Here is a 68,936-nt window from a genome sequence, read left to right as displayed (position 1 = left end):
TATATATATATATATATATATATATATATATATATAGTTTATAATAATTATTTACAAATGAGAGGGTGTGTTCATAGAGTTTTCCTTTTTTTTATAATAACTCAGTTAAAATGTAGCACACGACATTTCATGGCATTTTTCTTAAGGAAACATGGTTAATGCAAAAAGAAAAAAAAATATAATTAAAATCTAATAGGAGACCCAGCAACCTTGGAGAAATCACTAAAAATATTGGCATTATCATTAAATTATATTTGCTGAAGACAAGTTTAATATGTCATCATCCGAGATACATTATGATAACATCTCTTGAATCCTCCCTCAGTTCTTCAATTATCTTGTACATTCTATATATTGGACTTGTTAGTTAGTGATGTTTTTTCTTACCTTGACCTCTTTCTAGTTTTCTAAAGATATCAACAAATGTGAAATAACCTGAAGAAAGAAAAAAAAAAGCAAAACATCAAAATATATGAAACAAAAGGAGTGGGTTTTTAACAATTGTCTTATGACCACAATAGAATTCACCTTTGTTTTTCCTTTCCTTTTTTTCTTTTTTGTTTGTTTTTGCAACACTACAAAAACTAATTATCCAAACCCTTATATGTATGTAAGTCATTGTTTGTGCAATAACCTATTGAAATGGCAACAGGTTGGGTTTTTAATCAAACATGGTCACATTCAAACCATTCCTTGCTCTCTACTCAAAGAAATTAACATAAAAGTATTCAAACCTTTGACTATATCTTACCCACATAATACGAGCAAGAATCGCATGTTCGAAATTGTGTCACTCCATGTGTCACAAAATATCGAGCAACAGATGTAATCCACGTGTCATATACTTACCTACCCCTTGGCCAACATCGTAAAGAGTACATCAAATCAAGGGTTAAATCCTTCAGCTTATCTTCATACTTCAAATTTACCAGATAATATTATCATTTAAAGTCCTAGTATTACTGCTATTCAACTGTGATAAACTAAAATGGACGATTTAGATGACTATTAGAATTAATTGTTCTTCAAAACCCAAGAGGGACAAAAACGAAGATTATTCCATCACCTTCTTAAAAGAGACTTATTCTTCATCCGAGCTTGAATTTTCTGCAGCTTGACCATGTTTATTGGCTGTTCCATTGGCAGCTTGATGCTTATTTTTTGAGTTTTGATCATCTTCTTCATCTTCACTGTACTCACTCTCATAGTCTTCATCGTACTCTTCATCCACATCTTCCTCGTCCTCCTCATTACCATCCTCCGCGATAGGTCCTTCATCGGCCAAAGCAGCACCCCTGGTGCCAGCCCGGGTCCGTTTCAAAATTCTGAGCTTTAGATTTGTCTTTCTGTCACAGCCCAACCAAGAGTCACACAAAATATAGCAGGTCAAATTGTAGCTACCCTCAGATGGAGCCTGGAGCTTTCCCAATACCAATCTGGAACCACCCTTAACCTTTTCGACTGCTTCGGCAACTGCCCTACTGGTTTCTTTCATATTTGCTCCTGACCCTTCCATGGATTCCTCAATTGCCTTAGAAGCAGCAGTTATAGCTGCAGCTTCATCCATGAAACTAACCTTCTGAGAAAACCAGACATTATTTGAAACAGAATCTGCAAGCAAAAACCAGAAATTTTCTTCCTTGTGGAATGGGTAGTGGGGCGCATGTGGAAGAGCGGCAATCAGGCCATTACCCCGTTTGACATTTACCCACGCATGGAGAGTGACAATGTCACCCTCCTGCATACCCTCTTCACCTTCAGTCTGGCAAGTTACATCGAGTGTCAAGGAAGGCATCATATCCAGTACCACCTCAATGTCTTGTACTTCGGCAGAAGCCAACCCGGCTGTTTGGATAAACAGGTCAGCTCGCTCCTGTGAGTCCATTTCAAGAAGTTCCTGAAATGTTCTCACCTTCTGCATATCAAGAAGAAAAAGGCTTAGGTCTTACACTGGGATGGTCATGGGATGAAATTCAAAATTTAATGTGACCAGGAGGAACAAAGGAAATCCAACTTTAGATTTACGAACAGCCAACAGTAGTTACTAAAATTTGGCCTATTGTCCAAAACAAAGATAGCTTGCACTTTCTTAAATAGAATAAGACGAAACAGTAAATATCAAGAACACTTGGCAGAAATCAAATTTCAATTGAATCGGATCCAAAGAGTAGCAACTCAGCTACAGTAAGATCTCCGGAAAATTGTACATAAAAGGTTTGCCAAACTAAGTTAACTCTATGGTCAAGGGCTCAATGCTCAAGATCTTGGCACTTGTAACTACAGCTAACAGCACAGATAAGAATATGTAGGGTAGAGAGATTTAAGCATTTACATTCAGATGACAAAAGGGCATTTAAAATGTTTTGTCTTACCTTACGAGCCACCTTCTTGATGACAGACTCGTTAATATGTGGCAGCTGCAGAAATGGTGCACTGCCATCAGGTAATCCACCGGTACTCTTTCTAGCGCTGAGAGGAACAGCCTGCATAGGTCATAAATCAAGAAAAGAACATCATATCAGAACAGATTTATAAAAAAGCAAAGAGAAAAAATATTAATTGGTGATATATTTCAATTTAAATGATTTGCTAAATAAGATCAAAGAAAAACAACCAAACCAGAAATGAAAAATATTATGAAGTTAAGCCACTAAGACATTCTTACAACCTAAAGGTCCTCAACTAAGAACATAGCAATATGTGCAAAATTTGTGAAGCGTAAACTGACTACCTCGTTCTTTGAAGAGAAGACATTAAACCAAAAACAAATCATTATAAGAGCCAGAAGATACAAGAGGAAAAGACCAAAAACTTCAGGTTCATATTTTACTTGTAGGATCTGGGGTGTCAACAATCACATATTAAATATGTTTATAAATAAAAAATCATATCAAATAGTAGTTAAGTAAAATAGCCCACCTGCATCCTAAAGCTTAAGTTCTCCATATTCGTAGACTGTAAACGAAAGGAAAATTTTGATTGAACATTCACCACCCTTCGTTAATGGTCTCATCACTCTCATGTACTGGTCTTGGATGAGTATTCCCATTTCTATTTTATACTATCTTCTTACCAGACAAAAAAGAAAATGTTGTAGAAGTGAAAGTTACATATAGATTAGTCACTACATAGACTAATCATTTTCTTTGTTGCTTTTAGTATCATCATTTAAATGTTATTTTTCCGTTGGTAAAAAAATAGGGTGAGCAGATTTTGCCCCATTCCTAGGTCAGGACATCGTCAAAAGCCGCCTTAAGGAAGATGTTAATATTGTTAGCGTCATTAAATTTATCAAAAAGTATGTCTTTTTCAAAATTGCCCTTCATTAATGAGATTCTTCCCACTCAATTAATTAATGATTTTCTTCTTTCCAATCAATAATGTAATGGTATTTTGGTAACAAAAGCAGCAACTAATATGCATAAAACTTTGAAAATGGTCCTATAAAAAAGGACCTAATCTATAACCTCAAAGGGGTCTTATAAAAAGGACCGGAGGTAGCAAAAGTTATTCTTTTGTCGCTATACATAGCTTCCGTGATGATGTTACTATGTTATTTAGGAGAAGCAAGCAAATAAATAACAATATGGATTGGAGCAAATACAATGACCCATGATTTCGTATAGTGAGACTAGTCTGTAACTTAAATATAAGACAGAAGATAAGTTGCTTAATATTAAACATATGAAAGGTGCAAATGGAGAAATAAAAAAGACTACATCATAGCAAATTGAACTTAGCTTAGAACTTAGATGCATTACCTGGATGATACATTGAGAAAGCTCAACAACACCAATTGCAGGCCTCAGCCAGCCATGCCCCTGAGCATTTCGTGGTATAACTGCCATCTTTTAGAGAAAACAGATAATTAAAGAATGTACTAAAATGCAAATATCTGATCGGTGACTATAAATCATAAAAAGAAATATCATATCCATCATATAAGAGAATGATGACAAGCAGAAAAGACGAGCAAATGTGAAACAAGTATGTAAGATATGCACGCTTCATCTTTCATGATAGGTTTGATCGTAATTTTGTTAATGTAAATCCCAGTGGTCCGATTATGTTACTTCTTTCTCTAACTTCGTATGTACATAACTCCACCATGAACAAAAATCACACGTCATAAAATTAATTATCTGCATCATTCAGTTCCACTTTAATTTTATGTATTTTTAAAGTGGGATATACCTTTGTATTAATGCAGAGGGGATGAAGTGAATATTTGTGATATGTATACTTGAGGTTTTTGCATAACACTTTTTCCATTGCTTCTACCATATAAAATCCCATTCATATGGAGTTATAATGAACTCAACCTCAGAAACAAGCATCTCATCCACACTGTATGACCAATTTTTCCTTCAAGTTACATGCACACAGACGTAGACTAGCAACTCATATCTAGTCTATAGGTAAAGTGGGTGTTCATAAACCAAGTTGTCTGTAGGACAGGTCAACTAGTATTTTATCATATGTCTCTTGCACACCATAAAAGGGCTATTGCACTAGGCTCCTACTTGGCGACCTTGAGGTATACGTATGCAGCCTTACCCTGGCAAGCGGAGAGGTTTTTTCCAAGATTTGAACCCATGACCTCCAACTCCAACCCAAAGGCAGCAAAGTTACTATTATGCTGAGGCTCACCGCTCACCCTATCACACTAGCAAAACAAAAAACTCCCCCAAGTTTGTCAAGTTTCCAAGACTCAACAAAAATCGTAACCCAGACCTGAGCAAGTGCTTTAGATGATTCTGTCTATATTGGGTAATTTCTGAGAATTTTAGGGTTCCAGCATTCTTTATGGATGCAACTTGAGAATAATGATTGGAATTTGAAAAGATAGTGCAGATTTAAAGGAACAGCCTGGTTTAAAAAAGAAAAAGAAAAAAGCAATAAATGCATACGATTGAATAGTAAATCACCTTCATTAATTCTTCAAGAAGGCGAGGTGCTGTTTCTAAAATTCGTCTGAAATCACTTTGTAAAGATGGAGACAAAGCTGCAAATTCATGGGTCAACTGAGCTTGAACTAACAGCTCCGTCTGTAACATAGCATGCATGTGAGAACATAAAGGTCTATGAGAAATCAGAATAGAACATTTTATTTGGCTTAGTCATAACTCATAAAGAAAGATACCTTAACCAGCGCAGGATGCTGCTTCCAAAACTTAGCCTGCTCCTGCTTAATGTTCTTGAGGTCAAGATTCAACTCACTCCTTACTAACATAAAAAGCTTTTGAAGAGGCTCATCGTCAGTCCTACGAACTGGAATTTCCATATATTCAGCAGCTTTTACGAAGACATCCATGACTTTGCTGTACAACACAGAAACCACAAATATTTATAAAGAAAACATAAATTTCAAATATACAAGACAACTGCTGATATGAATGATAGGAGAAAACTAATCTTCAAAACATTCCAAAATACCATTGACCTTGCCCGCAGTATAACAAAATAGGTTAAATAAAATTAACCTGTTACTTTACTGTTTACACTTCTATCTCTGATAGTCTGATAAGTAACTAAAATTCCACTAGTCCATCAACATTGTAGTGTGTACTTCAGTCATGTAGGTTCAGATAGGGAAGCGGTTTAAAAATCTAATTTTGTTTTGTACGACATCTATTTTGCTAACTAACACATTCACATTGAACATAAAGCTAATTCAAAATATAATAATAAGAATACACCAATAAGCAAAATGTAACGGATGGAAATATGTGGTTCTCTATCCAGATTCCGGAGTTTTATAAAGGGGTTGAAAAATTGAGGGAGTAAAATTAGAACAATGGTAAACTACGAATATACCTAGGGGCCAAAGAGGGCTTCATAAGGTAATAGTAAGTGGAAAGGGTTTGATGCATCACATAATTGCCAGTATACTTCGATGATCTTGAGAGATAAACAACGGCAACAACCAATGGCAAGAGAATGCACACACCAACAATCCAAATCAGAAGAATTCCACCAGATGCCCCATCTATATTTAGCAGAAATTGAGGGAGTGCTATTCCCATTTGAAATCCCTGCAACATAAAATCATGCTTATTAACTCCAACATGAAAACAGAAGGACAACAGGCAACTGAGCAATTCGCCAAACAATGTGTTTTATTACCTGCCTCCCATCAGGATGGCCATATTTTTCATAATTTTCACGAGCTATTGGATCTGTCAGAGCTTGATAAGCCTTGGCAATGTACTCCACGAAATATTTGTGTGCCTCTAAAGTAAAAGGCATTAAAAAAACTATCAGTTACATGAGAAATCACAGAAAGCCTACATTCTGGCAAACAAGTTTGAAACTATAAACAATATATTGAACACCCGAAACACAGTCAACCTGGATCTGGATTTTTATCTGGATGGTATTGAACAGAAAGTCTCCTATATTTTTTCTTTATTTCAGACTCTAGTGCTCCAGGTTCTAATCCAAGAATACTAAATGGATCAAAAACTTGAATCTGCATGAAATTTATGAGAGAAATTTCAGAACTTGCATCATTTGAACATTAAGCCAATAAGCAAAATGTTATACAACGAATACTATATTCCTCAATACTAAATTCATATCTTGTGTAGTGGAATGATTGAATTCATTTTAGCTTTTGCTTGTTTACCTCACTACTCATAGTCCTTATGTAATAAACCAAAATGATCATGACCACCCAAAGCAGTAATAATGTGAAGTTACTCCATGTTGAGACATTGGAAATCTGCACAAACAAACGAGAATAAAAGAAAAATCAGGAGAAATGTTAGGAAATAGCATAATTTGGTTGCATATCACAAGTCAAAATAAATAACCATCCAATCATTAAAAGAACAACTCAATTATTTGTACAACCAGATTTGACACCCCTTCACATATGCATAAAGTATGTCTAATTTATCTCAGAATATGAGATACCTCGATACAACTTACAATGAATTCAAGGTGTCTATACTAGGTGCCAACTCAGTTGTACAAAAAAAAATTCCTCAAACTCCAGGATTTGTAAGATGGGATTTGACACGACAACTAACATCACTCTTTCATATGCATGCAGTAGTCTACTCCTGGGAAGCACAGACACAGCACAAGATATAGATACGAGACAACATTGACACGGAAAATTTTAAAAATTATATGACACAACATTGATACGATATAAAATATAAAATTAAAGCAAGGTTAACATAAAAGCAAGTATCTTTGATTAACATAGGGGAATAATGTCTTAAAAGCAAGCACAAGTCATTGTAATCATAAGAAAATGTGACTGTTTATCTAATTATTGTAACATTTCCATATATAGTAGTATAAAAATTCAACAAGCAAATGTAAAAAAGTTAAAAAATATAATTAGGCCAGGGATGTCCAAAAGTGTTTGAGGGTACATGTGCCCGACACGGATGCATCAACCATCTTGAAGTGTTTGTGGTTCTTAGGTCTACTCTATCTCAGAATATGAGATACGAAGATATTACACCATATAAAGTGTCTATACTGTGTGTCCAGCTCAACTGTACAAAAAGAAAACATTTTCCTTAAAAGAAATATAAGTATAGAAGAAAACTATCTCACCCTCTTGAATATCGATTTATGGTACTTTCCCGATCTCGTACATTCAGAGCAGTGACAGTGGATGCTCTTTGATTTTTTAACGGCAGCACGGCATAACTTTGAGATTGTATATGGCACAATGGGGATGGCCATTATTGTCAGTATGAAAATTGGGAACAAAGCACTAGTCTCCTCTGAAGCAGCCATTGCTACCTTCTATATTTAGAAACCTCCTACAAAAGCAAGACTTTGTAAGTTGTTATATATCATAACTCAATCTTATCACAGAATTTGATCAGAAAATCAGCAAACATGAAACAATGCAAAAGGGTTGTGTTAATTTCAATTGAAGTAAAATGTCGATTCGGTCCGATATTAACATTATTAGTCACTTTGGGTCCTTGAGATTACAAAAATGTCAAAGTGGTCCCCAGTCCCCACCTAATAACTTTTTTCACACGGAGCAAATCAACAGACAATGTGCAAAGCTGACGTTATTGTAATCTCAGGGACAAAATTTACTAAAGGTGGCAATCTCCTGGACCAACCTGATGTTTTAGTCCAATTGAATTGTGTCTCATTGATTTTCAATCTGTGTTAGTAAAAAACTAAGAAACATTTGAAAGCATGAACTTTGCTAGGGCAAAATACAAATCAAAAAGAATTTTAAAAAACTTAAAAAAAGGGGTCAATGCAGCCGTTAGGACTTAGGACCTAAGACTTTAGCGCACGAGGAGAGCCCAACCAAAAGACTAGTTTATCCCAACCAAAAGACTAGTTTATTAGGTGGGAGGTTCTCATGTGAGACTCCTAACATTGCCGTCACTTTAAGGGCTGACATTCTCAATTACTTTCAAACTATCGACACTGACCCAATGTTAGTCCTTTTTTTGGTGGCTTCATTTAACAATCAGTAATCGATAATATACATTAATTCAGTCTATAGGTAGCCCTTTCCGTCACAAAACTCTTACGGAAAGACATCAGTTGTTAAACCTTAAAGCAAATGATGTTAACTCAACCCAAAAGACTAGTCTATTAGGTATGAGAGCTAGTTTAAGTACCACATGTTACCCAACTTGGGATTACTAATAGCAGCAATCATTTATAGTTAGAGAATTCAGATTTCAGACAGACAAAAATTAAATTTCATAGCATAGATTCAGAATCACACACACAAAAAAACACAAATTGATAAATCATTAACAAAAATTCAGCTAAATAGAAGAGACAAGTAATTAAAATGAAACGAATCAGATGAAGGAGATCGAGAAAGGAATGTAAAAAACCGGAGAATCAAATGTGAAATAGAATAGAGACCTGAGGAATGGAAATTGAAGATGAAAAAAGAGATCGAGAAATGAGATTGAGATCGCAGAAAAAATGAACAAATAAATAAAAATTAATTAAATGTTTAATATTATTACCTGAGAGAGTGTATTGAAATTTGATATGAAGTGTCTCAAGTATTGTTTTGGATCTTAAACCCTTTCTCTTATTATTCTTTTTATTAAAAAAACAAAAATCTAGGTTGTCACACGTTATCATATTATAGACAATCTTGTCTGAGCTGAGAATTTGGTCAGAATAATTTTTATAATCTTTTTGTAATAATTCTTTTTTGAATTAAAATAGTAACAAAAAATTTCCTGAAAAAATTATATTTAATCTACAATATAATATTGTGGATATAGTTTATCTATGGCTTTGACTATCATACATATGTAGATATATCATAGTAATTCATTATTGATTTATTAGGAATTTATTCTTTATCAACATTTGAGCCATTAAATTCCAATATCAATCAATACTTATTGCTAGTTTCTGAAAGTTTCTTTAAGCTTTGTCCTAAACGTGACATTTTTTATTTATTTACCATGATAATCTCTAATGATTTATAAAATATTGTATTATACTTTAAAGATAAAACTTTATTGTATGAACAAGGTATTCTACATTATGTAATGTCATTTTCAAAATCAAGAAAATCACGTTTTTGTATGTGATCTATATATTTTATGCCTAGATCTATGCTCTTTTCTATTTTTATTTTCAAAGTCTTATGCTAGATTCTTTTTCAATTTTCTTATTATTCAATTTTTTTTTAGAAGGAGATGAATCATACAGCTAGAGGATTTTATACTCAAACATTCACACTTTATCATAACTTAAAGATTTTATTTTCAATATCAAAGATCTAGCTATTATCATATATTCTATATCATGTGATTTTGTCTTATACTCATCCTTTGATTTGTGTAAACCTAAGAATGGGTAGGTATATATAGTATACAACTCCTCCCTATTTTACATACGGAAAATTTTACATGTATCTCTCTATAGTTAGACTCCTCTCGATTACCACAGAAGACAATTAGATGAAAATATATAGAAAAACTAAAAAACAATGATATATGTATCCCTTTAACTTATATTGATACTACATTTTACTCTTTAAAGTACACTAAAAACCTAACTGTTTTCTCCATTAATGAAGAAGAGTCTGACTCATTTGCCTGTAATATTGGTGCTCACTTGTGGGTACTCACATATTGGTATTCAGAACTATTTGTTATGTACTTTAAAATTTGAAGAAAAAAAATCTATAGGGATTACTATTTGGATCCAAAAAATTCCTACTTGCCTAGAGAGGGGGCTATATGTAAAAAGGAAAGGAACCCTCCATGGAAGTAACACAGAAAAAGAAATGACTCAGAAAATCAATGAATAAGAAACTTGTATTGATTGAAGAAAAAGAATTAATCTGATCTACAACTGATGCAACAACTGTTTATATACTAAAACTGGAAATAACTAAAAGAAGAAACTAATGCAATAGAAAAAAACTAATTAACTAGAAAATGAAAACTGAAAAACTGAATGGATTAGTCATGGTGTGGATCAGTGATAGTGTCGGCTTCTCCTTTTCCTTGGCCCGTTTCTTCATTCTTAACAGTCCTCCTCAAGCTTCGAATGTGAATGTTGATCATGTCAAGCTTGGAGACAAGAGTGTTGAAGGGTAATGGTGTGAGAGGTTTAGTGAAAATGTCAGCAATTTGAGATGATGAAGAGATAGATAGAAGGTGGATTATTCTATTTTGAACTTTTTCACGTACAACATGACAATCGATTTTGATGTGTTTAGTTCGTTCATGATAAACCAGATTGGCAACTATATGCAGAGCAGATTCATTGTCACAAAACAGACTAATAGGATTGGGATGAGTTATGCTTAAGTCTTTGAGGAGGGATAGAAGCCATTGTGCCTCACATGAATCTATTGTGAGGGCTCTGTACTCAGCTTCTGCTGAGGATCTGGAAACAATGTTTTGTTTCTTGCTTTTCCATGATATGAGTGCTGAGCCCATGAAGAAACACCATACAGTAATGGATTTTCTGGTGTCCAAACATGCTGCCCAATCCGAGTCTGAGTACCCCTTAATTGTTGTAATGTTGTTGTTGGAGAAGAATAATCCTTGGCCTGGTGAATTCTTGAGATATTTCAGAACTCTGTAGACTGCATTTTGGTGGAAAGTTGTAGGTTCTGCCAGAAATTGACTAAGGAATCCAACTGCATAACTTATGTCTGGTCGAGTATGAGTAAGGTATAGGAATTTGCCCAACAGCCTTTTGTATGATGTGGGATCAACAATAGGTGTGCCAGATTTAGAATGGATTTTGCTGTTGTATTCTATGGGAGTAGATGATGGCTTGGTCCTTAACATTCCTGATTCCTCAAGCAAATCCAATATGTATTTTCTTTGGTAGAGATGGATCCCCTGACTTGATCTTGGAATTTCCATGCCTAAGAAGAATTTCATCTTTCCAAGATCTTTTATGTTGAACCTGTCATGTAAAAGATATTTTGCATTTCTATTTCAAGTAGGTTGTTGTCTACGAGAATCCAGTCATCAACATATATTAATATGGCACTGAAGTTTATATCTTTCATCTTAACAAATAAAGAGTGACCAGAGTCGCATTTGGTATAGCCTATATCTAGCAAGGTTTCAGTCAATTTCTCATGCCATTATCTGCTGGTTTGTTTAAGCCCATAAAGAGATTTCGTCACCATGAAGAAAGGTTGTATTAATGTCTAATTGGTGTAAATGCCAATTGTGAATGGCAGCAAGAGACAAGATGACCCTAATAGTAGTCATTTTAACCACAGGACTAGAAGTGTCCAAATAATCAACCCTTTATGTTTGGTTGTACCCTTTAGCAACTAATCTAGCTTTATATCTTTCTATGGGTCCACCAACTTTGTGTTTGATTTTGAAAATGCACTTGCAACCTATGGCTCTTTTGTCATTAGGCAGAGAGGTTAAGATCCATGTATCATTTTTGTTTAGAGGAGCTAATTCAACTTGGATGGCATCCCTCTAGCAATCATGCTTAATGGCATCATGATAGCTGCTAGGTGTATCACTGATGGATATAACTAAGGAGAAGTGTTTATGGTTAGCAGACAGTTGGTTGTAGGAGAGGGTATTAGAGATATGATGTTTGGTCGGAGTGGACATGGTACATTTGGTTGTAGGAGAAGTGTCTATGTTGGATTTGTTGGCTAAGGTGTAATGATAATCTTAAAGATAGATAGGAAGTTTCCTATTTCTTTGATATTGCCTGATGTTGGTGAGGTCATATGAGTTAGGTTCAGTATGTGGTGGTTCACTGTGGGTGGTTTGTGAAGAGTTGTGGTTGGCAAGTTCAATTGTGGAATAAGAAAAGGGGTCTATGTTGCTCACAGGTAAGATAGGGACATCCTGAGTATCCTTATCATTAGGATTGGTGGTGAAAAGGGGGAAGATATGCTCAAGAAAGGAGACATTTCTGGATATGAAAATTTCATTAGTACTTAGGTCAAGTAATATAAAACTTTTTGTTCCATTCTTGAATCCAAGGAAGACACATTTTCTGGATCTATGGTCTAACTTGTCTCTTTGAGACACAAGTGTTGAGGCATAACATAGGCTGCCAAAGACCTTCAAGTTTTTGATATTAGGTAAATATTGATGAAGTTCCTTATAAGGTGATTTGTTAGCTAAAAAGGTAGTGAGTTTTCTATTAATAAGGTGAGCAACATGAGATATAGCATAGTTCCAAAAACACTTAGGCAAGTTGGATTGGAAAATCAGGGGCCTAGCTACACCAAGCAAGTATTGGTGTTTCCTCTTAACAATTCCATTCTGTTGAGGGGTTTCAACACAAGTAGTTTGATGTGTGATGCCTTTGCTAGGATAGAATTCCTTAAGATCAAACTCCTTGCCATTGTAACTTCTTATGATTTGATTCTTTTATTGAACTGAGTTTTGGCATACTGAACAAAGTGTCTAATTAATTGACTGGTTTCAGATTTGAGTTTCATAAAAAATATCCATGTAAATCTGGTTTTGCCATCAACAATAGTGAGAAAATATCTATGTCTTATGTTAGAAGTAATAGAGATAGGACCCCATATGTCCATATGAATCAAATCAAAAGCATGAATGGATTTAGTAGTACTGTTATCATAAGGAAGTCGTTTTTGTTTGGCTAAATGACAAATATTACAAGGATCTAAGGTCTTATTACAATGTATGAAAGGAAAAAGGACTTGCATAGCAATCATTTTACTATGTGATAGATGCCCTAGCCTTGAGTGCCATACATTTAGATCATCATAACTAGAATATGTATTGATGTTGTGTGGTTTAGGGAAATGTTTGCTTGAAGCTGATATAGCATATAGGTCTGCCTTTAGCTTAGTTGCACCAATCATCCTCAAGGAGTGGATCTCCTGAATTTCACAATCAATGGCAGAAAAGGTTAGTCTGCATGGGAGATTGGTTGTGAGTCTAGATATGGACATAAGGTTGAACTTAAAGTTAGGAATGTATAGGACATTTGTGAGGTAAAAAATTTCAGAAAACACCACTGTCCCTGAATTATGGGTAGTGACATGGTTCTCATTGGGTAAAGTTATAGAGATGGGTCTTATTCTCTTAAAAGTTTGGAATTGGGCTAAGGAATGGCATACATGGTCTGTAGCCCCGGAATCAAGGATCTAACAATCAATATCAATGTTTGAAAGTGTGTAAGATTTACCTAATGAGCTTTGTTCTGGTATGTTTGGATGATTATGGATGCTACTATTCATCTAATTCACACTATGAGTCTTTTGTCCCATTGATTGTTTGAACATTTCCATTAAGGCATGTTGTTGTTCAGATGTGAAAGACAAGCTATGTGATGTTTTTGAATCCTTGAACCCAGAGTCCTCAATGATTTCCTCATGCTCTTGTTCTTCAGAATGTGAAGTAGTGTAATTGTTGACAGTATTGGAATTGTTGAAATAGTTGGGTGGAAACCCATGCTTTTTGTAACAATTATCGATGGTGTGTCCAACCTTTTGGCAATATGTACAATTCTTTTGACCTCTTCCTGAACTATAACCTCTTGCTTGAGTGAATCTGCCATTACTCCCTCTAAAACTTCTTGTTCTACCTCTTACTCTTGCATCATTATAAAATCTTGAAAAGTTAGTTGAAAAACTAGGTTCTTCTAGTTGCAGTTGTCGCTCTTGTTGAACCATTCTGGACAGAACTTTGTTAATAGGAGGCATGTGATCCATCAACATGATTTGTGACCTAACATGTGAGTATTGTTCATTCAACCCTCTCAAAAAACAAATTACGTAGTCATTTTCCCTATAATTTTTTACAATTTCCTCTAGAGTACAATTAGGTGAGCAAGATGGTATGGGTCTGTAATCATCCAATTGTTGCCATAGACCTTTAATCTTGGAGAAATAGGCTCCAACAGTTGAATTTCCTTGCTTGATGGAGTGTATTTGTGCTGTCAATTCTGAAATCTTGAACATATCTCCCTCATGGAATCTTTCACGCAAATTCTCTCATATTTCTTGGGCATTATCCATCCATAGTACACTCTGCACAATTGTTGGTTCAATTAATTATGTTAGCCAAGAAACCACAAGCTTCTTACATCGATTCCAGACAGAGAAATTAGCATCATGATATGAAGGTCTTGTCAAGGTGCCATCAACGAACTTGAATTTTTTCTTTGTTCCTAGAGCCATTGTCATGGCTCTTGACCATGAGTGGTAGTTGTCTCCATTCAAGAGAGAAAATACGAGAAATGTGCCTGAGTTTTTGTTGGGATGCATGAAGTAAGGGATGGATGGATCAAGTAAAGGGTTAATGATTTGGTTTGCCATGATATGCAAAAAAAAATTACCGAAAAGAAAGAGAAAAAAGGTTTTGAGATGGATGGAAGAACTGAGAGGGTAAAGGTATGGCGCAGCAGAGACACCCTCACATAGGGTGCTCTGATACCATGTAAAAAGGAAAGAAACCCTATATGGAAGCAACACAAAGAAAAAGGAATGACTCAGAAAATCAATGAATGAGAAACTTATATTGATTGAAGAAGAAAAAGAATTAATCTGATCTACAACTGATGCAAAAGTTGTTTATATACTAAAACTGGAAATAACTAAAATAAGAAACTAATGCAACAGAAAAACTAACTAACTAGAAAATGAAAACTGAAAAACTGAATGGGTTAGTCATGGTGTGAATCAGTGATAGTGTGTGCTTCTCCTTTTCCTTAGCCCGTTTTTTCATTCTTAACACTATATCAACTATCCCACAGAAGATATGCTCCCACAAAAGAGGTTGCACCACCAAATTCAAGGGTATACCATCCCAAATAGTGTTAGACAATAACCAATATTTCAATATTATATCCCTTAGAAACTCAAGGACATGTAGGCTATAAGTTATGTCTAATTAATGGTATAATATAATTGCATATGTTGCATGTACCCATGACTATATTGTGGGAAGTTGAAATATTTGTTTCTATAATTTGTGAGTACTCATTTGTGAATTATGTTTTATTGGGAAACCAGATTTATTTGTTATCCCTAGATAAACCTCATTTGTATTAGCATCTCACATGTGCAATAGGGTACACTGAAGTATAACATACATTTGAAATATAAATTTATTGTAGAATATATATTTTTTTCAATCCAACATTTCTTAAAAACCCTGCAATCAAAACCAATATGTTAAAATTAGTAAATTTCTTATTTAAAGTACTGAAATTAATTTGTAATGTGTGACATTAACATCTAATTGATTCAATGTTAATGTGTCCCATAAGTTACCGTCTTTATAACAAAATATGAACTTCAGTCATCATTAAAATAGGAATAGTAGTATATGCATATAAGATCAGGTGATGTAGAAATTGAGACAATGTGGTTTAAAATGTAAACAAAGAAGATAAACTTACTTGTTTAGAGATTTTGGAAAATATACTTAAACACAACATTTCTTGTGGTGTTAATTATTTTTTCTTTTTTTGTCATGTATTAATATTTTTAGTTCTTTCATGTTTTGAAGTCTAAAAAAGCAACATATAGCTTACCATGACCAAAAACAGGTTGAGATAAATATAACTCAATATTTACTAGTGATTGATCTTGTGACTTGTTGATTGTCATATCATATATGAAAATATCAATGATAATTATCTCGTTGTTAGTTTGAAAGGTCACGATAAATAGGTTAGCGGTAAACTGAAGCGACAAATATAAAACATTTTGCCAACATTTTTACTTATCGTTATTTTTGCTTTAATAACATGGTTTATCAACCTATTGGTAATCATCCTTGAAGCATTTTTTGTTAAATTTAATACTTGCCGATTATGTATCCCAGAGATATGAAACATTTATTGTTGCGTTGATAATATTAGAGTGACTTCCTATTGAAATAATGAGGAGAATCTGCCTAAAGTCACCACAAAAGTATTAACTTTTTCACCAAAAGATGAATTTCCATTGTCCTCCAAACTCATGATATATGAAAGAGATTTATCCATTACCTCAACATAAAACTTGTGTGTCATTGGAGTTTCATCTCATATTATCAACTTTGTTTGTTTTAACAGTTCTCGATGTTCACTTACTTAATAAATGTTGCAAGTTGAGTTTTCTAGGGTAGTACTTGATACGGAAAACTTAGAATTTGTTGTCCTTCCTCAAAGCAATAGCAAATAGGCTATTCCACTTGATGCAATAGTCAAAATAAACAATGTAATTTTCTGAACACAATGTTGAAGTTAGTGTTTTCTACATAAACGTAATACCACCACAACAATAAAGGAAGAAGGTGTCATCATTTCAGCCACTTACATTTTTCATGACTTTAAGAAACATAACCATTTGCTCATCTAAAAGGGTAGTTGTTTAAACGTTAGCAACAATAATGTGGATATAGGAAAATATAAATTATTTGATAATTGTATTGTTAAAGGAAATTTAAGTAACTTGTAAGTGAATTAAAGCAACTTTTGAACTCATCTCTCAGTTGAGTTCTATCATAATCTCGATCGGCATATATAATTATATTCTTAATAAACTTGTGATTTTCCGTTTTAGACCTAACATTGACGAAAATCCCTCATGTTTTTTCTAGGGTTTTAATGTCTAATAAAATAAGATTTTGCAATTTTTGTTCAATAAGTTATAAGTCTGAATAAACACATGTATCATAGTAAGTCCTGTAATATATGTTAAGGAAAAACGCATTTGATATAAAGTTGTAAATAAAATATTTTTATATGCATACCTTGTATGTTGGACGTCGTCCTTTGATCATAAAGAATATCAGTTGCCAACAATTGTTATATTTGTTGCCAGACATGGTTCGAATGATTAATACTATTTGAGGTGAGTGTAGTTATAAATAACTTTTCTCAAATAGTATCATCATTCTTAGTCTCTAATTTCTTTGAGCGCTTCAATATATTCTCTATCATCTTCAAGAAAGCCCATTACAAAGCACGTCTCTCTAAAACTTTGACAAATCACATTAGTTATAATCATAATGTCTTTATAAGTACATGGTTCTTTAATAGTCGTTAACATAATTCTTAGGTAAAATAGCTCTTGTGTACTTGGAGGAATCCAAATGAGTCTACCAATTGTAAAGTCTTGATTCCTTGGTTTCCAACATCTGATTGAACTAATATAGACAAATTTTGAGACAAACTAAGCATATGTCAAATTTCTTCCATCATGATACTCTTTTTTTTGCTCCATCAAAGATGTGAAATTGATTGTTTAACAATAGGCTTAGAAAGAACATCACAATTAGCTTCACAGTTTGTTAAATATAACAATTGTTCATTTTCAAAATGAAAGTTTAATCTTTCAACAAGCTTGTGATCTATCATTGTTGTTACCGTAGCTCGCAACAAGCTTGTGATCTATCATTGCTGTTTTCTTTAAGACGTTTTATGGTATTGCTATAATTGTGCAAACAGACTATCAACCACGTCATCCCCAAGATAAAATAGCTCAGTTCTCTGTTATATGATTTCTTGCTGCATTGTAAAAATTGCTATCAAATTCACTCACAATATGGCTACCAGTGTCAATTCTCGAATTCACACAATATAGCTACTTTTGTCAATTCTTTTTCGTAATACTGACCAGTTCAGTTCTTGAAATTCCCACTTTGGCTGCCTGTGCCAATTCTCAAGTGCCACGGAAAGAAATAGGGAGAAGATTGCAGGAAATGTATCGGCGAAATATAAGGGGGGAGAAAGAGAAAATGAGAGGTAAACGCCTTCAACTCGGTGCAAATTATAATGAGTGAAGAAGACCTCTATTTATAGTCTGGGGCCTCCAACGTCTCTCTAACCGCTCTTTCACCAACAACTCTATTACCAACAGCTATGTTACCAACGACTCTATCTTAATGGTCGAAATCTCCTCAATGGCTCTCTAATGGCTTTTTCCTTATTGCATATGTGTGTTGACTTGGTCAACACATGGTCCAAGCCCAAAAGGCTCCAAAAATTAAATAAATAAATATTTTATTAAAAAGAATGTTGTGCCACAACTTAAGGCTTATAAAGCTTTTCAACTTCCCTCCTCTAAACAAAATGAGACTAATAAGTTTTTTCATTTCACTTCAAAACATCATTCTTTCAATAAATTCCAACAACCATAAATTGAAAATGAAGTCAGTCTCCAACATACCTCACATGGTGACATATATCTGCAATCTACATATTTTTTTATTTCATCAAGATTTTAAACTTGAGAATTTGTTTCATTTTCTATGGAACAATAACAACAATTACTCAATAGTAGCACTTGTGAATGTACTTGAATAAGTACTAGATTGAAGTATTTGATTACATCATTATGTGTTGATATGTGCTTGATACTTCAACAACAATTTCTGATTGTAAAGAACAACATAATGATTGTCAAGATAAACATCATTTTCATCAATGATGTGACAATTTTCTCGTCTCCTATAAATAAGATAACCATCTTGGTCTACAATTTGTTTGCTTGAAATTTATTCGGATAATACTTTCAACGCTTTCCATTCTACATAATAATGTTGTGAAAACTGGTTCGTATAGGACAGTTTAATCGGAAAAATGGTCCCAATATTATTATGATTGAACTCTACTAGTCATACCATTGGTTTTCATCTTAAATATTTTTTATGAAAATGACTTAATTTTTACTAAAATATTGGTATGAAGTATCAACCACACAACTACTATATTTATTTATTCTTCTAAAAATGGTCTACCACCAAGTAATACATTTTATATTTTTAACAAATTAAATAAATAAATGTAGTCATTGTCTTCTTTAATGATTTTTAAACATTAATATTAATATAATATATGTATATCTAACTTCATTGATATGCGGTTTAATAAGTCAATTATTGGTTGAACCACTATACCACCATATTGATACCCTGACTAGTTTGATGATCAATATGATATTAATAAATGTTGGGGGTGCTTGAAATATATTATTGTATCAGCCCACATTGCCTAGTATTAAAATGGAATAGAGTGATCAATGTTATATATTGGAACTCAAGTCCCTTGTTATAATATGCACCAAATATAAGCACATCTTGGGCACTTAGGTCCATGGGTGTGCTAGGGTTTGTAATCCTTATTTTCTAATAATATCTTGGTAGCCGCTCAATGCTCCTAGGGACATTGGCAAAATTGGTCGAACCCTGTTACTAAATTCTCTTATTTCTTCCCTTCTATTTATTCTATGCACTTTATTTGATTGTTTGTGGCCAACAATGTGCAATGGTCGCTTCCGCTGCACCAACAATTAATATTAGAGCCAATTGATAGATGACTCGTAACCCATGCTCCAGATAATGGCTAAAAATGGTGAAGGCATGATGGCTAGATAAGGTGCGTCAAAGGTAATACGCGAGAATAAAGTAGATGAGTTAAAGGAGAAAAACGTGACGTGGACATGGTGGGGATCACAGTTGTGTTGGATCTAGAACCACAAATATCCATGTATTGGATTGGGACCAATGTGGAGATAGAGACAAAGGTGTTGAGTCAGATGCTGACAATATCTCTTTAGATGTTGAGACAATGATCTCAATGAGATAAGAAGTGGAATATCCTAATGGTGTCTGGGATTTTTAGCAGATCCACACAAGCACATAGGCAATGTTTGACTTTGATGTAGGGTGTAACGTGGGCATTGGCTTTGATGCAAGGTATAACATGGACATTGGTAGAGATACATGATGTGATATGGACATTAGAATGGATGTAAGGATGTGACACATGAATTGGTTGGTATTGATGCAAGGTGTGTGTTGTGGGTATACTCCTTATGGTGGAGTGTGATAGTTCTTTTGAACAATGATTATCAGAGTAGATAATGATAGTAGCGGTTGAGGCTTTCCCATGAAGCTCCAAGGTTCAGTGTAAGTGAGTGTTGAAGAGGATGATTGTTGGTGAACTTTTGTGTATAGTTTTCATATATCGAAAGATTTCCTAGCAATAGGTAGCTAGACAGTGTGTTCAATTAGATGACGGTACGATAAGCTACATTACAAGTTTGGAGAGCTAGGCTCTTGGTAACATCGTCAATGATACTTAGAAAGGCTAATGTTGAAGGGGAGCAAGCTCTTATATGTAAGAGTTATTAAAGAGAATTAGACATTGAGCAAGATTGAGTCAGATATTCGCTAATATGGAGATTCTTGTGTAGATTTCCCGAGGAGCGAGATATTCGTCTATTTCAATCAAGATGAAGATTGTTGGGATGCTTGAAATATGTTATTGTATTAGTCTCACGTTGCCTAGTATTGGAATAGAGTACAGTGATCAATGTTATATATTGAACTCAAATCTCTTGTTATAATGTGTACCAAATATAAGCACCAAATAGAAACACCCCATGAATACTTGGCCTCATGGGTGTTCTAGGGTTTGTAATCTTTATTCTCTAATAATATATTGGTAACCGCTCAATGCTCCCAAGGATATAGGCAAAATTGGCCGAACTCTGTTATACCAAATTTTATTGTTTCTTTTCTTCTATTTATTATATGCACTTAAGTTGATTGTTTGTGGTCAACGATGCACAATGATTGCTTTTACTACAACAACAATAACAATGCTTTATACATGGTGATTTCATGTGTGCATATCAACAAGAACCATGAATCATATGAGATTTTACTAACTCGTAATTATTGGTCTTGTATAGGATTTCACACTCCAACTCAAATTATATTGTCAATATTTTCTAGTGATGAATACTTGAAAGATGGAAGGAAGAACAAAATAATGTGAGCATGTAACAATCCAGTTTTGAAACTATGTTGTGTATGTATCTCACTTGCAAAACTAGTCAACAAATTGAAATGGTGATAATATTATGACACATACATTACTTTTCCAAGAACTTGAAGCTTCTTCAAATCCACTAATAATTGATCAAATTTGATTTTAAATACACTTGGTCCGATTATATTGTTTTAATTACATTGGTCCAATAAATCTCTTAATTTCTGGCCACCTTGAATTGCATGTAAATATTATAAGTAGATCACAAAATACAACAAAGCTATCTATCACTACGAACAAAGATGTAGCATATTATCAATTAATAATAACATTAGAAAAAAATAGAATACTGAAAATATATGAGTTTTATATACTATTAATCTATTATTTATCATCGATTTTTAATTATAATTGACTATTTAAATGTACATTGAATAATGTAATGTTTCTCTATAAACTTTTACACTAATCTATACTAATAGATAAATGAAAAAAGATAAAATAATTATCATGAAGTATTTTATGTTTCTCTATTTTACCTTTTATAACTTCTAATTTTATGTTTATATATACTAATACTAATAAATATAAAATAACTACTCATTAAGTACTTTATGTTTCCCAATTTTAACTTTTATAACTTCTAATTTCATATTTGTATAAATTTCTATAATTTATCTATATCTATCTTTTATACTATTAATATAGCAAAAACAAATAATAACCACCACTATCACATAATATTTATATTTCTAAATTTATATTTTCTAGTTATTAACTAATATAAACTTTAATATATTACTTTCATTTTTAATATTAATATATCAATAATCTTCAATCTACTCTTTTATTTATATTTTCATTCTTTATTGAGTTTATATATTACATTTTTTATATTTAAATTATTTTTTCTTAAATAATATAACATGAAGTTGATACATTATATATAGAAAAAATACGAATGCGAGTCCATCGTGCCGGTTGACACATTTACTCTGGTCTGTACTTTTAATTTTGTGAGTGTCTGAATCTAGCATCTACCCCACCCACCCAACCAACCCAACAGAGCAAGAACAAAAAACTAACAAAGATGAATCTCAGAGTCAAATAAGCTACAAGACACGATAGAGATAAAGGGTTAACAATAAACTTATTGGTCTCAGAATAAATCAAACATTTGGAATTGAAAACTGAAACAAAGGGTAACATTAAATTAAACATGATGATGTTGTTTTTGCATACCCATCACAATCCGTATCTTATGTTATCAAAACATATCGAATCATGTGTGAATGAGATTTCCTATTTTATAATAACTATAAACTTTATCATTTTCATTCTCTTATTCTATTTCTTTTGGATTCATATTTCTTTTCAAAAGGGTTAAATTAATTAATCATTTTACATTCGTACATATATTACACTGTTTATGTTTTTATTGATGCATATGCCACAAAACAATAACAACAACGTGCGAAGGTTTTTAATGTTATTGGTTACTTTGACTAACACAAAAGGTTGTGTTGAATTTGTTTGAGACTGTGCCAAGACACAAAAAAGGTCTCTGTAATTTTTAACTTTTAATTTATTTTTCCCATTTAAGGTGTTTTATATTCTTTATTTGTTTTGGTTTGGTGGATGATAGAGAGATATTGAAAAGATTAATAATTTGTTCTAATCTTATCATATATATTACAATAGGGTTCCTTAATTTACTTTGTTTTTCACACTTTTTGGGCATTGCTTCGATTTGGGGGTTTGGGTTTCTCTTCTAATTTCTTTTCCTAACTGTGAATTTGACCATTTGGGTCGATGATTCTCCCTTCAATTTGATCTGGGTCGCTACCCTTTTCTTCAATCTCAAAAATTTCTATTGTTTTGGGATAAAGTTCGAAACTTTCATTATCATCTTCTTTATAGATTAATTTGTTAATTGAAAAGTTGTTTTGGGTGTTCTCTGAATTTTGATTTTCATAATAGTACAGTGTTTAGAGGCATTGTTTGCAGAGATAGGTTTTGGTGATGTAGCAGAAGCTATATTGGCTTATTTGTAGTAGTTTGTTATTTGCTTTTCTGTGAGAATTGGGGTTACTTTTTTGTTTTTCAAGTGGTGAAGTTTGGTTGTGTCATGCACACATGATGTTATATTCTCAGGGTTCATCAAGACATTGTAGGCTACTTGCTGTTCTAAGTGGTAAATCGGGTGACAATAAACAAAAGCAGAAGCAGAATGCTGCTTCTGAGGATCAACCTCTTTACCCTTTTCCAGAGCTTTCTTCCTCCGGCCGTCTTGAGGTGACTATTGGTGTTAATATTTGTTTTTGTTTAAGAAAAAATTGTATATGAAATGCGATGTTGACATTGTTGTAAATTCAGGTTAAAGTTTTGACGAAACCTACTGCTGATGAACTCGGTCGAGTAATTGAACACCTGCAGCCGGATTTTGTTTACCTGCAAGGTGAGCAGCTGCAAGGTAGTGGAGAAATTGGGCCTCTTGTATGGGATGATTTTGACCTGTCTGTACCAGAAGCCTTATGTGGATTATTTTCTTCCAAATTACCTAGTACCGTGAGTGTTATCTGGATAATATTCATCCATGAATGTTTCATATCGATAATTTACCGTTTGATGTCCAAACCTAATGCATGATGTTTTTGCAGATTTATTTGGAAACTCCTAAAGGAGAAAAGTTGGCAGAGGCTCTTCATTTTAAGGTTGTAGTGATAGCAGACAATCTATATAGTTTTGTTTCTCTTTAAATCAGATATGACAAATGTTAAACTTGGGTGCTTAATCCGAACTTGAAGATGCGGCACTACAAAATATGGGTTTTATATTTTATGTTCCTTTCGTATGAAATGTAATTTTGATAAAGTATTTTGTCTGACAGGGAGTTCCTTATACAATATATTGGGAAAATGAATTTTCAAAATATGCAGCTTCACATTTTCGTCAAGCTTTTTTCTCAGTGGCACAGAGGTATAGTCATCTACTATCTTTCCTGTCGCGCCTCCTGTTTTCTGTTTGTTCCTGGATAACAATTAGTTGAATGACTGTCACCACACTTCTTACTGATCGACTTCGAGTGCAAATGAAGCAATGACATGAGAAGTGTAGTGACGAGCAAATATCGCGAGTACTTGTATTTTGGTCTGTGTATTGCATGTAGCGAGTTTCAACAATTTGATGCAGTTTGTTGGGTCTCTTTTATTTACTTAAGGATTGGTTAGAAGTTACTTATTAGTCACTATAGCATGCCCTCGTGTTAAATAATATTTGTTTCTGATAATTCGAAATTTGATATTATCCTTTGTAGTACATCAAGCCATACATGGGATGCTTTCCAGCTTGCTCTTGCTTCGTTTAAACTTTACTGTGTACAAAACAATGTCTTACCTTCTAATAGCCAGAAAAGTGGTGACAAGCTTGAGCCACAAATTCTCGGGGACCCTCCCAGCATTGATATTAGTCCAAGTGAAGCAGACATGAAGGAGGAGGAGGAAGGTTTACCCGAGACTATTTCTTCTGTAAAAATATATGATGATAATGTAAACATGAGATTTCTTGTTTGTGGAGTTCCCTGCACATCGGTAAGACTGGATAACTTAATTAGTTGTCAAAAAATTGTGACCTATATGTTATAAACTGATCTCTTCTCCCGTCTCTTCCTCCCAAAAAGGATGCTTGTTTATTGGGGTCATTAGAGGATGGACTCAACGCTCTCCTGTGTACTGAAGTAAGTTTGTTGCATATGTTTGTTAGTTGTTCTTGGATTATCTGTTGTTTCTTTATGGATGCTAGATCACGCCCATTTTTTATACATAATTGCAATTTCCCATATAATTTGTAATATGGAGACCCTTATAAAGATTCATTGTAATTGTTATAAACTAGTCTGTAGTTAAATTGTCCAAGCTTTTGCATAATTAGAATTTGATCGTCATTATTGAAGAAAATAATTGAGTCTTATTACATTTTCACCATGCTTAGGAAACATAATCTACATAATAATTGAGGTAGATGCATGGATCAGTTTAGACTTATAACAAGGTCGACCACCATTGTTGTTCTTAAATTGGGTCTGGTTTCACTACTAACAAAGCCAAGTAACTGTCATCCAAAACCAATGACAGCTAAAAGATTCCATGGTATATAAATATTTCCATAAATCATTGGCATAATGAAAACCTGGTCTCTTCACTCTAATTTAGTAACTGTGTTCAGATATCTCATTAAAAAATTTAAAATTTTATTTTAGTTACTCATGCATGTTTCTCTGTTTTCACTGTCATTTCTGCAGATACGTGGATGTAAACTTCACAACCGGACAAGGTATTTGATGTTTGTGACAGTTTATACGTTGTGTTTTCCATTGTATTGTACGATTTAGTGGGTGATATGATTTTTAGGTGGCTGGATATTATTAGTGACAGTCAAAATCATCCATACTTGCTCTTATTTTTAGGAGTTTTGATCTTTTAGCACCGTTTTCGGTTTGTTAATTTTTTTACTGTTGTATATTTTGTAGTGCTCCACCACCACCTCTTCAGGCAGGAACTTTTTCACGTGGTGTAGTGACCATGCGTTGCGATATATCTTCAAGTAGTTCTGCGCATATATCACTTTTGGTGTCCGGTAGTGCAGATACTTGTTTTAATGATCAGGCAAGGGTGAATTATGTTGCCAGGGTTTGTCCTTTCACATATGTGCCTTTTCTTAACTTTTTACTGACACATCAGTTTTTTCTCCTTTCTTTTCGGGTATATCCTCAGCTTTTAGAGAACCACATTAAAAAAGAGCTCATAGAGAAGATTCAGCTTGTCCAGGCATTTCCTAATGATCAACAAAGCAAATTATCTTCTTCTGAACCTCGAAGATCAGCCTCAGTAGCCTGTGGATCCAGCGTGTTTGAAGTCTGTATACGAGTTCCTACATGGGCTTCACAGGTTAAATGTTGTTTCTCAAGGCTTCTGATGTTGGTTATAGCTTTCTAAAATATGCATGATCAGCTCTTAAAATTATTTTTGATCAATGAAATGGTTTAAATGAAGTTCCTTGCTTCCGGGTTTTAATATAATGACTTAGGTACTTCAATGAAATTGGTGTGCTGATGGCAAAAGGATGTATGGATTTGCAAGATGCTATACTGGGATATAGTGAATAAAGTAGGTAGAGTGAAAGCGTAAATCATTCCATTTCGTTGATTGGTGGGAAGATTAAGTGACACTAAAGATGAGGAGTCTGCAAATTGATACAACACTTGTTTATTGCATTAAACATTATCATAATTTCTTTGTTTACATCACACCCCTGTGTGATTGGTGGTTCTTGCGTTTCAAGATAAAGTTAGCTGAAATATTTTCTTAAACCTTCTCATCTGAAGGTCCTGTTACTGTGATACAGAGATAACTTAAGTCTGGAAATGACCAAAGAGCATTTCTTTGAGTGGCCTCTTTGACTTATTTCCGGTGTCTACTTTAAAATAAAAATAGCAAGTAGAAAATAAATGTAATTTTTTATCAAAATACTGAAGTCCCAGAGAGTGCGCCATATGAGCCAAGCTTAACAAACTTTGCACTCAACTAGTCACTTATCTCATTTGACCTTTAAAGAGTGTAACTGGAACTGTTTCTTTTCAAACTCGTATATCCTACCTAGGATTGGACCGGGAAAGTTGAAATGTAAAATGCAGCTAAAGATATTTGACTTATGCTTGTTATATATATTAGTTGATTGCAATATGTATTCTAGTCTGATTGTAGGACTAAAACATTATATTCATATCTTAAAAATGGATGACTAAATACTTAGATATTGTGTGGGAAGTTGGAACCCAAGAAAATAACATCTCCATTGAATAGGCTTGATCTTTAGGAAATTGTCAGTTGTAATGGCATGAGGCCATGAGCTTTATTGTTGTCTTCTTTTATTTTATTTTAGACACCTTTTCTGTATAAAAATAATTCCGAGACCATATCTTTTGACTTATTGCTTTTTGGTATTTGTTCATAGGTTCTGCGACAACTTGCACCAAATGTGTCATACCGCAGCCTAGTTATGTTGGGAGTTGCTAGCATTCAAGGACTGCCAGTTGCATCTTTTAATAAAGATGACGCTGAACGCCTCCTTTTCTTTCGTACTAAGCAGGAGAAAGAAAACTGTTCTAATGATCCCATTGTCTATGGGTATCCTAGTTGGCTGATGCCTCCAGCACCAAGTCGAAAAAGATCCGAACCATGCTCTAGAACGAAGTCTACTAATGCTAGTGGACTGGAAGTTGAGAATGTTGGTAGTTATAGACAGAAATTAAATTTGGCTGCAATGAGGCCAATCCCTCAATCTAATCGTCACAAGATTCTACCATTTTCTGGATTTTCCGGGGGTGAAAGATATGATGGAGATATTGGAAAATCAAATCAGCTACTTGCTCCTATTAAGCATACTGTTGTAGGCTCTAATTCAGTTCCACATAGGAAGTCTGTGTCAAACTCATTACAAGCCCATCAGATTATTTCTTTGAATCCGCTACCTATGAAAAAGCATGGTTGTGACAGAGCTCCAATACGAGCTTGCTCAGAGGTGATTTCCACATAATTCTCTTGTTAGTCTTTGCTACCGTCGTTGATGTCATGCTATTCATCAGCCTAACCCAGTGTCAGATTTTATATTACTGATGTAATTTGTCAAACCCGTGTCTAAGTTTCTATCTGTTTCCTTTTCTTCCTCGTACATTTTCTTGCAGGAGGAATTCCTGAGGGATGTAATGCAGTTTCTGATGCTTCGGGGACATACTCGTCTCATTCCACAAGGTGGGCTTGCCGGGTTCCCTGATGCTGTTCTGAATGCAAAACGCCTTGACCTTTTCAACTTGTATAGAGAGGTATGACATTCGATTATGGAAAGCTAACTGCATAGTAGTTTAGAAAGTCTAACTACAAAGCTTAACATTTCAGGTGGTTTCAAGAGGAGGCTTTCATGTTGGGAATGGAATCAATTGGAAAGGACAAATTTTCTCAAAGATGCGCAATCACACTTTGACAAATAGAATGACTGTATGGATTCAGATCTTAATTCTTTTTCTTTCCCTTAATTAGACATTTTGTTTCCTTGCAATGTATGCATAATACATATATACGTGTGTGTGTGTGTGTATATATATAGGCTGAGATCATTTCCCTCTTGCTGGATAATCATACATGAACCCTATAGGAATAATCCCTTAGTAATCCATTCTTTATGGGATATTGAACTTTTTTAGATGTTTCTAATATTTTATCCTTTTGTTCATATGAAGCATTTGGTTAGTCAACAACTACAGTATGGTATCCCCCCATTTAGCAAAAAATGCTTTATGGTATATGCTGTTTGCTTCACTTGACTTCATTAGGTTTAGGTGTTTGTGATCTTTTTCGTACATTTCCCTTCCTCTTTCTGCTTTTTGCATTAAAATTTCCCCTCAGCTTGTGTGGGAATTATGTAACTTATGTGTGCTTGGATCTGCTATATTGTTTTCTTCTTTCGTGCTAAGTTTACTAATTTCCAATGGCAACATAACAAAAAAAAACTAATTTCCAGGTTATATTTTATCTTGAGGATTACGTGATTCCTGACATGCAAGTATATTATAGTGGTTTAGCGAGTGCCACCATGAGTATATTAAACCCTATGACACAAATGCTTCCTAAGAGATGGAATATCTATGGAGCCAAATATGCAATAGTCAGCTAAAATGCAACTTACATGATCCTATGTGCTTTGGCAGGGAAATTAAGCCACATTAGTACCTTGTGATTTCAGTCTTAAGCATCGGAAACTCAGAATAGTAATAGAATCTTTTCAGTTGCATTTGTTTTACCATCTGGAAAAGAAACTCATAAAACTTTGTAGACAATCCTCTGTTAAGGAAACGAATACCATTTTGCTTTTATTTGTATTTTGCCAATTTTTGCTTTGTAATTGTTATGACTTTCTCAAACTTGGAACTTCAGAATATATCTTGGAGATCCTATATTCTGTGTAATCTTGTGGAGACATTAATATTTTCCTTTTGCTATCAGGGTGTTGGCAATACACTCAAAAGACATTACGAAACTTATCTTTTAGAATATGAATTAGCTCATGATGACGTAGACGGAGAGTGCTGCTTGTTGTGTCACAGGTATCTCCCTCTATATATCTATATATATAATGAAGGTCACTAAATCCTGTCTTACTGACTATTATTTATCTTCATTATGGGGGTAACAGTAGCGCAGCAGGTGACTGGGTGAACTGCGGTATATGTGGCGAGTGGGCTCACTTCGGCTGTGATAGGCGGCAGGGACTTGGAGCATTTAAGGTATTACTAAATTTGTCTATAATTCAACGCCTTTTTTAACTTAACGTGTAAATAATTGCATTTGCATGCTTAGAAAAGCCCTTTAAATAGATATAAATACCTTATATTTTTAAACCTTACTCAGTAATATAAGACATTCATAATGATGTAGGTTATTCTTTCTGTGGTATGATTGTTGTTGTTTGCTCCTTTGGATGGGTGATAATATTAGAAGAGGCATGTTGTGTTTTTTAAGGATAAAGCTATCAATTTTTACCTGCTTCTCAGCGACACGAAATCATAATAACTCTTCGTCGAATTGTTTCACTATAGCTCGGTATATTGGCATCAGGTCAAGTTGCACCAAATGAATTAATGATTGCAGTTTAGATCTTGCTTATGACATATATTTGAGGCATAGCAAAGAATAAAAAAAATTGTAATAAGCAAAGAAAAAAAATCGAATTCCATTTCCCAGATTATCCAGTATCACTGTATGTAGAATAAGTGTCCTTAAATATCCTAATGACATTTTTGCACATAGCTATGAATTGTAACTAAATGTGGGACAGACACAAAATGTGATATGAAAGTTTTATCTTAGTTGTTTTTGACACTTTATGATGAATGGCAGGACTATGCAAAAACCGATGGACTGGAGTACGTTTGTCCGCACTGCAACATATCGAATTTCGGTAAAAAATCCCAGAAAACTGCAAATGGATATTAACAGTTGAAGCTATGCTGTATAACAAAGTTTTTCCTTCATCACTAATGTATAATACCCAAAGAAAGAAACCTAGGAAAAAGATATTTAGAATGAATGATTTTGCTGAAACTCAATTAGTTTAGTTCTGATGATGCAAAGGGTGCCATTATTCCATATTGTTAGTTAAGATATTCAGTTTTATATTTGATACAGGATATAAGCATGTAGTCTAGACTGTGTACTATGTCTTGTGTTGTGTGTTCATTGAGCATATTTTTATATTTGAGAACTGTGTGTATGAGTTCTACTCTAGCCACATAAATGCATTTAAAATACTGCATTGCTACCATTCATAAATGACAAATGACAAGTATATTAAACACTATTTCCAATTTAAAATCCTTATTTTTAAGTGATATTCCATGAGTTTTAATGAAATTATTTGTATTTTATAGAAATCACTCTCTTTTTTATATATATTACATTAATTACTGTTGCACTAGAAATGAGGTTGATCTTTTAAATAAAAAAAAAAAGTTATGTTTGTAATTAAGTTAAACTAAATATATGGTATATTAAGGAGTTTAGTCTAAATAATATAAGAGTCAATTTTTCTTTATTGTGTTTTGGTTTGTTAAATGTATTAATAATTTTAAAGAGATATTGTTTAAAGCATCCATATATTATTTTGTAACGAACTAAAAAATAATGAAGAATTATTGATTCATATACTACTTTGAATTTGTTTTTATAATATAAAATATTTTTGTTTAACTTAATTTTTTTTGTTTAATAGATTGCATTAATCCCGTCTCGAGGGTAGCAGTGTGTAGGTGTAAAAAAATGAGAGGTAATATAAATAATTTAACTAAAACTCAAGATGTATTAGTGTAATTTACGCTTTTTAATTCCTTAACCAATTTCTTAGTCAATGCACTTAAATAGTAATGAACCAAAAAATAATGAAGAATTATTGACACATATACTGCTTTGAATTTGTCTTCAAAATATAACATATTTTTGTTTAACTTAATTACACATGTCTTTTTTTGTTTAAAAGATTACATTAATCATTTTCAAGGGTAGTCAATATAATATATATAAAAATTAGAGGAATTTGTATAGATAAAGAAAAATAAGAGATATTTTACATAATTTCACTCAAACTCAAAAGTTATTAGTGTGATTTACTATTTTTAATTCCTTATCCAATTTCTTAGTCAATGCACTTAAAATAGTGGTCAGCATTACATCCAACATATTCTTAGAAGGACATGTTTCATCTTTATCACACATGGCTTAATGTCAATCAGCAAAATCAGCTTTTATTGATAAAAAAGTATTTAAATATTTGATTGACATTTTATCTTGCAAATATTTTTCTTGATTCCTTATCTCATATCTGTTTCAAATAGGAATAACTCCCCCATTCCATTTCCATATATGCTTTCTAACCATTGCATCCCACAAACAAAACCAACTATATTTTATTTGATTAACTAATTAAATTAGGATTTTATTTATAATTACCTTCATTACTACATGATTTTGCATTAGTCTTGGAATATGTATTAGACAGAGAAGAAATAAGAAGAAAAGGAGTAATCAAAGAGACAGAAGGATAATTGGTCTTGTTTCTTAAATTCTTGTATTTTTGGATATCAATCAGAAAATTACCCCATTTACCATTGTATTTTTGGCCAAAAACAAAGCTAAAAGATAGGTTTGAAGTTTTTTGTACTACTAATAGTATTTCTTCATTTTTTTGTATAAGGAACTAATCACTTTCAGGGTGCATAGTTGTCCCTCCCAACAAGGTATCGCTCCCAGAAATCGAACCTTTGACCTTGTGGATCTAATCCTTATACCACTAGACCAAGACCTTGTTGATAGATAAGTTTAGAGTTGCTCTCCAAAACATAACATAATTTTGTGGTTAAAGTTTGGTTGTTTTTACTTCATGTTTCATCTTTAAGGAAAATTTACATCAGTTGTGAAGATTGACAATTTTTTTAATCAAATAGTGAAATTTTTAGAAATATTACCAAAGTAGAAGACATGGAGTCATGTTCTACAGACACAAGTTCCCTTTACCTTAACATTATTGAATTCAAAACTATTTTATTTAAACATCAAACAACTTAATTTTATTCACCGATAAGAATGCTGCAGAAAATATTTTTTCTGGCATTGATCTTGCCAAACTTTCCATCTTCAAGAATAACCATGCTCTCTAGATCCAAGACCAAAAGAATATCTAGAAAATATTAAGTTGATCCTGAGACACATAGCAAACCTTCATAATGCCAAAATTTGGCTGTTAATGTGATTCTGATAAATAATTAGCCATCCAGCTTCATTTTTTTTTGGTGTACATGTAAATATATAGATCATGATTATTCAGAAAGGGCCAAATCAAAACTTGAGGTCCAGGAAATGGCCAATATGAGCTCAATAAAACCTCAAAGGGCCAAATCAAAATTTATTCAGAAAGCCCTCCATTGTAACCAAAACAAAATATGTAATCAGACAAATTTAAATGATAATAGTGTTTAACAAGAAGCTGGAAAGAGGTAGCTTTTATTTGTAAAATGGTGGAATTGCATCCAACACAAATCCAGATCAGCACAAAAAATAATAACCAAGAATGTAATAGTTCTTTTATGAAACCAAAATGACACAGACTGTCATGAGAAAAATGTGTTCTAGATGTCGCCAATATTTACGGGCTCTCGGAGGATCCTCTCCATCTGTTGTGCCCTAGTTCTGATAGACATGTCAAAGACCTTCTGGCTAAATTCCAGCACTATACCACCAAGGATGCTTGGATCAATCTTAAAAATCAAAAAGAAAAAACCAAAGTTAACAACTTGAACTATAGGGTATATAAACAGGTGAGAAGCGGGGCACAGAAAAAAAAACTAATACCTTCTGCTCAAGATGCACCTTTGCCCCGGTACCTAACATCTCCTGAAGAGTATCCTTCAGTGCCTTCTCCTCATCGGGGGGAAGAGGCTGGTATTAAAACATAGAAAAAATGGATCAATTATTAACTGTTTGACGAGTATCATATATCCATTATCCAATCAGTCTTTCGAAAGCCATTGCTAATAAATTCCCACATGCAACAACCATAAAAATAACCCAGCCACCAAAATAAGTATTAGTATATAAACAGCTTAGCGTAACAGACATCAGGGTTAAGGAGCGAAAAGAGTTAGAATGGTGGGAGATAAACTGGTTATATAAACCCCACTTCGATTTATTTATTTTAAATGACAATTCAATTGAGATAAGAATGTTTTCGAAGTATTTCTGACAGATAACACATGGAATACTGCCTCTCCTAGTCTTTATTTACAACAAAAAACAGAGAGAAGTTAGCTGAAAGTATGCTATTATGTCTACTAAAGTTAATTCTCATAAGCAAAGAAAGTACACTTATGTGATAGGTTGCACTACTTTTTAAAATTTAAACATAAACTAGCCAATAAAGAACAACAACTTACAAAGACAGTGGTCACAGTGGCTTTCACTTCTCCCTTATATGCCATTGACAACTCCACAAACCTCTTTGCAATGGTGTCTATGTTTTTAAGCCTCAGATTCTCAGAGACGATAACTTCACAGCAAACAAATTAATTATTGATATATGACATCAGCAAAATAACGTAGCATGTAATTGCTCTTAGATTAATTTATAACTGTTGAGTGCTACAAAAAGGTCAGCCAAGTTACTGGTAGTCTTCCAATGCAACAAGAATTAAACATCCAAAGAAAGCTTGCGCCAAACCTTGTCTTTGAGGATAACCCCAAAATAGGTCAACATACAATAACATTCCCAAAAGAGCCATTAAATGATTAACAATTAAGAATTCATAAAGGAATTTTGATCGAGTCCCAAGTGAAGATTTTAGAATAATAATCATAATGTAAGTTTCTAGTTTCTAGACATTGTTTGCATGCCAGAGGGGGAACCAACGCCCGCGTAAATCCCTCTCTTGTCTCAAGCATATCTTTATGTGCAACAATATAAGAAAAACCACTGGCGATAAGAGAGAAAAAATACAACTAGAGGGGGGAAAGAATCCTTCAATTTAGAGAAATTGCAAAGAGTTAAAGAGACCGGAATGCAGGAACACTACCGACCTCTATACATATCATAACATACATGTAAGCTATCCCTATACCATAATGTATTTAGGGGCAAAGATACTCTTGAAAATGTGGGCTTCCACTCCAACAATAAAACCAATGTGGTATACATTCAATCTCCACACTGCTTCAAAAAGGATAAGTAGATGCCAACATAAAGGACATGAAGTTCCTTTTTCCTTCAATTAAACATAATCTATAAAACATGACACACCATTTTGGTGTCATGTCACATGTTGAGTAACGGCACTTTTACAGCCTACAACATCACTCATCCAACATGCATACAATTTAAAAATTAAAGTTTCAAGTTCCAATCCAACACAGCTATGATGTTATGAATTATGAGTCTTTTCTCTTCAGCTTTAAATTTTATATACATGCGCATGTTGTGTCTGTGACTCTGCGTCATACAATTTTTTTTAAATTTAGTGTCTATGTCATTTCAGTCTCTGATTCTTAGAACATAAGAACTTCCCTGACTCAAGCTGTTAAAACCATAAAGGTTGAACTACCTCGAATTTTATTTTTGTAACTTGCATGTAACAAGAACTTTGTCAAAATCATACTACAATATATGAAGCTTATCATACCAAGGAAGTTCTTCGTAACATCTGAAAACTTAGCTTCACCACAAATCTCCTGGATGGCCTTTACTCTAATATCCTTAGCAACAGATGGGTCCTTTGTAAAGTCTGAAAATTTAGCACTGTTTTTTACTGCCTCAGCAAATGCAAGAAGCTCAGACTCAACCTTTTCCACTGCATTAGCTTTCACTGCTGCAATATACAAAGCAGTGGCATAGTTTCCTGAACCACCATACAAAGCCTTCGGGATCTGAAGAGGCAAACAAGAACCAAAAAGATCATGTGAAAAAACTGATCAATTCATTGATAAAGATAAACTCAATGACAAAAAAACGTGTACAGAACCATTCAATTAGGCTTAAACAAAATACAATATAAGATGAAATCGTAACCTCTTCAAGAACAACTAAACCAAAAAAATACAAACTTAGTGCTTGAAGATTTATGTACAGTAATTGTACATTCTTTTTTCCTTAAATTTTCTTTCCTTCTTCTATTGATCATGACAAAGCACAATCCGTTCCATAGCAGGATGAAGCGCATAAGTGATTATGTTCAAGATATTCCATTTACCTTAACTTTCTTCTCCTTTTGGCCCGGAAGGTCGGCATAATTCCTGGAGGCCTGCACAAACGAAAGATGAGATGGAAATTTAAAATAAAAATAGAACACATATTCAGCCAATAACAATAGATTATGAAACATAATCCAGTGAACTGATTTCATTGTATAGCAATCCTAATCTCAGAACAGATAACACATTATTTTTTCCCCACAGCACAAGGTTACAAATTCTTACAATTCAAAGAGATGGCTCAATGCAATCGTAAAAGTGAAAAGTGAGTGAATTTTGTTCCAAAAAATACATAAAAATGGATAATTTATCACACACCCACTCATAAAATGAGATAAAAAATTATTATAAAAGAAACATGGGCGTTACAACATAGAAAAATATGTAAACTTCGAATCATCAAAAATATACAGGTTAATCGAAGAAATTGAAGATCGATTCAAGCATGGAATTAAAAACCAGGCGAAAAGAGAGTATTGGATAAGAGATTTAGATTGATTCACCAGAGAAGTAGAAGGAGAAATGAGGGATCGTTGAAGATTGGATCTCTGAGAAGAGAGGAACCCTAATTTGTTGAAGATTTCGGATCTGACTCGATAGCAGAGTGCCATATCTTCGGTCTGAAAACCCTAATTTTGTGAAGAATGTTATCTGCGTTCTCTTCTCTTATGTGAGTTTGTGTGCAAACACTTTTTAACGAAATCAAAACTTGTACCACTTTAGTTATGAATGCGAACTGCAGTAAAACGCTGCCGTTTTGGAATTGATACACGTGCTATTGTTTTTTAGTATCCTATTTTCTTTTTATTTTGTTATTAGTAAAAATTCTGATTTTGGTAATAAATGGAGATGATAGTGGACATCTGAAGGAGTTTTGGTTGTACGACTCAAGCTCAACTCCTCTATTTTTCAGTATTGGAATATATATGGATGACAACCGGATGAAACGAACATGAATAGTTTCCCATACGCATATTTAAGGGTAAGTAAGACCTAACTCATACTTAGGAATAAACAAGATCCAACTCATAGACTCAACCTAATGACTTAGGGATGAGTTTAACTTGTCCAAATAAATAAAAAAATGACAGACTCGATTAAAAGGGATAGATTCGTCGTCAAAAAATGATGAGTTCAAGTCTATGTTCTTGTCACCAGGTCCGTCTCTTATAGTTATATATCAAGAATAATTGAATATGTACCTATAAATACCTATTATGTTCAGCTCACATAACTCAAATACCTACAAACTTACCCAACATATTCACATCACTTATCATATGATTCTTATTCCTTACCATTTTTCATTGTTTACTATTTGGTTGATTCAATTAAAAATATGCATTATATAAAATATTTTTTGTGGCAAAGATTTTCGAGTCACAAGGAGTTAAAGATGAGCATGCAACCATGAATATTGATTGATAGAAAATTAGTTAATTTTTAGTTTTTGTGTACTTTATGTGAACTCCAATTTCAATTTTAAGTTAATAATTAGTTATTGTATTCATTTTTGTGTGGACTTTTGAGGATTGAGATGTTGTTGTCATTTCAGTTTTCATATGTTTTTTTATCATTTACGAGAATACTTCAACTTTTGTTGACACTTGATAGTTTAAATTGTTCTGAAATTTTCAATGTCTTCTATAATTTTCAGTCATGTGATTTGATAGTTTTTAGTTTGAAGGATGCAATTTACGCTTTGTAGTTTATATACTGATGTATGTGAGATGCAAGTTTTAGTTAAGTTTATATACAGATTGTGATAATTTTGGTTGTGCATGCTTAGAGATTTGAGAAAATTTACATTTGTTATTTTGTCATTTTCCAACCGGACTCATCCATATCTTGAACCGTCTTATTTGACTCATCTCTCACGTGTCACATCTTAATTAGGTACAGGTTCGGGTCAAAAATTGAACCAGACAATATTTAAGGACGGTTGAGGGACATGCTTAACCCGTCTCACGCTCACCCTCACGCATACTCATAATATTTGCAGCTACTTGTGCGGGTAAGAGATATATGTGGGTATTCAATAAATTTTTATGTAAAAATATATATTTATATATTTTTTAATAATCAATATAGAGTAGAGATCCACTTACTCCAAAAGTAAGTTTTTCAAATTTACTCTTCATTATAGTCATCAATTCTATGGGCATTTAATGATTTAGATCTACTTACTAATTCAAACCATTGGATTTCCCTAGAATTGATAGCTAGGATGAGGATAAGTGTATCCCTCCTCATCAATATATATATATATATATATAATGATTATTACATGTGTTGTGCAATGACTTATATCTCTAGCTAATAGCAATACAAGTTATCGACTTGGGCTGATGTAAAGGGGTTGGAGTAGAGGGCAATATATTTATGTTATGTAAACCTAATGTAACAAGGAGAAAAATAGTCAAACACTAATCTTTATTCTCTAATAATATATAGTGGTAGTCGCTCAACACTCTCGGGGACGTAGGCACTATTGGCCAAACCTTGTTACCAAATCTCTTGTGTTATTCTCTTGTCTCTATACTCTTTACTATTTGATTGTTTGCTTGTTCCCAACAATTGATATCAAATGACTCTTAACCCATGTGCCAAATTCGAGATGGGGAAGTTTGATGGAACTGGTAATTTCGGATTGTGGCAAATGAGGGTTAAGGATGTGTTGGCTCAACAAGGACTATCAAAGGCCCTGCTGAGAATAAACCAGATGGTTTAGATCAACTGAATTGGGAAGAGTTGAAGAAGAAGGCTGCACGAACCATACGACTCTGTCTATCAAATGAGGTGATGTATCATGTTATGGATCTGACGTCACCAACAGAAGTATGGGAGACATTAGAGAAGTGGTTCATGTACAAGTGTCTAACAAATAAGTTGTATTTGAAATAGAGACTCTATGGCCTGAAGATGCAGGAATGTGCTTATTTGAAACAACATCTCAACAATTTTAATCAAGTGATCAATGACTTGCAGAAACTTGATGTGAAGGTTGATGCAAAGCAATAATATTACCGTGTTCTTTACCAAATTCTTATATATAACACCTCAGTTATGTCATGCGACCTCCCAGACTCATACATATACTGAGCGTGTAACCGTAATACCTTAGTTATGTCATGCGACCTCCCAGACCCATATATAACTCAGCGTGTCACCCCCAAGCTTAAATACTCCCTGCAGTATTTTATTCCCCACAAAGGGGAGCCTCCCGCGACTCGAACCCAAGACCTCAGGGATAAATAGTCATTATTCACATGACTCGCTACCATTAAATACCCATGACTCATATGAATAATGACTATTTATCCCTGAGGTCATGGGTTTGAGTCGCTGGAGGCTCTCCTTTGTGGGGAATAAAATACTGCAGGGGGTATTTAAGCTAATGGGTGACACGCTCAGTGTATGTATGGGCCTGGGATGTCGCATGACATAATTGAGGTGTTACAGTGACACGCTCAGCATGTGTATTGGCCTGGGAAGTCGCATGACATAACTGAGGTGTTACAGTGACACGCTCAGTATATGTATGGGCCTGGAAGGTCACATGACATAACTGAGGTGTTACAAAAAAAGGCGTATAGCTTAATGGTAGCGACTCATGTGAATAATGACTATTTATCCCTGAGGTCACGGGTTCAAGTCGCGGAAGGCTCCCCTTTGTAGGGAATAAAATACTACAAAGGGTATTTAAGCTAATGGGTGACACACTCAGTGTATGTATGGGCATGGGAGGTTGCATAACATAACTAAGGTGTTACAGTGACACGCTCATGTAACACCTCTATAATGTCATGCGACTCTAGCTTAATGATAGCGACTCATGTGAATAATGACTATTTATCTCTAAGGTCATGGGTTCGAGTCGTGGGAGGCTCCCATTTGTGGGGAATAAAATATTGCATGGAGTATTTAAGCTTGGGGGTGACACACTTAGTTATGGATGGGCCTGGGAGGTCGCATGACATAACTAAGGTGTTACGATGACACGCTCAGTGTATGTATGGGCCTGGGAGGTCGCATGACATAACTGAGGTGTTACAGTGACACGCTCATGTAACACCTCAATATTGTCATGCGACTCTAGCTTAATGGTAGTGGCTCATGTGAATAATGACTATTTATCTCTGAGGTCATGGGTTCGAGTCACGGGAGGCCCCCATTTGTGGGGAATAAAATACTGCAGGGAATATTTAAGCTTGGGGTGACACACTTAGTTATGTGTGGGCCTTTTTTTTGTAATACCCCAGTTATGTCATGCGACCTCTCAGGCCTATACATATACTGAGCGTGTCACTATAACACCTTAGTTATGTCATGCGACCTGGTCTAGCTTAATGGTAGCGACTCATGTGAATAATGACTATTTATCCCTGAGGTCATGGGTTCGAGTCGCGGGAGGCTCCCCGTTGCGGGTAATAAAATACTATAGGGTATTTAATCTTTGGGGTGACACACTTAGTTATGTATGGGCCTGGGAGGTCGCATGACATAACTGAGGTGTTATGGTGACACACTCAGTATATGTATGGGCATGGGAGGTGGCATGACATAACTGAGGTGTTACATTATGAACACTTGGTGACAACATTGACGTACGAGAAAGACTCAATCAAACTGGACGCGATCACATATGCACTTTTGTCCCACACTCAAAGAAGACAGAATGTAGGGGAATGGTCTCAAGGTGATGGTCTGTATGTGAAAAGGAGGCAAGTGTGTGGGAGGAGACAAGGCAGAGGAGGTCACGCCAAAGGGAAAATACCAAATTTCAGGGGCAGAACACCAGTAGAGTGCTATAAGTGCAAACATAATGGGCATTACAAAAAGGATTGTCCCAATGAATGGAGTCCTAGCAAGTTGTTGGGGAAAGATGGAGTATCTACATCTGCAAATGTTGCACAGAAAGATGACTCTGGTTACAACAGTGAAGTTGATCTACTATCTGTATCATCAAATCATTGTATAGATGAGTGAATACTTGACACTGGTTGTTCCCGCCGTATGACACCAAACAGAGAATGGTTCACCACATACAGGACATTCAATTTTGGTTTCGTGTATCTCGGAAATAATAAAGCATGTGAAATTATTGGTATGAGAGAAATCAAAATTGTGATGGATGATGGTGTAGTGAAGATGTTATGTGAGGTTAGGCACATACCAGATTTGAAGAAGAATTTGGTTTCTTTGGGGACATTGCAGGCCAAAGGGTTTAGCTATAGAGCTGATGGGGACAGTGATATTCTTCGAGTATGCAAAGGTGCTCTAACTGTGATGAAGGGTAAAAGGACTACAGAGAACACTTACAAGTTGTTAGGGAGAAAAGTTGTAGGTGGAGTTGCTGGAGTGGCTGCAGATATCTCAATAGATTCAGACCATGGTGCTACAAAATTATGGCACATGCGTTTGGGACATATGAGTGTGTGTGGCATGACATAACTGTTTAAAAGAGGACTATTGAGGGGAGTCAGCAAATGCAAGTTAGATTTGTGCAAGTGGTGTGTGCTTGAAAAACAGACACAAGTTAGTTTCAAGGCTGACCAACACAAGACTCGGGGCATTCTAGACTATGTCCACACTGACGTATGGGGACCCACTCAGGAACCATCCCTAGGAGGTTCTAGATATTTTGTTACCTTCGTTGATGACTTTTCTTGCAAGGTTTGGGTATATTTTCTGAAGCATAAGACAGAAGTCTTTGCCAAGTTCAAAATTTGGAAGGCAAAGGTAGAGAACTAGATGGGTAGGAAAATTAAATACATAATGTCAGATAATGGTATGGAGTATAAAAACTCAGTTTCAGAAATTTTGTGAGGAACATGGCATTCAGAGGCACTTTCTAGTGAATAAGACTCCTTAGTAGAATGTTGTTGTAGAGAGCATGAATAGAACTCTTATAGATAGGGCCAAATGTATGAGACTGAATACTGGACTTTCCAAAGGATTTTGGGCAGAGGCACTTAGTATGGCATCCTATGTCATCAATAGATCACCATAGGCTTCATTGGATGGTAAAGTTGCAGAAGAAGTATGAACAAGTAACCTAGTCAATTATAATATGTTACACATATTTGGTTCTCGTACTTATGTACATGTATCGAGTGATGAACGATCTAAACTTGATCCTAAGTCAAAGATGTGTATCTTCATTGGATATACCAAAGGTGTGAAGGGGTTCAAGTTCTGGGATCCAGTTTCTAGAAAGGTGGTGTTGAGTAGAGATGTAGTGTTTGATGAAGATTTTATGATGAAACAGACAGTTTTGACAGAGGTTCCCATGCCAAATGGAGAGACTTTAGGATCAAATATGATTCCAGTGAGCAATGAAATGGTTCAGGTCAATAAAGGCAAGGAACCATGTACTAGTTCAAGCCATGATGATTCTCAGGCGGAGTGTTCAGGTGTGCAGGAGTATCTACTTGGTAGAGATAGGGATAGGCATCCTATCAAACCTCGAGAAAGATATAGCTTTGAGGATATGGCTTCAATTGCTCTCCATATCAGTTCAGGAGATTCATGTAGCTTTCAAGAGGCAATAAACAGCCAGGAGAAAGAACAATGGATGGGTGCCATGATGGAGGAGATGTAGTCTCTACAGAAGAACCAAACTTGGGAGCTTGTCTCATTGCTCCCATACAAGCGTGCAATTGGGTGCAAATGAGTGTACAAGAGGAAGCCATCAATATTAGAAAAGGAAGGGGAAAAGTTCAAGGCTCGTCTTGTAGCAAAAATGTATTCACAGCAGAAGGGGGTCAACTACAATGAGATTTTCTCCCTAGTGGTGAGACACACTTCTATCAGGGCAGTGTTTGCCTTGGCAGCCAGCCGGGATATGCACTTAGAACAAATGGATGTAAAGACTGACTTTTTCCATGGTGAATTAGAGGAGAAAATTATGACACAACCAGAGGGGTTTAGTGTAGCTGGACAGAGTCACTTGGTTTGTAAGTTGAGGAAGTCTCTATATGGGTTGAAGCAGTCTCCCAGATAGTGGTACAAACGGTTCGACACTTATATGTTAGAAGCTTGTTTATAAGCTTGTGAGTATGAATGTTGTGTTTATGTCAGAAACCTTGACGATAGTTCTTTTATTTTTCTACTACTTTATGTTGATGATATGTTGATTGTTGCTAATCATTTGAGTGATATCAATGAGGTGAAAGGCATGCTAGGTAAGGAGTTTGACATGAAAGATTTAGGGGCTGATAGGAAGATTCTTGGAATGGAGATTCACAGGGATAAGAGAGGTAGAAAACTATGGCTCTCCCAACAAAGCTATGTTGAAAAGATCTTAGAGAGATTTGATATGAGCAATGCTAAAGTAGTGAGCACTCCATTGGCACATCACTTCAAGTTTTCCCTAGATTAGTGTCTAAATACATATGAAAAGAAAAAAATACATGTCAAAGGTTCTATATGTCACTGCAGTGGGTTGCTTGATGTATGCTATGGTTTATACTAGACCGGACTTAACACAAGCAGTTAGTCAAATATGCAAGTACATGTCAAAACCAGGGAAACAACATTTGGAAGCAGTCAAATAGATTTTTAGATATTTGAAAGAGACTACAAGTCTCGGTATCATGGTTTAAGGTATTTCCTCATCATAGTAAAATGTTGACATTTGTCTTTTACTTTTTATTAATAAGATTATTTTCCTCTTTTACCCATAAAACTCCAAAGACAAACCTTACATAGTTGAAAATAATTGATCTTATGCTCAGTGATTGATGCACTGAACCGCGGAAGCTCTAGCCTTCTGACCATTCCAGACCTTCAAAGCAAAGATACAATCTGAAGAAAATAAAACTCAAAGACCTCTATTTACTAATCTTGTCATTGATAGAGGAAAGAGTACCACAAACCCTAGAACAAATAATCACATTCAGAGCTTCAGTTTTTTCGAAGAGGAAAGTAGTGTTTTTAATAAAAAGTAAAAGAAAAATGTCAAAATTTTATTAGGTGCATGGGTAACTTTGGATAATAAATTAGTCTAACCATAGTTAATGAATAAATCACTTTTCATGAAAGATCAATCTAACCATGATTTATCGATGGTGACAATGTGATTAATGAATAACTCTGAGTTGGGAATATAATTTAATTAACCCTTTTTTGTATATATATACACACACACTATGTTTTCTTATTAAACTATAAAAATACTAAGAAAATTTTGTCATGGTTTAATTGGAAAAATTCTATTAGTTTCTCGAATTACTGTATGAGTCAAATAGATTGTATCGCTATGCATTTGTAGGTGTCTTAGAATGTATTCTGCTGATTTTAAGTACATTTTATACTATTGTAAATAACATTTTTGGTTTATAAAAAATACTACAAAACATTGTTACATGAGAAAGATTTGAGAAATATATTGTCACACTTATTAAGAGGGACAATCACATATCTAAAAAATGATTAGTTATTTACCTATAGGGTGATGATATCATTATTTACCTAAACCCCCTTCTTTTTTATACTTAAAGCAAACTACCCCTATATATTACACTAACTACTCATGCACAATATTTAAGTGTGATATTTTAAATAAAAAAGAGAGATGAATGCAATTAAGTTAAATAAAATATATTGTATTATGAAGACAAATCTAAATAGTATAAAAGTCAATGTCTCTTTATTATTTTTGCTTCATTACAAAATGTATCGATAATTGTAAAGAAATATTGTTTAAAACTTTAAATCACTCTTATATTATATTATAACGAACCAAAAATAATGAAGAACTATTGAGTCGTATGCTATTTAGATTTGTCTTCATAATATATCATATTTTGTTTAACTTAATTATATTTATCACTCATTTTATTTAAAAGATTATACTTATATCTCGTAATCAATACAATATATAGGGTTTATGTATGTGTAATATAAAAAGGAATAAATGATTTGTATAATTTTAGAAAATGTATATAATTTATTCCAAACGAAATGTTTAAATGTTTAAATCTGATTGTTTCATATATTGAATATTTACAAAAAGGAAGCATGTGGTGTTTAAAAGGTTATCAATGGCTCAAGCTCTAAGAAGGTTAAAGGCTGTCATTTCTCTTTCAGAGAATTCTTCCAAGCTCTGTGACATATCAATCATATTCCAAGGCCCCTAAAATCAATGAGATTATCTGGAAGCCTCTTATCAGAGGTTGGGTCAAGGTGAACACTGATGATATTGCTGAGGGAGCTTCAGGTCATGTTGGTGGGGGAGGCATATTCAGGAACAATAATGGTAAATTCATGGTTGCTTTTGCTAACTACTTCAAAATACAAGATGCATTGTTTGTTGAACTTCATGTTGCTATATTAGCAATAGAATTGGCTCATAAAATTGGTTGGAAAACTTTGTGGCTTGAATGTGACTCTACGCTAGTGGTAGACATATTCAAAGACAACGCAAAGCCTCCACGGAAGCTACTGAATAGATAGTTGTTGTGCAAAAAATTAATTTCCCAAATGAACTTCTCAGTATCTCATATTTATAGGGAAGGTAATAGTTGTGCAGATAAGTTGACAAATTATGATATCTATACTAAGTCATATTCTTGGTGGACCTCTACCCCAAGCTTCATTCAAGAACATTGCTATAGAAATGGTTTAGGACTTCCTAACTATCGATTCAAAAACTTGTAATTAGGTTCTTATGTCCTTATAATAGTTACTTCTGCTAATATATAATTATGGTAGACTGGACCTTTTCCTTAAAAAAATAATCTTACTCGACCAAAAATTAAGAGCTACTTCAATTCATACATTTGAACAACATGAAAATATTTGTCAATCTATCATTTACTGCCGCAAACAGTGGTGAATTATCTTGGGGCAATTGCCCCCCTGAATTTTCCCCCCTCAAATTTGTTACATTATATTATTATTTTTACTTTTTTCAAATATATTTTTTTTCTTCTACATACATTACTTATAAAAATTATAATTAATAGACAAAGTTCTCTTGCTTGTATAAATATTTATGTTGTTTATAATATTATTTCTTCAGTTGAGTTTATAATGAGTTTATACTTATGAAATAGATAATAAAAATCATATATTCATTTGAGAAAAAATCAAATAAATTTTTATAAATCTTTTAATATTGATAACAAATACTATCGTATGCATTTAAATGAGCAAAAGAATATTAACTTGATATATCAATGTCGATATTTTATTGTTGGTGTCATTAGTCATTCATGTTTAACAAACTATCAATCATCTATAAATTAAGTGCAACTTTGATAATATATGAAAAATAATGCATATTATTTGTTTGATCTATTTATCTATCTTATCTTAATTAGTATGATTTAGCTACTACAAAATGATCATTTTCAGAAACAAAAACACAAACAAAATTATACAGTACGATAGAAATTGAATTCCTTGTACACAAGATGATGGTTTATATTAAAGATGAAATAGCTGAAAATTTTACTACTAATTCAATTATCAATGAGTTTAAGTTTTTAAAAGTACGAAGAGCAACACTTTAAATAAATATACAATGTTTTTATATTTTTTGTTATTTAATTAATCTAACTTATAAAGTGTAATTAAATATTATTATTCCTCCCAAAATTTAGGTCAAGATCCTTCCAAAATCATTATAATAAGTTTTTAGCAACTTTTTAATATTTTTACAAATCCAACTTTTCAATTATTATATAATTCAAAACCATGTGCTAATTCTCTCTAATAAATTTCATTCTCATTGGTCTTCATTCCAAATCATTTAAGAACATGACATGAGAATAAACTAGACTACCTTAAAATGAGATAGGTGATGGTTAGCACTTATGAATTCATGGATTTCATTGAAACCATGAAAAAAAATACACATTAATCCGAAATAACTTAAAAACCATTGAAAAAATCAACCATCAAACAAAGAAAGTGTGCTTGCAAAGATGAAAATAACTTCATCCATTACATTAAAGTTTCTTCTCCCTAGCCTTATCAAAATCAAAATTCTTTGCATTTTTTCCTAATATAAAATCATTACTTTCAATAAGTGTTTATTTATTCCTTATTTAGAAAACATGAAGGCTTATTAACAAGAATGGAGAAGATTGAGGGAGTAGCTTTTACCGCAGTGGTAACAAAAACTATGATGGCACCTGCAATTACAGAATATAATAAAAAATAATTAATCTAATTTATCATAAATCATTATGGAGAAAGATTATGATAGTACTGCCCTACCATATATAAAATTCCAACTAAATGGTAAATGAGAAAATATTGTATGCATCAGTTGTGCAAAAGTTTTTTATACTATGGCCAAATCTTATATTATAGATGTGTTATTCTTAAAAAAAAATGTTGGATGATTCAGTAGTAAAAATTTTTTGCATATATTTTAGAGTAAATAAAGTATTGTGATTCCACAATCTTTCTCTAATTTAATGTTACTCATTAATTTATAGTCTTAATAAAGATATAAAATCTCTAGAAGGTCATGAAAAAACTTTTTAGATGATGTCTAATAGTAATAACAAGCACTAACTAATAACATTAGAATTATTCATTACCTAGTTATCACCAACTAATTCATTTCTAGTATTGTTACAAAAGTCCACCCAACAAATTAAATAGTATCTCATAATTTAGTTTGGTTAACTTCATAATAATGATTTATTTAAATCAAATTTCAAGCATCCATATCAAGTTCAATTCAGCTCGATTAAAGTTCATAATATACATATATATATATACACATATAATCTAACTATTTAAAACTTGGTTTAAGTTTTGTTTCGTACTCAAGTTTGGTCCATTTATTTAATAAGTTTAATTTTTAGTTAAATAATAAATCAAGTTTTAAATGAATGTTAAGTTAGTTTTAATCATTGTTGATACAAGTATTCAATAAGTTTAGTTTCTAAAGGAAGAGATTTTTTTTTTTCATCTTATATTAACTATGAAGAATTAGATGAATATTAATCTGGTTCCAATAATTCAACAAAAAAACATTATATACTTGTGAGAAGAATGAAAGAAAGAAAACCAACCTGCATCTCATGTGATTGCAGCCACCATTCCTCTCAACATAACGTTTACAATTTGGACACCTTCTCCAGTTTCTTCTCTTAGCTAAATCCTCCATCAAATCATCTTCTTTATTCTTCATCCTTTGAAACTTTTCACAACTCAATTTTGCATGCCAAGGAGCTTTACACTGAACACAAATGTTTCTCTCACAATGTGAACATTTTGATTCTCTAATAACCTTTCCTTTGTTACCATTATTGATTAACAAAGCTGAACAATCATTGAAAGGACAATAAAACTTAACATTCTCAGGAATCACTGATTCACTTAGGGCATTTTCCCACCACACTGATACTTTGTTTGGTAGAAAGGTTTTGCAGTATTGAGGATTCAACACTCCAATGCACCCTTGCTCAGGGCACATAAGGTTCAATACATTGTCTTGGAGCTTTGAAACTATGTATTTAAGAGTGCAATTGGTGCAGTAAAAATGGTTGCAACCCTCAATATTTAAGGCATCACTTTGAGGCTTTGATTCAAAGCAAATTTGACAGATAAAAACTGGGATTGATCCATTTAGGGCAATAGGGGTATCATTATTTAACTCTAATAAGCTTTGTTGAAACAAATCTATGAATGATGGAGCAATAGTACTACTACTAGTAGAGGGTTTTGAAGGCTTTCTAACATTTGTTATAAGTTTTATGGGGATACAAAGCTTACAAACATTGTTACCCATTTTGCTGCTTGTTTTACCATATCAGGGTTCATGCATTAATCTGCATTAAGGATAAGGTGGCACTAAATGAATATAGAACTAACAAGCAAAAAATAGCCTAATATTTTGGGATGGGAGAATAATTAGGTTGAATGGGTCATAATTTGTTTTTATCATTAAACAGATTTATGAATAATTTTGGATATAATCATCCACCAATTTATAATGGAATAGTAGTAGTGTAAAAAGTAAAAAAAGGTTAACACTGGTTATGGTTTTGTTCACTGTAATATAAAATTTGCTAGATACTTCTAAGTTGTAACATATTCTTGTATTAGTTCTTATGGTTGATAATTGATTTATTTATTAGAAGAGAATAATGTATCTCCTCATATTAGGATATTAGGAGATAACTTATCTCCTCTAGCCAGTAAAAATGTGATATGTGTGATTTTATGTTTATTTTTAAAAATATTTTTATAGAAAATGATAAAACATGATACATGCAGATGGAGATAACTTATCTCCTTATACCCGGACATACTTCATACCCTTGTTAGAAATACAGTGATCTTAATTATTATTACCCAAAATATATTATCTTTAAATATAAATTTAATCCTTATAGTTTTTCATATTTTATGGAAAAGGAATCAATTCTTATGGATTTTGAAAGTGTATCACTTATCAAACTTTTAAAATATAAGAATCAAACCTTTTGAGAAAGTATAAAGACTAAGATTGTGTTTTTTTGTTGTATATAAGAGTTTAAATTTGGGGTGGCATACCTAGAGAATCTGAATTTAGTGATTTTAATGACTTCACTAAGTCTAGCACGTTGAATGATATCTCACCATTTACATTTTAGATTATGTTTTGATTATATCTTTATGGTAAATTATCTCAATATTATATATAGACAAATTTAATAAAGCAATGAGGTTTGCATATCACATTAGGCCTGTTAATATTTTTGTAGTTCTACCAAAGGTATCACTCACTCTATGAGTAATGATTTAATCTCGACGCATGATTATCTTTCTTAAAAAGTATTGTTCCCAAAAATTAAATATTTTACATTTTGATCATCCTAAAAATCAAATAGAGATAAGACCTATCAATATGAGAATTGAACCCAAGTGATAGTAATGTTCATCCAAATAAAACCTTAAAAATTGAGTTTAATAAACCTTAACATAATCTTTGTTTCAAAGAATGAATAAAATTATATTTCTTGGAATCACATTCTCATGAATGCTACTCACGGATTATTATTCCTATATATTTTAATAAACATGTTTAGTTGAATTTTGAGAATTTACGGAAATGACATAAAAGTTGATTTAGTTGATGATGTATATTCATGAGAATATATGTCATAATTCCTAAAAGAACCCTAAAACATTTATATTATAGAAAAAATGGTAGAATTATGCCTAAAGTGATTTGGACATATGGAAATGGAAATTATTCTAAGAAAAACAGAGGAGACCATTATAATTCTTGATCAGCATCAATTTACAAAGCAAAATAGAGACCAAGAAAAATAGTAAGCAAACGATAAAGAAATGTTTAGAGACTAATGTTTTGTTGATGAACATAATTTAGATAGAACATTATCATATAGGTCATTCCTTATCACGGACCTCTTCTGTTACCCTAAGTAATTTATTTTTATAATTGTTAAAAAAAATAAATAAAGAACACTGTTATTCATTATTTTATTATAACATATTATTTTATAAATTATTGAAGATTTATTTCATTGAATATACAATTGTAAAAAATAATACTATATAGAATATATTTTCTACTATTAGTAATTATTATCATAATTTGAATTTATGTGCATGACTATTTGATTTTCGTACTATTTATTTATTATATATATATATATATTATTACATAATAAAATGTAGTTAATACTAATTAACAATAATGGATAAAAGAAATAATTTTCCAATGTTATTATACATAACTATTTTTGTTAGATTCAAAATTGAAGAGGTAGATGGAAATGTGGAATGGTAGTTAGAGAGGGATATTTGTGTACATCCATCATGCTATAATAATGAGAATATACCCATCTTTGAAAGTAAGAATGAAAAGAGACCAAAACATAATTGAAGTATTTTCTCTAGAATAACTCTCTCCTTACAATATATATTTTTAACTTTGAAATAAATATGAGAATATGTTTTCCCCATATTCACATTCCAAGGAATAATCCAAAATCCCTTCAAACAAATGCCCTTAAAAAGAGAAACAGTTTGCATGGATCTAAGTTAAGTTTGTTACTTTGAGTGAAGAAAGTACATGAAAAGCAAAAGAAAGAAATTGCATGTGTGACCCTTTCATCTTTTATGTTGGACTATTACTGTTAAATATTGCTACATGCCCATATGGTACATACTTTCAATATTAGATATTTGATCATACTTGCAAATCCTATGTACCATTAAATCCAATAACATAGTCACATGAGATAAGTTGGTGTATTTGGCATGTGCATCATTGAAATTGGAAAATGAAATGAAATGAAATATTGATAATGGCTTTGAATATGCAAAAGGATGCAGTGTTTGGAAACTCCACATGCAGCTGAAAGAATCACACAGGTGCAATTTGCTAGCATAAACTCGAATATAAGTCTTCAAGAGCGGCATACAGAGGCTCGGCGGCCTTTGGTCTATCTACCGTCCCTAATAGAATGTCAGATGTCATGAGATAAGGATCGCCATAAAAGCGCATATTTGCATCCGTCCTAGTTGCAACTATATTTCCTTCCAATGATACTCCCACAAATGCACCTAAAGTTTGTCAACATTCAGTGTTAGCCATTGTTTCCAACATCAATGTAAGTAAGGTAAACTTATTAACTCAGAAAAACAGAAACAAGTAAATTAGCATGATTATCACATTATATGGCCTTCATTATTACCAACTATGCTGGTTAATGTTGAAACCATTCAAGTAAGCCGAAAGCCACAGTAAAAGTGTATGAATCCTCACATGGTATAACATAGTCCAAAATATGTTCATGCATTTAAATGAATCATGCATCAGAAATGTTCTTGACATTTCATTCAAAAGGGGATTCGGAGATATCAACAAAGTTTCTTTGCAAACTACCTTTACTGCAGCTGTAAGTATAACACATTCCAGAACCACTGTCACCCGCACGAACATCTGCCTCGAGTACTCTTCCGATAGGCCCTGCTGCAGCACTACAACCAGCACCAAGAGAAAAATGCATGCGACTGCAGAATGTCTTCACAGCTTTCGTATCATGAAGCACAATTATAAAATCCATAAATTCACCACCAACCTGAGAATATATGGTGAGCATAAATTCATTGGTCACAAGAGAAATCAAAACCAACTCAAGCATGTCTCGTAGTGTTTTGATATTGCTTTACTGACTTCCAATATAATGGTAATGTTTGATTAAACTAAGGTTATTACCAATTCAAGTCACATACAAATAAGCATATGAATAAAGATTGAAGTATTAAATAAACTTTAGACCCATGCTATTTTTTATCCTCCATTTACATTAAACAAAAATCACAAACACACACCAGTGAGGTAGTGCTATATTTGTACACATAATAGAAACTCGTGTATAGTCTCCTTACCTGAGCGCCCCATCCTAAACCCATGGAGAATAGGGCTGACGGCGCTGACCATGATCCATCTGATCTTCGAGCCACAACCAAACCAGTACCCAGTTTGTAAGAGAGCAACACACCAGCTTTGGCAACTGTTAAAATTGCTAGACCTTTCGCTCCACTGAGAATGCTTAAAGGGATGGATCTTTCGGGATTGGATCTAGCCACCTGTACATTTGAAGTGCTATCGGTTACTTACATAAAAAACGCAGTACATATACTAATAAGTATCAGCTTATTCACTGCTATTTATATGCATCAACAACCGAATTACGTGTTTCTACCGTTGTATTATACCTAATAGCACAAGCAACTACCTAGTCAAACACAGATGCAATAAGAGATGTTATGATAGGAAGTAAATTGCACAGTGCAAAGTTACAAAAATCGAAATCAAACCTGGCAGTAGCTTCTCAAAGTATTTGATGATTTATATATCTCATTCTCCATAGACAAACCAATAGGAAGATTAAGCCACCCTCTAGCACAAGTCCAATCCACCACATCATGTTTTGCTACCTGCACAGCATTGCTTATGGTATTGATAAGAACACCCTGCAGAGGATCAAGCCTATCATAGCAAGCATCACAAACCCTCTGTGGATCCCTTTCCCTAAACCTAACAGGCAACAAACACCTCCCCTTCGTACAAACCCGACAGAAAACCCCTCCGCAAAACCTGCAATGATGTCTGCCTCGTGTAAGCGCAGTAAACGGAGCCGTACATTGCATACAAACAGCAGTGGAACTATCAGGGAGCCACTCAGGGGGCTCGGCCTGGAGAATCTCTTTGTAGGCATTAAAATCAATTCCTTGAGGCTCAAATAAAGGCGGCGCACTCGGTGAGTAAACCGAAGAGTTAAGAACAACATCACCATCCTTTCCCGAGTTTAAAAATGACACATTCGAATTCAGACATTTCTGATCATCAATAATCGCCGGAGTTTTGTTTCGTCCAGTCAAAATAGCACATACCCCAGCAAACACATTCTTCAAATTCACATCAGGAGGCATCATATTACCACAATTTTCATCACTTAATTCATAACCTCCATCAGATAATTCTTCATCATCAGAAAACTTATAGAAAAACTCTTTTTTTGGGTTATTAGATTCAGTCCATGTAGACTCAAATTTGAAATTATCAACATCATAGTTAAATTCACCGTTCTTCTCTTCTACCTTGGAAATTGAAGGATATGTAACTCTTTTAACATCATAAGCTGCCATATCATACACCAGATTGCATGCACCAAAAATAACAATCAGAAACTGCAATTGAAAGCCAAAAGTTACAAACTTTGATGAAAAATTTGAGTAATTCAATATATATATATAGAAAATTGAAAAGGGTCACCAAAAAAGTTTAAGGGAAACCTGAATTGAGATTGGGGGAAACTAAATAGCAGAAAGAGGATGCAAAAACATGATGGAGATGAAATAGGAGATGGTTAGGGTTTATGGTGAAGGATGAAGCAAAAGAAAAATGATAAGGATGAAGAAATTGGGAATCAAATAGAATCCAACATTCTGTTAGGGATTATAGTATTATTTGCTGGCACTAAGAATAAACTGTTAAATTCTTCTTATTGTTAAGCTATTTTGTTTTAACTAGATAAGGAATTAATTCATTTTACAGTTTTTTATTATTCCTCCAAAAAAATGATAATCACAAATAATTAAATTCTTAACCTTTTACCCTACACCATTCAACAAAACTTTATTCATTGAGTTATTTTCTTTGGTTAAGTATTCATATCTCTATTTAGGTTAGATTGTTTTATGAATTTAAAATATGTGAATTGTTAGCATATAGATTATTTTGTAAGTTGAAGTTTTGAGTTAGAGAATAAAGTTTACAACTTTGATATAATTGAGTTAAAAATATGATGGTTTATAAGAATCATATATTATCCTTTTGAAAATGTGTTTTGAACTACAAAATCAAGGTAAAAATAACCTTTTTACCATGAATTTGAAATAAAAAATATCTTAAGGAGATAATTAGAAAAAATATATTTTTTAAATGACATATTTAAAACAAAAAGTCTTAAAGGATCCACTTAAAAACAAATTGGGATATTATTTTTACAAAATAAGTAAATAAATTTTTTGTTAATAATAAAAGCCGGATGTATAATCTTTAGAACTTGGATTTTTCTAATCTACACGTTATTTCCTTTCTTTTGGGGGCAGTTATAATCCTCAAATGTATTAAATTAATCAATTGTTATCTGAATGCTTTTATATTTTATATTCATCTTGAGACTCTTTAAAATTTATGGGACAAATAAGACAATCTAACTTTTCCTCTCTTATTATTTTATTCAATTCACTTATTTGTTGTACTCGTCACATTTATTTTGGGTATTATTTCGTAATATTAGAATTGGGTTTTATTTTAAATATTATTTGTTCATTTCTTTAATATTATAAATTAATACTAACTTTAATCATTCAAATTTTTTACGTGTAATAATTTGATCCTCAAAAGAAGTAAAATTCCAAATTAATATGTAATAATCATGAATTTCAGTCAAAATAATTAGTATCATATGTCAGAAAACATGTTAAAGAAAACTAATTTAATTTAAATTTAATATTTTTGGGATATTATGTTTTCAATTTTTAGGAATGAAACTGATAGACATAAAAATTCAAGGAAACAAAATAAATATTTACTGTAAATTCAATTCAATATTTCTAAAAAAAGTTATATTTATATATGGATAATAAATGGATCTCTCCCTTATTCAAGGTTTTTCTTTTATTTCCAATATATACCAAAAGAAAAACGCTCCATTATGACCCAATGGTTTTGATTGATTATTCACCTGCCTTTATTTTTTATGTTTTTTTGGGCACAAAGTTAAAGTCAACCATCAATTATATGAGGTAATTCATAGTTGACATTATTATTATTTTGATGAGAAAAAATATATATGCAGTGTAACAATTTTTTTATATATTAACTCTTAAATTAAATTTAAAGTAATACAAATATATGATATATAATACACTGATTGTATATAAACTTTTATATTGATAATACATAAAATTACACTTCTTAAATAAAAGTAATATAAATAAATGATGTATGATATATTAATTATGTATAAACTCGTGCATTTTTCTACAGAATACATATCAAGTATTTAACTAGTTGATGTGTTATATTTTTCTTGTCATGCTTTTTTGCCCTTGTACTTATTGTTTATGCCCATTTGTCCAAAACTCCATTTAATTTGTCTATTTAACAATTTTTTACCTCTTTATGTCAACACTCCCTTGAAAGGCCTTATTATCTTGTGGCTTTTGTCAATTAATTATGAATCATTCATATCAATATCAATAATATCATAATCAATATGCACACCTTTTAACTTTCTCTATTTATTTCTCTTAAGAAGTTGTTGCCTCTAAATTGAGGCTTAACTTAATTTTCCATTTCTTGTGCTATAATTGATTATCCCCAACAACATCATAATTGTACTCAAACCCTTACTTATTAAACTAGAGCATCCCTTTCTATAAAGTATAAGTGAAGAAGATTCTTGTATGAGCTAGCAAAGTAGAAAATTCTTTTATACATTATAGTTTGAGAAAACAAAATGTATACAATAAGAGTTTATATATTTTATATAAAGTCATTGTATTGTACATCATTTATATTTGATTATTATTGAATATTCAAAAAAAGTAATCAAAATAAATGATAGATAATGCAATAATTCTGTATAAAATTTGACATATCCACTAACTTCAACTATCATTGTCTATATCTCCCCAAGTTAGTATTTTAGATAATCGGAAAAAATGTACACACTAACAATGCAAGTTTTTGTCGCATTGTCATTATATCATCTATCATTTATTTTCAATCATTATTGACCTCTGAAATAAAAATAATATAAATGAATAATGAACGATATATTAACTATGTATAAATCTTTACACTATCGGTGCATAAATATTACATTCTTTAAAAAATAAATGTCTTCATATTTGTTCATTGTTCCTTGTTTTCCCTCTTACATTCCCTCCCATCTTATGCTAACAACTTCATATGACACAAGCAAGACTCAACATTACCAAGTCTATACTAAACTAGCATGCTATAAAAATACTCCAAACCAAGTAAACGAAAATCACATTATAGCAATAAATAATCAAATTTAAACTAATATAAACCATATTAATTATTATTGTATGACAAAAAATGCTTAACAACTGCTATCATTTTATTTACATCATTACTACAATGCATAGCAACACAATAGACCCAGCTATGCTCATATGTAGCAATGTATTTTCAGCCAAGGGATAAATATTTATGAGTTTATATGTAATCATGCTATCCCCTATTTATGAGTTTACATCTAAATAATTAAGGGATAAATATACTCTTATGTTCTGTTTGGTTCAACAGGGAAGTGAAGATATTTTACTGGAGAGGGGAGAAGATTGATTTATCACTAAAAATGTTATAATTTTATTCCTATCCACAAACTCTCACTTTTAGAGGGGATGCAAAATCTAAAGGGATAGAAGTGGACCTACAAATTTTACCTCCTTCTCAAATGTTGAAGCATATATAGGTCTTGAAAACTAGTCTTCAGGTTCCATTCTCACCCTTCAGAGTAAACATTGGTTTATGATCAGATTTAACATCCTCTTACACAGTCTGCTGATCACAATGTTATTTATCTTTCATTCTATGGACATGCAAAAAGAACCTGAATGGGATTTCTAAGTTAAAAAACAGACCATTTTCATACATCCTCTTCAGATATAAATGGAATTCTCATCTAGTTCTATAGATACTACTATGCGATGACCGATGACCGAGACTCATATTCGGAGCTTCTTTCCAGGTGTTTCGTCATCATAATGGTGTCCAGTATCATCATCAGTATCCTTGTCCATCTTCTTTCTGGCAAGTATCTTATTGATCTTGTGCAAATCATTGTTTAGTTTCTGGTCCTTGTTTTGCTTCCGAGTCTTTCGGCCATCTTGCATCTTCACACCAAACTGGAATGCCGCCTTTGGCATTGCTTCCTTCTGCTCGTTGTAAGTGGCCCATTCCTCTTCAGTTTCAAAGTCCCATCTATGAAGACGACCCTTCGCCTGTTGAAATAACATTATCAATAAAGCTATTTAATATGGTAGTCATTATAGTTTTAAAGAAATTACACGAATTCCTCTTTGATTTAGCTTAATTACACTCGTCTTGTTTCAAAAGTTCAACTGATCTCCCTTTAGGGGAAGACAGTGTAATTACAATTACCAACACTTCAAAGAGGTAAGTGTGATGATAACTGGATTTTAAGGGAGATGGATGTAGTTCTTGAAACAAGATTGTAACGTATAATTAAATCAAACCTAAATAGACATCATTAGACTTCTCCATGTGGTTTTTCCTCGTATTTATATACGTTAACTGAAATAATGATGAGATATATAGAATACCACTTGAAACTAAATAAAAAGAAATGCAATCAGTTTCGTCGAAAGTCAACCAAATGTTACTTACCCTTCCACCCATATCCATTTTGGACAAGTCAGCTTCATCATCACTGTCCACTACCTCACGGTTATATTCTTGATACCCTGGATAACATTCGGAGTAACTCTCAGAGATAAAGTTGGGATCTTTTTCACGAGCATCTTTCTCCCTCAGCTGTTGAAGTCTCTGGTCATCTCGCTTAAACACCGATCCTAAACCGCGATCCTTCTCTTCTTGAGTCATAAAGCGTGGATCTTGTGGCATATTTATACCCGCTTGCAAATCATAAGCCTGCATATCTGGCTGAAGATATTGATCAGGGTAAGCCAGTTGTTCAGCATACTGGTATTCCTGCCACTCTCCTTGGTAGCCAGCAGCCAAGGCTTGTGTTTGCATTACATCGTATCCATTCTAAGACAACACAGTGAAATCAAAGATAGAAGTTCAACAAACCATCAAAGATAATTTAATTACTATAAAACTTGAGAGAGAAACACAAATAGAATAATTTATTAGGGTAGTTCTCAAGTTCATCTGAAATTTTACATTTTAGTGAAGAATCATATTCCAGTAGCAGACCCAAAATTGAAAATTAACCATATTCAGCACCAACTTACCGTTTCATGCCATTCTTGAGGCAGCATAGAGGGCGGGATAGGACCATAAGTTTGTTCAGTGAAATATGAAGGTTTTTCCTTGTTCCTAGGAGACTCTTCCATGTCCTCAGAGAGAGGACTTTGGCTTAAATCTTTACCTGGAATATCATAGTCAACACCTTCACCTAGAAAAATGTCATCATCTTCTGCTCTAGCAACAGCTGGGCCTTGATTCTCTCTCAAATTAGGATGATTTTTCTTCGAGGGGAGTGGAGGTGGAGGTGGTAGGATGGGTTCTCTTTCAGTTTGATTCTTTAACCCTCCACCTTCAGCCTTAGATGGCTTATCCTCTTTGTCATATCCATCACTAAATGCCAAAATCTTCCCTGTGTATAAAAAGAAGCGTGTCACGAACCCGTGAAGGCATGAACTGTTAATTCCCCAATAAAATTAAAAAATTATGTAATATAAGAAGGGTATAATGAATCTTATCATTTATTATTTTCCTGGTTATTTGACATTGAGAACAAGAGATGAAATAACACCACATCATTGACGTATGTGATAAATGAGAGGAGCTTCTTATATAAATTCATCAAAAACTTACGAAGAGTTTCAATGATTTTTTTATTTTAAAATTTATAATACTTGTGAGTAGAGCCATCCTATTATTTTAGATAAATAATTTAAAAGCACTAAAATGCAGAGACACATCTAACTTACAACAGAATGGTTCAAAAGAAAATTGCATGAACTGATGTAAACATGCACCTAGAAGATAACCAAAACTCCCAAACGACCAGCTAAGTGCAGTATTACCTTTAGCGTCTTTTTCCTTCTTTTTCTTCTTTAGAATCTTTCCAGATGAACCAAGACGAAGATATGACATAATTTTGGCAATTCGGTCAAGTACAGATCCATCAACATTAACAGTAACCATTTCCTGTGCAAAATAAGAGCAAACTATTTTAGGCAATGCTGTCCAATATAAAATGAAAAGATGACAAAAGGGAATCAGCAAGATCATAAACCTCTGGCACAGGACAATCAGCTTTACTACGGTGCAAGGTTGTAGGAATATCATGATGATATCCACCCTCCTAACAGATTAAAAATGTGAATTTATGTCAGAAACTTGTTTCAAAAAACCATATAAAAGGGTTGGATCAACCAGTCCATAGACCCATAGACATGAATTGTAAAGATGGAATTGCCAAAATAACCACCCTATTATTAGTATATAATTCTACAAGGTGAACCGAAGAACTCTGTTGACTGTTCCCTTCATTACTTCAAGTATTATAATGTTCAGGTATTACATACTTTATGAATATTCAAAATCAATTGCATTGACTAATGTTCATGATGATGATTCTACATCGAATAACCTACAGTACTAGCAAAACATAGGCAGACAGAGAGAGATTGTGTTGTCAACATTCTTGAACAAGATAAAAGAAGGTGGCTTCACACAGATATAGAGACCCACACATATCCTGACCATTAGATTTGCAAGATCAGTCCAGATTAAAACATAAGTCATGTGATTTAGAAGTTTTATGATCATTTTAATGATCTCACATAACTTGATGGATATTGTGTTTCAGGGAATCTGTAGATCGAGGACTGCCAAATGCTTGTTTCTTAAAACACAGGTATAGACACATGCATGTTGTTCAACACAGTGATTCTGTAATAGTGTGAGCATAAGTAAATAAAAGCACAAATAAAATGAGTTTTTAAAACAAGCTAACTGCAAAGTAAAAATTATAAAAAATAAATAAAAATAAAACAGCCATGATATTCCTATAAACACCAGAACCTTATTAACGAAAACAGCAATTCTCACCATATTATAAATAAATGTCATTCGCCCAGGGAGGAACATCTCATTTGTCTTAATAATGGTATGAGGCTTGACAATCCACTGATAAACTGACTGAAACAAGGATGAAAAGCATCAATACTAGCGGGTTACAATATTGTTAAATTGGCAGCTTCAATGTCAAAGCTTAAATTAAAAAAAAGTCTAGTTCTATGCAAATCTCCAAAAGAACCTTCGCAGTTGCTGTGCGAATTGACACTTGCTGGTCTTCCTTAGATGCTCTGTCGGAAAATCACAAGCACATATTAAAAACAAAAATCATGAAAGACAAATTAAAGAATTCATAAAAGGCTTCAATCCATAGCACTATAACTACATAACTAGTTAACTACCATTACTGTCGTTGACAATTTTGACTTAAGTTACCTGGACTTGCCATCAACATCATCCCCCGCTTCTGGCTTCTTCACAATCTCACTTCTTACTTTGTTCAGTAAAGCATAATCCAAACCTTTGACCAAATGTGTATGCTCCACATCACCTGACCAGTATCAATAAGACCAAAATGTTAAGTTATCAGCATAACCATTTCAATTGAGGCTTAATTTTTAGCTAAAGCAAATATCATCACATATATATTGATTGTACAGTAAGGCTTGCAGTAATAAACACGGACAATATGCAACCAAGTCATATAATCAAAAACAAAATAGCATACACCAGAAAAGAAAAGGACTATGAAGACATTTGGCACAGGAAATTTAAATTCTAAGCACCTTGTAAACTTATTCCAAAGATATTAGAGCATAAAATGTATGGAAGTTTAGGATTGCCTGTGTTTGGGATGAAGGTGCAATTATAACATAAAGAATCTTTTCTTTAAAGAGAGGAGAAATTTTACTAGAAAAAGAAAGATAGAGTAATAAAAGATTGGAGGATAAGAAATGCTCAACGAAGATATACAAAGAAAGGAAACTCCTAAAAGCTAGTCAGTGTACAAGAGCTTTCCAGTTCATTTGCAAGTCTGAAATATGGATACCCTTGAAGAGACCATGTACTAACCACCAGAGAGAAACAATGAATTCTATTCTATCCCGTAACAAATTCAGAGAGGAAACCTCCTTGAAAATGTGGCATTCCTTTCCATTACAGTTACAGTAGCTAATGGAAACAGTAGATAACTGAAAAGGGGATATTTCCCATTCAACTATCCCCCCAGAATATAATTTAGGAGCCATCTACTAATTCTAAATAGACCAAATTTATACAAGACTAAAATCCCTGAGAAATAAATTTCCTAAGACTCACATGAATTTGGGTGAGAAGACCATACTTGCTTAAAATTACCTTATGCCAGAAAGCATTTCTCTCTACAGGAAAACATAGACAATCTTCAATTTCGATGCATCTTATGCTTTTTTATTTATAAAAAAAACTAACTTCATTACGGAAGAATAGAACACAATGTTTCCAATATACCTAAAATCTGAATCCTGGGTAGCAAACTGTCCTAAGAGTAAATTTCATTTAGTAAATAGCATACTTTAAGCTCAAGCAAACAATAAGCTACCTCAATAATTAATGAAGCAGGAAGAAAACAAGCTTTATATAATCTGTTTGTTTACAAACAAAATGGAAATCGGTAAATCTTGAACAAAACAATGGTACAATACAAACCTCCTAGGTACTTGCTCTTCTCAATAGACAATTTCTGTGCATCAGATGACCTACAAAACAAACATTATCAAGTTGTTAGAGAAAAAAAGGACCAAGCAACAGCAGTAAGAAAACAAAGGTCATTTGGTGCGTACAGACAAGGCAGACTGAAAGCGGAAAATATTTAAAAAAGAGAGAACAAAATAACAATAGAGTGATTATGTTTTGTCTCTTGTTCCACTCCTATTAGTGGATGCAACCAAAATGTCTCAGCTTTGACCTTCATGTCATTTTCTGATCTATTTATGAAGTGACACAAACATAAAATATCTCATATGTTATCTTCCATCCCATCATAACTTATAATATATCTACTCAATGCTCTTTTTCGGCATTAATTGGGAAACGGAAACCCAAAACAGAAAGATGAATGATATAATACAAGGTAATGAAAACCTTACCTTAGATCTACATTACCAGGAGGAGCAACTGCATGAAATCCAAGTTCAGTTTGTTCATAATCAGGATTTTGATCCTCTCTACGCTCTTTAGCTCGATCTCTGTATTTCGGTTCTTCTGGTTCTTCCGGTTTCTCTTCCCTGTACAATTAACTTCTAGTATCAGAACATCTAATTACAACATAGCTTGTAAACATTATCCAGAACTCAACCCAACTCCTGAACCTACTTTATTAGATTTAGCTAGAAACTCTAGTCTACTCTAATTTTCAAAATTAAAATAAATAAAATACTTTCATGATAAAGCCATCGATAGAAAAATTGGGATTCCCAAACTTAAACAAATAAAGCAAAAAAACATTTTTTTAAATAAATCAAAGTTAGGTTTATCATAATCGTGATTTTTATCCTTTCTCAGCTCTTTAGCATGCAATTACAACATAAAATGCATATATTGCGCAAATATTATAGCGGCGAAGCAGTGATTAAATGAATCAATTGTCGTCAAAACAAATAATAAAAATATAAAATGGGAAAAGTGTTTAAATAGGAAAGGAAATTCGAAAGAACGTACTTGCGTCGAACTGGTTTATCTTTGTGATGAGTTTTCTTGTTCGCAGTCATGTTTGTGATCTTGAAACTTGAATCGTGCTACCTTGGAAGGTTCAAATTGAAATTGAAACGTAAAAAGATGTCTAATTCAACAATCTTTGTGATTAGGGTTTTTGTGATGAGATTCAAGGGGATGAGGAAAATGGTTGGGCTCTGTTTCCAAATTACGAAGATACCCTTTCCTTGGATAATATTTAGAATCAATTACACTCACATCCCTAGGTTTTAGTTTATAACGAATAAAAATAATGAATATATACATTAAGTTTATATTATTTAGATTTGTTTTCACAATATATCATATTTTATTTGATTTAATTACACTCGTTACTATTTGTGTTTAAGAGATTACACTTATATCTCTTACAGGGATAAGTAATGTAATGTATATATATACTTAAAAGTGGTTTGTATATGTTTTAAAAATGTTTGGGTGGTTTGTGTAATTTCACTAAAACTCATAGGGGGTTAGTGTAATTATTATAATATTTATTATTAAAAAAATTAATAGAAAATAATATTGCAACCATGAATATAAATAAAACTTTTATCTTTCATCATGTAATAAAGATTTTTCTTCAATTTTTTCAGTCTATTAACCTACAAATGCCACCACCCATCAAAACATCCTAACTGAAAGGATTTGGGTTAAATTTATGCTTACCCAATAAACCTAAAATTCTAAATTTGAATTAAGTAAAGTTGAAAAAATGATATTATCCCTGAACTTATCGAGTTTTGAATGACCTAAACTATTGAGAACTTGCTCGAAAGATATATTTATAAGGTGTCAACTATACCAAAATATGTGAAGTTCTAAATTTGTTTTTGAATGAAGGTAAAAATTGTATTTTTCACTACATTCAAATATAGAATGTAACTTATATACACTATATTCATATTTTGTAATGAAAATAATACAAGCCAATAAGTTACTTTAAAAAATACTTCAAATTATATCAATAAAAAATATCATTCACAAAATATGTACCGCATTCATTAAAGTAAGAAATGTCTATATGAAAAAATTGGAAATCAATTATCCAATTTTAATATAAAGTAGACTTTCTTATAGATTTAATCACAAAGAAAGTAATAGAAAAACCATATTTTCTATATGCCATGCATAAGTAAATAGATTATTGCATACATTTATGTTATTTAATTGATTCATATTTGGCTATAGTTAAGAAAATTATATGCACAAATGTAACAGTTTTATACATTACTATTGTCTTATATATCATTCATATTTATTCATCACTAGCTCTAAAAAATAATACAAATAAATAATATATGATTTAGTGATTGTATATAAATCTTTACACTTGACAATACATAAATATTACACTCATAATTATATGGGCATCATCTAGAATTTATCTCTTTATTGAGTATAAATTTGAAAATCTATATTTATATTTTATGCTATTAATAAAGTCAAAATAAATATTAAGTAGTAATACCATGATATAATTTTTATATTCTAAGTTTATCCTTTTGTAACCTCTCTCATTAATTACTAAAAACTTCCCCACATTATTTTCATTTTTTTACATTAATACATCATTACTCTTTCAACTAGGGCTAAAAATAAGTTGAACCGAGTAGAACTAGAGTTTAGCTCGGTTCAGCTCGATAAGGATTGACTCAACTCGATTTAAGTTTGATACAAGTTGTTTTTTTAGCTCGAGTTCGACTTGATTAAAGTTTGCTAACTGTTCAGTTTAGTTCAAATGGTTCATTTGGACAACTCAAATAATTAATTAAATTTTGAATAATACTGCAAAATATTTTATGTATGTAAATATAATCTTATTTATATATAATAATAATAAATATAAAAAATAATCAAACATAAAAATTAGTTATATATATATATTCATTCATGAACCTAACGAGTGGAACTATATCCAACTTAAGTTCGACTCGTCTATTTAATGAACTCAATTTTCAGTTCAAGTTCAATTCATTTGATTCATAAACCAAGTTTATCGAACTAAATAATGAATCGAGTTTCAAACGAATACCGAGTTGGTTCGGTTCATTGTCAACCTTACTTCGTTCTCTTATTTCTATATTTTCTCTTTCTAAACTCGAGAATAACTCACAATAAATATCCAACAACTCTAAAACAATTATTAGAGGTAGAAAATTGGAGAAATTTTATATATATCATATCTATTGACGAGAAAAACTACCTTCCTTTGGTAAAAATTATAATAACAATTTTGTCAAAAAAAAATAATAACAATTTACAATAACAAGTTATATTATTTAATCTTCATTATCTATTGAGGAGAAAAACAGTAAAAATTATAATAACAATTTTGCCAACAAAAATAAATAGTGTCCATCCTCTTTTTTTAAAAGAGATTTTGGGCCAGGCTATTATTTTTAGATTCTTAAATATATTTTTCCTACAACCAATTTTTCCAAAAAACCAAACCGAACAATTTTAAAATATAAAAAATGTTTATTTTCAAAACAAAAGCATTTATTAAAAAATAAATAATCCAAAACCTACTTTGTTGAGTGTTCCAAACAGAAGAAAAAAAAAACCAGCTTGTTGATAAAAGCTCCCATAGAAAAGTGAATTTATGAGAAACAAAATCTGATTGTGGATTTAAGTGATTTGTCACTCTCTCCTTCAATCTGGTTCAAATCTGAAAGTCATGTTGAATCCCCAACGCCTCAAAACTATACTCCATCTAAAGGGTTTAACCAGAATACTAATCCCAAACTTAAACCCTAATTTCCCAAACATTCTTTCAACAAATTCTCATAATTACAGCAAAATCACTTCAAATCAAAACTCATTCACGGTTTCCTACCTCATAAACAATTGTGGGTTTTCTCCTGAATCTGCTCTCATTGCTTCCAAGCAAGTCCATTTTGAAACAGCACAAAAGCCTGATTCTGTTATCACTTTCTTCAGAAACCATGGTTTCAACAAATCTCAGCTCTTTAGTATTATCAGAAAAGCACCAAATGTGCTCACTTCTGATCCCCACAAAAGGGTTTTGTCAAAGTTTGAATTTTTATACTCCAATGGTGCTTCGAGTTCTGACATTGTTCTATTGGTGAATAGGGACCCCAGGTTCTTGTATTCAAGCCTTGAGAACAGCATAATCCCTAGGTATGAATTTGTGAAAAGGTTTTTGAAATGTGATAAGAAAACAATTAAGTGTATTGTTGTTTGTCCTGGTTTACTTGGTAGATTTCTTATGGAAAAAAATGTCAATTTTTTGCTTGATGATGTTGGAGTGGCTGAGTCACATATTTGCTGCTTGCTTCAATCGAGGCCTTCGATACTCTTGTCGGATTTTAATCACTTGAAGGAGGCAGTAAATGAAGTAAAGGCAATGGGGTTTGATGATCCATCAAAAGTTACCTTTGTTATAGCATTGCTAGCCAGAAGGGCTATGTCGAAATCGCGGTGGGATGCCAAAGTTGAAGTCTTTAAGAGCTGGGGGTGGTCTGAAGAGAACGTTCTGGAAGCATTTAGGAAGGAGCCGAAATGTATGTTATCATCCAAGGATAAGATCAATGAGGTGATGAGACTTTGGGTGAGTCAGCTTGGTTGGAACTCTCTGGCCCTTGTCGATGGACCGGGGATGTTTGGATATAGTTTGGAGAAAAGGATCATAATACTGCAAAATATTTTATGTATGTAAATATAATCTTATTTATATATAATAATAATAAATATAAAAAATAATCAAACATAAAAATTAGTTATATATATATATTCATTCATGAACCTAACGAGTGGAACTATATCCAACTTAAGTTCGACTCGTCTATTTAATGAACTCAATTTTCAGTTCAAGTTCAATTCATTTGATTCATAAACCAAGTTTATCGAACTAAATAATGAATCGAGTTTCAAACGAATACCGAGTTGGTTCGGTTCATTGTCAACCTTACTTCGTTCTCTTATTTCTATATTTTCTCTTTCTAAACTCGAGAATAACTCACAATAAATATCCAACAACTCTAAAACAATTATTAGAGGTAGAAAATTGGAGAAATTTTATATATATCATATCTATTGACGAGAAAAACTACCTTCCTTTGGTAAAAATTATAATAACAATTTTGTCAAAAAAAAATAATAACAATTTACAATAACAAGTTATATTATTTAATCTTCATTATCTATTGAGGAGAAAAACAGTAAAAATTATAATAACAATTTTGCCAACAAAAATAAATAGTGTCCATCCTCTTTTTTTAAAAGAGATTTTGGGCCAGGCTATTATTTTTAGATTCTTAAATATATTTTTCCTACAACCAATTTTTCCAAAAAACCAAACCGAACAATTTTAAAATATAAAAAATGTTTATTTTCAAAACAAAAGCATTTATTAAAAAATAAATAATCCAAAACCTACTTTGTTGAGTGTTCCAAACAGAAGAAAAAAAAAACCAGCTTGTTGATAAAAGCTCCCATAGAAAAGTGAATTTATGAGAAACAAAATCTGATTGTGGATTTAAGTGATTTGTCACTCTCTCCTTCAATCTGGTTCAAATCTGAAAGTCATGTTGAATCCCCAACGCCTCAAAACTATACTCCATCTAAAGGGTTTAACCAGAATACTAATCCCAAACTTAAACCCTAATTTCCCAAACATTCTTTCAACAAATTCTCATAATTACAGCAAAATCACTTCAAATCAAAACTCATTCACGGTTTCCTACCTCATAAACAATTGTGGGTTTTCTCCTGAATCTGCTCTCATTGCTTCCAAGCAAGTCCATTTTGAAACAGCACAAAAGCCTGATTCTGTTATCACTTTCTTCAGAAACCATGGTTTCAACAAATCTCAGCTCTTTAGTATTATCAGAAAAGCACCAAATGTGCTCACTTCTGATCCCCACAAAAGGGTTTTGTCAAAGTTTGAATTTTTATACTCCAATGGTGCTTCGAGTTCTGACATTGTTCTATTGGTGAATAGGGACCCCAGGTTCTTGTATTCAAGCCTTGAGAACAGCATAATCCCTAGGTATGAATTTGTGAAAAGGTTTTTGAAATGTGATAAGAAAACAATTAAGTGTATTGTTGTTTGTCCTGGTTTACTTGGTAGATTTCTTATGGAAAAAAATGTCAATTTTTTGCTTGATGATGTTGGAGTGGCTGAGTCACATATTTGCTGCTTGCTTCAATCGAGGCCTTCGATACTCTTGTCGGATTTTAATCACTTGAAGGAGGCAGTAAATGAAGTAAAGGCAATGGGGTTTGATGATCCATCAAAAGTTACCTTTGTTATAGCATTGCTAGCCAGAAGGGCTATGTCGAAATCGCGGTGGGATGCCAAAGTTGAAGTCTTTAAGAGCTGGGGGTGGTCTGAAGAGAACGTTCTGGAAGCATTTAGGAAGGAGCCGAAATGTATGTTATCATCCAAGGATAAGATCAATGAGGTGATGAGACTTTGGGTGAGTCAGCTTGGTTGGAACTCTCTGGCCCTTGTCGATGGACCGGGGATGTTTGGATATAGTTTGGAGAAAAGGATCATTCCAAGGGCTTTCGTTGTCCAATATCTTCTCGCGAAAGGTTTGAGAAAAAAGAATGCTAGCTTATTTTCACCATTTGTTATTTCTGACAAGCTGTTTATTGAGAAATATGTTGAGAGTTTTAAGGAGGAAAGATCTGAACTATTGAAGTTATACCAGGAAAAACTGAATGTTCAAGATAGCAAGAGGATGGTGTAACATATGACATTCTGCAAAAGGTTACCTTATGAGTACAATTTTGTGGTGATTAAACCTTATTATGTTTCTTCACTCAATTGGGTATTTGTGGTACTCATGTTTCTTCATTTCTTGGTTACTAATCAGCAACCTTACCGTTAAGTTGAACCTCACTCTCTAGCTGAATGAGTAGTATTGAATTCTCAAAACATGCATATCAAGCGGGAGTAAGGAAATTTATATGGAGTAGGATGGAATTCTCTTTTTATGTATTTAACTTATTTTTCATTTATGGTTTACTGAGTTGAAACCATTGTCAATTGTTGATCATCAATTCCAGTCACTATTTGATCTATCTCAGTTGCTTGATCCTTCATACATAACTAATTGATTCAAGACTACAAATAGTGTTCTGATTAGTAAATAATAAAAGTAATGTTCTGATTAGAAGAAAAAATATTGTTAAAACGTATTATTCCCGTGGTTTGATTTATCTCCTTTACCAAAAGGTCTCACTCTAGAGTGCGAGTCTCAGCACAAGTGTACCTTGTGACGTGAAAATTATGGGTTCAAATCCTGGAAACAACCTTTTCACATGTGTATATCTACTAC

The 68,936-nt window shown here is 32.9% G+C and overlaps 8 protein-coding genes across 9 annotated transcripts; 2 read left to right on the top strand and 6 right to left on the bottom strand.

Moving 5' to 3' along the window:
• Positions 813-8,965, bottom strand: LOC109328341 (dnaJ protein ERDJ2A-like). Its single transcript, XM_019561760.1, has 11 exons — positions 8,875-8,965; positions 7,576-7,787; positions 6,629-6,724; positions 6,352-6,472; positions 6,127-6,233; positions 5,818-6,035; positions 5,144-5,321; positions 4,929-5,048; positions 3,762-3,848; positions 2,373-2,483; positions 813-1,915 (listed from the first exon to the last, which is right to left on the bottom strand). Exons 2-11 carry the CDS (start codon positions 7,759-7,761, stop codon positions 1,082-1,084), a joined length of 2,058 nt encoding a protein of 685 aa, XP_019417305.1. The 5' UTR covers positions 7,762-7,787; positions 8,875-8,965; the 3' UTR covers positions 813-1,081.
• On the bottom strand, positions 10,443-11,360 carry LOC109327634 (uncharacterized mitochondrial protein AtMg00810-like). Its single transcript, XM_019560808.1, has one exon. It carries the CDS (start codon positions 11,358-11,360, stop codon positions 10,443-10,445), a length of 918 nt encoding a protein of 305 aa, XP_019416353.1.
• LOC109328458 (AT-rich interactive domain-containing protein 4-like) lies at positions 22,812-30,440 on the top strand. The gene is made up of 15 exons (XM_019561929.1): positions 22,812-23,523; positions 23,605-23,796; positions 23,889-23,942; positions 24,119-24,207; positions 24,545-24,818; positions 24,908-24,964; positions 25,529-25,560; positions 25,757-25,892; positions 26,001-26,174; positions 27,241-27,807; positions 27,971-28,108; positions 28,182-28,280; positions 29,286-29,386; positions 29,476-29,566; positions 30,180-30,440. Exons 1-15 carry the CDS (start codon positions 23,365-23,367, stop codon positions 30,273-30,275), a joined length of 2,259 nt encoding a protein of 752 aa, XP_019417474.1. The 5' UTR covers positions 22,812-23,364; the 3' UTR covers positions 30,276-30,440.
• Positions 32,759-36,273, bottom strand: LOC109328577 (ATP synthase subunit O, mitochondrial-like). The gene is made up of 6 exons (XM_019562100.1): positions 36,074-36,273; positions 35,570-35,620; positions 35,003-35,246; positions 33,764-33,876; positions 33,183-33,269; positions 32,759-33,088 (listed from the first exon to the last, which is right to left on the bottom strand). The coding sequence occupies exons 1-6, from the start codon at positions 36,179-36,181 to the stop codon at positions 32,960-32,962; spliced, it is 732 nt and encodes a 243-aa protein (XP_019417645.1). The 5' UTR covers positions 36,182-36,273; the 3' UTR covers positions 32,759-32,959.
• Positions 46,497-48,351, bottom strand: LOC109327864 (probable E3 ubiquitin-protein ligase ARI10). Its single transcript, XM_019561038.1, has 2 exons — positions 47,609-48,351; positions 46,497-46,714 (listed from the first exon to the last, which is right to left on the bottom strand). Exons 1-2 carry the CDS (start codon positions 48,325-48,327, stop codon positions 46,648-46,650), a joined length of 786 nt encoding a protein of 261 aa, XP_019416583.1. The 5' UTR covers positions 48,328-48,351; the 3' UTR covers positions 46,497-46,647.
• On the bottom strand, positions 50,840-53,541 carry LOC109328717. Its single transcript, XM_019562308.1, has 5 exons — positions 53,355-53,541; positions 52,377-53,249; positions 51,945-52,145; positions 51,439-51,634; positions 50,840-51,116 (listed from the first exon to the last, which is right to left on the bottom strand). Exons 2-5 carry the CDS (start codon positions 53,205-53,207, stop codon positions 50,935-50,937), a joined length of 1,410 nt encoding a protein of 469 aa, XP_019417853.1. The 5' UTR covers positions 53,208-53,249; positions 53,355-53,541; the 3' UTR covers positions 50,840-50,934.
• Positions 56,573-62,765, bottom strand: LOC109328435 (suppressor of mec-8 and unc-52 protein homolog 2). Its single transcript, XM_019561900.1, has 11 exons — positions 62,593-62,765; positions 62,022-62,159; positions 61,582-61,631; positions 60,331-60,445; positions 60,137-60,185; positions 59,929-60,018; positions 59,111-59,179; positions 58,899-59,022; positions 58,101-58,465; positions 57,511-57,894; positions 56,573-57,104 (listed from the first exon to the last, which is right to left on the bottom strand). Exons 1-11 carry the CDS (start codon positions 62,640-62,642, stop codon positions 56,829-56,831), a joined length of 1,710 nt encoding a protein of 569 aa, XP_019417445.1. The 5' UTR covers positions 62,643-62,765; the 3' UTR covers positions 56,573-56,828.
• Positions 65,163-68,679, top strand: LOC109327259. Of its 2 annotated transcripts, XM_019560324.1 has the most exons (2): positions 65,163-66,273; positions 68,144-68,679. In XM_019560324.1, exons 1-2 carry the CDS (start codon positions 65,306-65,308, stop codon positions 68,343-68,345), a joined length of 1,170 nt encoding a protein of 389 aa, XP_019415869.1. In that variant the 5' UTR covers positions 65,163-65,305; the 3' UTR covers positions 68,346-68,679. The 2 variants fall into 2 exon arrangements, with proteins under 2 accessions (XP_019415869.1, XP_019415868.1); XM_019560323.1 differs by lacking the exon at positions 65,163-66,273 and having other exon boundaries at positions 67,030-68,679.

The sequence above is a fragment of the Lupinus angustifolius genome, chromosome LG15, assembly GCF_001865875.1.
Source record: "Lupinus angustifolius cultivar Tanjil chromosome LG15, LupAngTanjil_v1.0, whole genome shotgun sequence".
Classification (NCBI taxonomy): domain Eukaryota; kingdom Viridiplantae; phylum Streptophyta; class Magnoliopsida; order Fabales; family Fabaceae; genus Lupinus; species Lupinus angustifolius.
This window is presented reverse-complemented; position numbering and strand designations above follow the sequence as displayed.

Excerpts from the sequence above, each read along its gene's own strand:
- LOC109328341 (XM_019561760.1), bottom strand. The coding sequence starts at position 7,761 with ATGGCTGCTTCAGAGGAGACTAGTGCTTTGTTCCCAATTTTCATACTG. Across the intron at positions 6,473-6,628 it reads TAAGGACTATGAGTAGTGAG|ATTCAAGTTTTTGATCCATT; the intron begins GTAAACAAGCAA and ends AATTTCATGCAG. Across the intron at positions 5,049-5,143 it reads AGCATCCTGCGCTGGTTAAG|ACGGAGCTGTTAGTTCAAGC; the intron begins GTATCTTTCTTT and ends GCTATGTTACAG.
- LOC109327634 (XM_019560808.1), bottom strand. The coding sequence starts at position 11,360 with ATGGAAATTCCAAGATCAAGTCAGGGGATCCATCTCTACCAAAGAAAA.
- LOC109328458 (XM_019561929.1), top strand. The coding sequence starts at position 23,365 with ATGATGTTATATTCTCAGGGTTCATCAAGACATTGTAGGCTACTTGCT. Across the intron at positions 25,561-25,756 it reads AAACTTCACAACCGGACAAG|TGCTCCACCACCACCTCTTC; the intron begins GTATTTGATGTT and ends TATATTTTGTAG. Across the intron at positions 29,387-29,475 it reads TGCTGCTTGTTGTGTCACAG|TAGCGCAGCAGGTGACTGGG; the intron begins GTATCTCCCTCT and ends TGGGGGTAACAG.
- LOC109328577 (XM_019562100.1), bottom strand. The coding sequence starts at position 36,181 with ATGGCACTCTGCTATCGAGTCAGATCCGAAATCTTCAACAAATTAGGG. Across the intron at positions 33,877-35,002 it reads TGTTACGAAGAACTTCCTTG|TTATCGTCTCTGAGAATCTG; the intron begins GTATGATAAGCT and ends TTTGCTGTGAAG. Across the intron at positions 33,089-33,182 it reads AGGTGCATCTTGAGCAGAAG|ATTGATCCAAGCATCCTTGG; the intron begins GTATTAGTTTTT and ends TTGATTTTTAAG.
- LOC109327864 (XM_019561038.1), bottom strand. The coding sequence starts at position 48,327 with ATGGGTAACAATGTTTGTAAGCTTTGTATCCCCATAAAACTTATAACA. Across the intron at positions 46,715-47,608 it reads TGCAATCACATGAGATGCAG|GTGCCATCATAGTTTTTGTT; the intron begins GTTGGTTTTCTT and ends CTGTAATTGCAG.
- LOC109328717 (XM_019562308.1), bottom strand. The coding sequence starts at position 53,207 with ATGGCAGCTTATGATGTTAAAAGAGTTACATATCCTTCAATTTCCAAG. Across the intron at positions 52,146-52,376 it reads CTTTGAGAAGCTACTGCCAG|GTGGCTAGATCCAATCCCGA; the intron begins GTTTGATTTCGA and ends TCAAATGTACAG. Across the intron at positions 51,117-51,438 it reads TACTTACAGCTGCAGTAAAG|GTGCATTTGTGGGAGTATCA; the intron begins GTAGTTTGCAAA and ends GACAAACTTTAG.
- LOC109328435 (XM_019561900.1), bottom strand. The coding sequence starts at position 62,642 with ATGACTGCGAACAAGAAAACTCATCACAAAGATAAACCAGTTCGACGC. Across the intron at positions 60,019-60,136 it reads TTCGCACAGCAACTGCGAAG|TCAGTTTATCAGTGGATTGT; the intron begins GTTCTTTTGGAG and ends TCCTTGTTTCAG. Across the intron at positions 58,466-58,898 it reads GAAGGAAAAAGACGCTAAAG|GGAAGATTTTGGCATTTAGT; the intron begins GTAATACTGCAC and ends TTTTATACACAG.
- LOC109327259 (XM_019560324.1), top strand. The coding sequence starts at position 65,306 with ATGTTGAATCCCCAACGCCTCAAAACTATACTCCATCTAAAGGGTTTA. Across the intron at positions 66,274-68,143 it reads GGATATAGTTTGGAGAAAAG|GATCATTCCAAGGGCTTTCG; the intron begins GATCATAATACT and ends TTTGGAGAAAAG.